Here is a 72,089-nt window from a genome sequence, read left to right on the forward strand (position 1 = left end):
ATTCTGCGTCGTGGATTTCCCCTGTCTCTAAAATGTTCCTACGCATGGGTAAGAGTTTAGGTGCAGGTGCGCACATTGTCCCATCAAGTTTGTTTTTATAGATCACAACTTTTGCTTGGGAAGTGGCGTACGCCTCTTTCAGGCCCCGTTCCTGCTTACTCAACAAATGAGATCCCTGGACTGTTCTCGTGGGTTTTGAGTATTTCACTGCAATTTTTCCAATCATTAAATCAATTACTGATTAGTTTGTAGTTTTTTTGTGAGAACAGGTTGCAGCAGAAACAGTAAAGACTTTTTAAAAAAATTTTTCTTGGAATATACCCAACCAACTTCACTTGATTTTCTCTCCATTCACTTATTTTCTGTAGAAGTGGTGGTGATGGGAACTTCTCCCATCCTCTCATTTTGTAAATGTAGAGTCTTATTTTAGCTGATATGGCCTCTGCTGACTATCTCTGTCCTCACCATATCAGACAGGGCTGCCAGTCCGCAGGATCTATAGCTGCTGCCTTGATGGACTCACATATTTCAGGATCTGTTCCAGTTGATGGTGTCTGCAGGCTGTAGAGTAGTAGAAGTGTCTGTTGTGTCTGTTGTTGCTTCACCTGCAGGCAAATCTAAACATACATGTAAATATAGTTATTAATCCTTTAGTAAGGACACACAATGATTCATAAATGACAACACATCAGACAATAAACACATCTGAAGCATAAATTATAGATAACGGTTGACCAGAACTGTTCAATTACATGAGTGAAAAAAGGTGAAGAATCCAAGTTGAAATTATTTTAGATGGAAGAAGTTATTCTAGCTTTAATGTGTCCTGTAGACAACTTGAATAAATATAGATGGTTGCAGTCTAATATTGATTAGTATTTAAGTTAGATATGTTCCCTTTATAATATAGAAATTATATTTATGATTCAATATATTTTATTGCGCTAGTGTTACCATGATAACACAAGTATGTAAGAAACCATTTAATAAAAGATAATATTGATATTTGACTTGAAATTAACAAGGTGTAACTGTGACATTCAAATAATAATGATGATAATAATAATAATAATAATAATAATAATAATAATAATAATAATAATAAAGACAACATAGCAGTGTATTATCAGTTACACAGAGACCACAAATAAGTGGCTGAACTGACCTGCTTCAGAGAGTGGTGTAGATGGGAGATCAGATGTAACTTCTCCAGCAGCTGGAGGCTTCTGCAGATATTTCCTGAGTGCATCTGGACAGTTATAGAGTAGATATCAGCCTGTTACAAGCAAAAACATGTAGCTGCAGAGTAGACAAACAACTGCTGCAGCCTGTTGCACCAGCTGTGTGTCAGTTCAAACTTAGTTATAACGTAAATTATTATCACTAAGTTGTGATTTATGCATCACTAAAATAAAAGCTTTCACCACGGAGATAAGTTACAACATAACTGTAATTGCTGCCATTTAGCAACACAGTAATCCAGTAGAGACCTAATTTATTGATATGATATTTCGCTATTGATCCAGTTTACTACAATGTGCTACGATGCCAAGTGGCTCATGCCAGCTTACACATAGTTGGTGCAACCCAGTGCAGAAATCTATGTTTTTATGGATATAGCGTTAGCCATTATCACTGATATTGGTCAGTGAAATGTCAGCACAAAGCCTTACGTTGTAGGAAGGAGCAGTTATCCAGATAGCTCGTGTTGAAGAAAATACTCGAATCCTTGTTCAAAGTTTGCTGTGGTGGAAGTGGTTTAATAGCATTCCGGAAATGCGGTGAGCATACTGACACAGAGCTGGTCTGATACAGTAGACTGACCCAGAGCAGAAGAAGTGGAGAGACTTTATACAGTAAAGATCAAAGCACCAAATGGTGAACAAAAGCTACAGTATGGTTCAAAGTAGTGACCAACAATTGGTGAACCAAAGATAGGAGGTGAGGGCATTTACATACAAGATCAAGGTTTGCCAGGGGCAAGTCGGGAGGGGTCAGATCAGTAGAGGTCAGGAGGGTGACTACAAATGGTAAACAAAGAGGTAGAAGGGGAGGGCATTTACATACAAGATCAAGGCAAATCCAGGGGCAATACAGGAGAGGTCACATCAGCAGGGGTCAGGAGGTGGAAAGGACACAAAATTGGCATATGTTTAATCAAAGAGTTGTCTCAGACGTCATTTGATTATCAGGTCTCCAAACTAAATGTGTGTTCTCCTTTGATGATTAAGTCTGCTCCCAAAAGGTATTCTTCTTCAATCGCTACTGGCTTGTCATTCAGTCTCATATCCTTCAATCTGTAATGATATGTGAGTCCAGCAGCTATCGTAGCATCAATCGAACCACCAATCTTCCGATTAGTGGGCGACCCGCTCCTGACCCTACCTCCTGAGCCACAGCCGCCCAACTGCAACAGTCATGTTTACAACAGCAAAGTCACTTTATAAACTCAATAATATCTCTGGAAACAAATGTAAAATGTCAATAAAATAAACAATATTCCTGACATGAAAATACTGAGTGAAGTTTAGAAAGAAATAAGACAGACATCAGTCAGTATCAGTCCTTCCTCCTGTCCTCCTCCTCCTCCCTCTGCTGCTGATGTGATTGACTGCTGCAGGTACCGCTGGTAGAGAGGAGAGGCTGCTTTGTCTCAGCCAGCAGCTGAGTTTACAAGAATGAGCCAAATTTGAAGATTGGTGGCAAACTAAGCTAAACAGTTAGACTACATACAGACAGCTTTGGTTTTAGCTTGTTGCTAACAATTAGCTATTAGCCGAGCTAGCGCGCTGTGGTTGTGTAAAACATAGCAGCGGTGGATGAGAGACTGCGGACAGAGCAGTTGAAAATATCACTTTTCTACATGTTTATGCTTGTTGATCAGGTGTATTGATAGAGTATTGGCTTTTTACTCGCTAAGGTGTTATTGCACTTAAGAAGTAACGAGCGTAGTTGTCGTCAACTCGAGTAATCTTCACTTCACATGTGATCTGCTGTTCACTGACTTTGCTGTGTGTGTGTGTGTGTGTGTGTGTGTGTGTGTGTGTGTGTGTTTGTGTTTGTTTGTGTCTGTGTGTTTGTGTTTGTTTTTGTCTGTGTGTGTGTGTGTGTGTGTGTGTGTTTTTATGTGTGTGTCTCTGTAAGTGTTTGTGTTTGTGTTTGTGTGTGTGTGTGTGTGTCTTTCTGTGTGTGTGTTTGTGTGTGTGTGTGTGTGTTTGTGTGTGTGTGTTTGTGTGTTTGTGTGTGTGTGTTTCTGTATGTGTGTGTGGGTGAGTGTGTGTGTCTGTGTGTGTATTTGTGTATTTGTGTGTGTGTGTGTGTGTGTGTGTGTGTGTGTGTGTGTGTGTGTGTGTGTGTGTGTGGAGGAGAGGCTGCAGTTTGAGAATAAATTACACCAAACCATTAAAAAGTGCTGATAAAAGAACCGGTAACATCGGAGCTTATCAATACTACAGTCTTTAATCATTTATCCTCGGGGCTCGTTTAATACCGGGTTTCGGTACCCATCCCTACAGAGAAATAAGTGCACATTAAATAAAACTGCCATACCTTTGATTATTTTGGAGAAAACACACGTATAAATCGATGCATAAACAACCGCAGGAAGCTGGAACAAGCGTTGATGTCTGGAACAACCAACGTCTCTTTCCCTCGCCGTTTAATCGTTTACAAAGTGAAAAAAGCAGAAATGTGGTGGCAGAGTAAAATCTTTTTTGTGTTAGTGGTAAAAATAAACAGATTATGATGGAACAAATAATTCACTTTTGATGGAAATCCGTCTGTAGACGGAGCTCTTGCACCCATGTAATCTGCTTCTAACGCTACATGATTTCTTCTTTATTCAGATTGGAGAACTGCAGTTTGTCAGAGATCAGCTGTGCTTCTCTGCTCTCAGCTCTGAAGTCCAACCCCTCCCATCTGAGAGAGCTGGATCTGAGTGAAGACTCCAGTCGGGACGGTTCAGAAAGGAATCTGCAGTTTGATTTTCTGAAGAGTCCACACTGTAGACTGGAGACTCTGAGGTCAGACACCATTTCTTACTTGTGTGCTGAGATTAATATGATGTGAAAGTTGTGGTGACACTAAACTGCAGACATAAGGATGATTTTTATGAGGTAAAATCTCCTTCAGATTTACACATTCAAATGTTGTTTTCAAACATTTAAATACTATTTAAAGCCTCCCTCCAGTGTATTTTGGCATTTTTGAGACATTTCATATTTTTCTGAGTCATTTTCTGACCATGTTGATTAGCCACAATGTTCACCAAATATTTGTGGACAAATGACTTGTGCTCAAAGATGAAAAATGTCAGCTGTTGTTAAAACTGAACAATGACGTATGACTATAGTAGAACGCTGCAGTCATACGTCATCCTCATAAAATCCCTTTGTTTTTGTGAGCGTCACATAGGCTACTGATACAGTATCAGGCGCCTGTGTTTCATACTAAATAGTCTACTGGATGCAGACGTGCTGCAACAACAGATTAATGCTTCAAATATAAATCATTTATTTCAGTTAAACACTCTCCAACCAACATGTGCACAGAAAATAAGGTTTAATGTGGTTAAAGCAGGAAAGTCAGTAAATCAGTGTGCAGTGATGTATAAATGAATGTGGGTGATTGTTACAGTATCTGTTGTCCACAGCTGTTTCTACTGTATGAAAAGCTTCTCCTTCACTTCATTAAATCCCTGCAGCATCTGAAGTCAGCAGGACTGATATGTTGATAAATCTGCAGCCTCTGAGAAGTGCTGCGCCAGAGCGCAGTGCCGTTACGCACCACCGTTCACTGTGTTTACCTTCATTAAATCTCCTGATGACACCAGGCTGCTACAGTAGAAACACACACACCTCTACACACACACTGTTAAAACTTCCTGTAAAAACATTCAACAACTGGCAGCAGGGTTGCCATTAAGTTACTGTAAAATTAACATTTTTTTACTGTTACTAAAGTTTACGGTTTCGTGCTGTTAATGAAAAATACAGTATGATCTGGTTTTTCATTGCTTTATTAATAGAACTGTTTTTTTTTTCTTTTACAGTATCTTACAGTTGACAGATTTGTTTGATTGAACAATTTAGTTTGTATTTTTTGACAAACATTTTAATAAACCTATTTTTAACCTAAATGAATACTGACTTAGCAGGTTAAACACATAGGAATAGTCACAATACATACAATTAAAGACACTTTTGTTAAGAAAAAGGTTTTAATAGACCTGGTTGTCATTCTTCATAAAATCTGTGTCCAAAGCTGGCTACAAGCACATAATGCAAACCAGAACAAAATGTTCTTTAGGAATGAAGAACAGAGCTAAATCACTGATATTTCAATCATGTAATTACAATGGAAGAGAAAAAAACACAGCTTCTTATTGCACTTGACTTTTTATTTGAATATAAAGTTGGAAAGTTCACATGCAGAACAATTGCATGTTAAACAAAAAGCTGAAACAGAGCGTTCTCTCTCAAACTGTCTTTGGCTTTTTGATGGAAATAGTAGTACAAGGCACTTAGGCTCAGAAATATTGACATGATCAACTATACAGTATCACCTTTTTGACTAACAATATATTTAAAAATCTGAAACAGTGTTTAGAAAACCAAAGCAGGTGACCAGAACAGAAGAGTTCAGTTGAATAAAACTGCATCATTTGCACCACCAGCTGGTGTTTTGATAAATAGAAGCGAGTAATGGGATTGAGTAATCTCACCATCTTAAATGAAGTCCCACTTGAAGTCCATGAGTTTCCTCAGCAGAGTGGATTCATGTGGATCGACTGTTGTTTTGTTTTTGTTGGTGACTTTGCCAGTTTTCTTTGATAAGACTTTGTCCCGTCCAGTCTTGGTGCCTCTCTCAGGGTTTATTCCAACAAAGCGTCTGGAAAAATGATAATGATTCTTCAGACACTGTGTGAAAATCAAGTTGTGTAACTCACTCAGATAAACAACACAATAAAATGCAGCAAATGTATCGATGTGCAACAGCACGTTATGGAAAAGATGAGAAAAATACAGGTGTTACTGAAAGTATCTAACCTTTGGATGAATTGGAGTGTGCATGCTGCCTCTTCTTGGGATCGGAGATTAAAGGTGTAGAAGGTGTAAAATAATGCAGCGAGCCCCGTCAGGAAGGTGGGCTGGATCCCCTCACATATGATGTGGCCCTCAAGGCCGACCATCCAGCGCTGAATACAGCTTCCTGCCGCTTCACCTGAAACTTAGAAGAATTTTCCTGTCAAATTCATGGATTTTTGGTCCATGTTTGAAATGAATTGTGTTGAGCGATGAAAAAGAATTTTGCCATGTGTAGTACTGCTTGAGAAACTTTATTTTAATCCAAAATGAATATTCTGTCCGTTTATACCCTGAATCAATATTTATCTAACAGTTGCTGCCTCTCATTTCAACGGCCCCCAATAACAATAGTAGCACAGTAACATGCAGAGATGTGAAGTTTTAATGGTTACAGAATAGTTATTGTGATATAAATTTGTGCATCTTGTTTGGCTTGTGGCAGAAACAAGAACAGCTGTGGTTTTTTGATGCTAATACAACCACGGTACAGTCAGAGGAGCTTTTGATTTCCTGCCGTGGTCACACAGACAGCAACATGTGTAGCACCATGTGAAGAGTCCACTTGAAAAAACAGACATCGTCAGTTGTGCTAATTTCTCTAAAACATGTGTTTCTTCAGATAATGTATAATATATATATTTTGGATTCAGAAAGTAAACCATGTGAACCATTACATTCAACAGTTTGTTGTTTCTTTCAAAAATATCATTTATGTTTTTTTGCAAATAAAATCTTTATGTATTGACCAACCAATAGTACTGCAACTAAGAGAAGTTGAATTTAAAAAACAGCAGTGCATTCCTATAACGAAGGAGATCAGAATATATCTTTACAAGTGTTTTGCATTATGCTTTAATAGAACATTTTGTTGCTTGTCTATCCAATGATGTAAACATACCAAGCAGTATCAGACAAGGAGTTGCAGGTATGGAGATTGTCCTCTCAATGTCAGCTGTAGCGGCAGATCCCTAGAACATAGAAAGCCAAATACAAAGTGATGAGTCATTATATGACATGGCATATGTGTGTGTATATATGTACATTTATATAAAGGAATCTTACATTTGCAAGAAGGATTAGTCCTGTAATGGTCTCTGAGAAGTGAGCCATCAGAAACTGGATGACACAAACGACAGCTCGACATCTTCACCCAGAGAGAGAACTTCCTTGACTCCTGCATCGGTGGGTTTAGTCTTGAAGAGTTCCACAGTGGTTCTACCACACTCCTCCTCCGACTGTGTAAAAGGTTTACACTGTCAAGACTATCATAATGCTTAATGAGTTCACTGGCAAAATACGTTAACTTAGACATGTAGACATTAAAATGAGCTCCTTGTGTCGTCTGATTAGGCTAATCAGCAATCATCTATGAAATTATGCTTAAACGTTGCTGCTGAATCCTTCTATCATGACGTGCACATATTCAGTAATGCAAACAAACATCTCTGGAAACATCACTGACAGACTTTACACTGATTTATGAGTAAAATTGCTGCTCACCAAATAATTAGTAAGATATAGATGAAGAAAAGAACAGATCTAGCTTCACATGTGCAGTTCAGGTGAAATGGTTCTTCCCAAAATGCAAAAAATACTGCATTATACCGTTATTTTATACTTTTGACTGTTGATTAACGTTAAAATGCAAATACATTATAATTCTATTAAAAAACGGTAAATGGAGCGTAATTTAACAGATTTTTTTTGTATTAACAGGAAAGTGCTACATTTAAAAATAACAGGTTAGTACTGCTGAAGTCCTGCTGTAAATTTACTGCAATCATTTACAGTGAATCAGTCTGGTCGGTTATAACTCGATATTCTGCTTTTTTATGAAGGAGACGTCGGGTTAGCGGGGCTCATCAGCCTCTTCTATGTCTTTCTTTTTAGCCAAAGTAGCGTCTCATGTTTTATCCCGAGACACATTACGATGCAAACGCTGTTGTGTAACATTAATTACTAAACTATGTGACCGTGTACGAGGTGAGATACATTAGGCTATAATTATTGCTGAAATAGCATCAGTCTGATGGGCTATAATCATATAAACAGCTTCACCAAATACATTTTTTAAAAATTTCTATTGTTATAATATTAACTGATGAAAAAACTGCTCCATCTGTCTTTGGCTGCAGATTTGTGGTGATGTGTGTTCATGTCGTGACGCTCTGAACCATCCAGACATTTCCTGAAGAAAAGCTTTCTGTTTGTTGAGTCGTCGTTATCACGTTTAACTGTGATTGGCACAAGTGTTTCACAGCTATGAGACCAGTGATGTGACTGGCTGAGAGAGTATTTATTAATCACCACACCAGTTGATCTATATTCACTCAGCCCTTTTACATGTTGCACTGCTGCACATACATGAACCAAAACAGCAGGTGACAGGTGCGCATGCAGGGCTCCACATTAACTTTTTGAGGCACTTGTCCTTCAGACAAGTATATTTATCTTTCACTTGTCCATGTGTGACAGATGTGGTGAGGACATGTAACGAGACGACTCAAAGGATTGGTTTCCAGCCTTTATTTGCTCCTGCAGAAGACAATGTAACACATATGAATCACCTTCTGGTCTCTCCTGCACATCTGCTCCTAAACATGCAAAATAACAGAATTTACACCAGGAAATAGATGCTAAAATCTCTGCAGCGCTACGTTGACTACATGACGCAGGGCAGCCTGCTGTAATACAAATGGCACCAAGAAAGTTCAACAAAAGCATCTACAAAACTCATATTAACAGTCAAAACAACATGAAACAGCTAGTTAAAGTTATAGTATTAACAGTAAACAATATGCATTAAATGTTACAACATAAACGGTTCAATTTCCATAGAAAACAATAAAATAGCGCAGCAGCATTTTTCCACACAACTTACCCTCAGCAATGCAAAACAGCTCTGTGAGGGACAGAAGGGACGATGTGCAGCAAGGTCATTTCCACAGGAAACATTCATGAATAAAAGTTCCTCATTGAGATAAAATTCACAAACACAAATTGGAAATAAGAATTATTAAAGTGTCTTTTTTAACTGTTACACATCCACAAAAGTCACTTGTCAGAGTAAAAATGACAATAATTGACTTTTTCATTTTGTTTGTGAACGTAGAAATCAGACAAACAGTTGAAAGCATCCAAACAGTGTCAACATATAAATGATTCAATTTATGAATTTTATTCAAGCCATTACTTCCCTGTTAATGATCTTTTCATTTGATCCTGAATTGTGAAGCACTTTGTAAAGTCTGTTTCAATATGAGCTCTATAGATTAATTTTAAGTTTAATAATAATGATTGACAGTGTTTCTACTAGGATTGTTTTCAGGGGGGGTGGTAGGCCCCCTGAAACTACTAGTTATGTTACGGAGCAGGCGTGTCACAGATACGGATACGCGGTGTCGACAGTGTCGTCATAGATACGCAGTAAGGCGGTTGTCTGTATCGCTGTATTTCTCTACACTGAGCTGAAATGAAACAAGTGCACAAAAAATATGTAAATAAATATTAAACAAATATTAACAATATTTATAAACCTCATTTTTAAATATTAACAGTATTTATTTACAACACATAAATAAACATAGGCCTTATGGATGATAGATGGACCAATCAGTCTCTATCTGAAAAACAAATCTGGATTCTCAGCCTCTATATGGTCCTTAATATAGATCAATGTTTGTAATATAACAACATAACAAAAGTGACTGATGGGGAATTAATTTGTTTCAACTTAAAGCCAAATCAAGACAACAGTTTGACTTATAAATGAATCAGATGAATCAGCATTTTGTTTCCTAATAAGTGAAATTGTCAGTTTTAGTGCTGTGTTTACAACAGTTACTGAGGTCAACGACCTTCTAACAGCTGAAGAAAACATCATGTTAACAGAGTTGTTGTGTAGTGTTAGTACCTGTGTTAAAACATCTGTAAGTCCTTTTATAGCAGGTTTGAATCTTGTGCTTTGACTTTATTTTGTTAGGGTGTCCTTTAGTTTGGATAACAGATTGTGCCTTTAAACATATTTACAGAACAGTAATTCATCTAGATACAGGTGGAAGTCAGACCTTAACAGTTTTTTCTGCCTCCTGCTTTGAATGTGTTCATGTCTCTCCATCACCTGACACCTGGGCTGCCTCTGTGTGTTTCTCTTTACTCCTTCAACTGTTTCTTTAAATCTTGAATCAGTTGCACCTTCTTCCTTTTCAATCACTTCTTTACTTTCTCCTTGTTTTTCTTTCAACACCATTAAGTTACATCCTGCAATTCTTCCTCACTTCTGTCTCCTCTCTCCTGATTTCTTCACTCACTCTGAAAATGTAAAAGCTTTCCTTTAATAAATCTGACAGCAGGGCCGACTCTAGACATGTTGGTGTCCTAGGAGAGATCAGGATTTGGTGCCCCCCCCCCCAAACCACATTACCCCACCAGTACTGCCTCATCACCACCCTGTCATACATTGAGGAGCAGGTGGACCCAAATGCAGAGACCAGAAAGCAGGGCTGAAGAAAAGCGTCTTTATTTCAAAGACTGGCAGGAAAAAAACAAAAGCAGGATGAGCTGAGTAGAACAAGATACAAAAAAAAATCGACTGAGCAGGAAACTGAGCAAACACGACAGAACAGAATTGACTAACTGAACAGACGACTCGACAAAGACTGAACTGAAAACTGAACTTCAATACAAACTGAAGTAATCAGACAACAAGGAACAGGTGGCACAATACAAGGGCAGGCTGGGAGCTGATAGGCTGGGGAAGACACTAGGAGCAGGGCAGGACCGACGAGGCTACTGCAGGGCAGGTGAGAGGAGGAGCACATGAAAACAGGAGGAGTGAAGGAACACACAAGAGAAACACAGAGCAAAGTAAAACCCAGAAAACACAACAGCACAGTAGATGTAGATAGATTACACTGGATAGATGACTCCTTCCATGATGTCATGTGCCCACAATGTTCTGGGGTTTCATTTATAAAACAGTGTGTAGGATCCACACTAAAATTGTACGTGCGCACAAAAGCCGAAAATGGCGTGCACCCAAAAATAATCATATTTATAAAACCATGCGTACACACGAATGCACGTATATTTCCCTTTATAAATCACAGTCCACCTGGAAATGTGCGCTCATGGATCAGCGTCATATCCCGCCCTCTACACGCCCACATTCAACCATAAATGGTCGATGCAAAAGCCTTCATGAATATTCATGTACATGTGTTTCTTTCACCGCACCAATCACTCTCTCTGTCTTTAGACGCCTGGCCAATCAGTGTTGAGAGTCAGTGTATCGGAGCCTTTCTTGTCACTTGTGCTCAGCAGCAGCAGGGGAAGGACCACAACAGGCATGAACAGACATTTAACCTTTTATTTCCCCGTTTTCACACGTATTGAAATTATGTGTGTAACCCAAAACAACCATATACAACCTCAATAAACATTCCTGTGGATTGTTAAGTTAGACATCTCTGGTTAAATGTTTAACACACCCTGCAGTGGGCCAGCTCCCAGTTAACCAGTATAAGTAGTTTTTACACCACTCACTCAATATGTAAAATACAATAAACACTATATTAGTTTATATTTACTCCAAAATCCAGCATACAGGTATTTCTCTAATTGACACAGTGAGCACAGGTGGTGAAGATGAGCCGGTGAGGTGACTGGAGAAGGCAGAGTGTGTGTGGCAGCCACCGCTGTGTCTCCAGTGTCTCTGTGCTTGACAATACAGCCGTGTTTACTGTAGCCATTTTACACATATAAACTACATGGGAACTCATACTTGGTGATATATGCACAGTATAACCAAATATTAAAAATCTATTAACGCTCTGTCCTGTAAATATGTTTTAGTTCCGTTTGTTGAAGTTATTTGATGTCATCTTGGATTTCTACAATCAATGATGATCATTTCATCAGTAAGTTAACGTGGCTAAGGTGAAAATCAATCAGTATTTTCATGCTTAGCTAATATTGGAGAAAAGCAACCCAGACTTTGCAGAATCCTGCCACCTGCCACATCCTGACATCATTCATTTCAGCTGCTGCTGCTCCACAACTGACTCTCTCCTTTGTGCTCCGGGTGAGGCAGCACTGATGAAATGTTGGGCAGACTTTAAGATCTGAGTTGCTTTATATCTTTACAAATTGAAAGATGTTTATGGAAGTTATGGCTTACTACAAGCCAAAGTACAGATAACACTGCTGGTTTGAGTGTTTCTGATAATGTGGATCTATAATTGATGTTTGATATTAAGTGAAATGAAATGTGTGAGAGGATTATTATACAATCTGCCTTCAATTCTGCGTCGTGGATTTCCCCTGTCTCTAAAATGTTCCTACGCATGGGTAAGAGTTTAGGTGCAGGTGCGCACATTGTCCCATCAAGTTTGTTTTTATAGATCACAACTTTTGCTTGGGAAGTGGCGTACGCCTCTTTCAGGCCCCGTTCCTGCTTACTCAACAAATGAGATCCCTGGACTGTTCTCGTGGGTTTTGAGTATTTCACTGCAATTTTTCCAATCATTAAATCAATTACTGATTAGTTTGTAGTTTTTTTGTGAGAACAGGTTGCAGCAGAAGCAGTAAAGACTTTTAAAAAAAAAATTTCTGGGAATATACCCAACCAACTTCTCTTGATTTTCTCTCCATTCACTTATTTTCTGTAGAAGTGGTGGTGATGGGAACTTCTCCCATCCTCTCATTTTGTAAATGTAGAGTCTTATTTTAGCTGATATGGCCTCTGCTGACTATCTCTGTCCTCACCATATCAGACAGGGCTGCCAGTCAGCAGGATCTATAGCTGCTGCCTTGATGGACTCACATACTTCAGGATCTGTTCCAGTTGATGGTGTCTGCAGGCTGTAGAGTAGTAGAAGTGTCTGTTGTGTCTGTTGTTGCTTCACCTGCAGGCAAATCTAAACATACATGTAAATATAGTTATTAATCCTTTAGTAAGGACACACAATGATTCATAAATGACAACACATCAGACAATAAACACATCTGAAGCATAAATTATAGATAACGGTTGACCAGAACTGTTCAATTACATGAGTGAAAAAAAGTGAAGAATCCAAGTTGAAATTATTTTAGATGGAAGAAGTTATTCTAGCTTTAATGTGTCCTGTAGACAACTTGAATAAATATAGATGGTTGCAGTCTAATATTGATTAGTATTTAAGTTCGCTATGTTCCCTTTATAATATAGAAATTATATTTATGATTCAATATATTTTATTGCGCTAGTGTTACCATGATAACACAAGTATGTAAGAAACCATTTAATAAAAGATAATATTGATATTTGACTTGAAATTAACAAGGTGTAACTGTGACATTCAAATAACAAGAATAATAATAATAATAATAATAATAATAAAGACAACATAGCAGTGTATTATCAGTTACACAGAGACCACAAATAAGTGGCTGAACTGACCTGCTTCAGAGAGTGGTGTAGATGGGAGATCAGATGTAACTTCTCCAGCAGCTGGAGGCTTCTGCAGATATTTCCTGAGTGCATCTGGACAGTTATAGAGTAGATATCAGCTTGTTACAAGCAAAAACATGTAGCTGCAGAGTAGACAAACAACTGCTGCAGCCTGTTGCACCAGCTGTGTGTCAGTTCAAACTTAGTTATAACGTAAATTATTATCACTAAGTTGTGATTTATGCATCACTAAAGTAAAAGCTTTCACCACGGAGATAAGTTACAACATAACTGTAATTGCTGCCATTTAGCAACACAGTAATCCAGTAGAGATCTAATTTATTGATATGATATTTCACTATTGATCCAGTTTACTACAATGTGCTACGATGCCAAGTGGCTCATGCCAGCTTACACATAGTTGGTGCAACCCAGTGCAGAAATCTATGTTTTTATGGATATAGCGTTAGCCATTATCACTGATATTGGTCAGTGAAATGTCAGCACAAAGCCTTACGTTGTAGGAAGGAGCAGTTATCCAGATAGCTCGCTACTGCCTTGTCATTCAGTCTCATATCTTTCAATCTGTAATGATATGTGAGTCCAGCAGCTATCGTAGCATCAATCGAACCACCAATCTTCCGATTAGTGGACGACCCGCTCCTGACCCTACCTCCTGAGCCACAGCCGCCAAGCTGCAACAGTCATGTTTACAACAGCAAAGTCACTTTATAAACTCAATAATATCTCTGGAAACAAATGTAAAATATCAATAAAATAAACAATATTCCTGACATGAAAATACTGAGTGAAGTTTAGAAAGAAAGAAGAAGACAGACATCAGTCAGTATCAGTCCTTCCTCCTGTCCTCCTCCTCCTCCCTCTGCTGCTGATGTGATTGACTGCTGCAGGTACCGCTGGTAGAGAGGAGAGGCTGCTTTGTCTCAGCCAGCAGCTGAGTTTACAAGAATGAGCCAAATTTGAAGATTGGTGGCAAACTAAGCTAAACAGTTAGACTACATACAGACAGCTTTAGTTTTAGCTTGTTGCTAACAATTAGCTATTAGCCGAGCTAGCGCGCTGTGTTTGTGTAAAACATAGCAGCGGTGGATGAGAGACTGCGGACAGAGCAGTTGAAAATATCACTTTTCTACATGTTTATGCTTGTTGATCAGGTGTATTGATAGAGTATTGGCTTTTTACTCGCTAAGGTGTTATTGCACTTAAGAAGTAACGAGCGTAGTTGTCGTCAACTCGAGTAATCTTCACTTCACATGTGATCTGCTGTTCACTGACTTTGCTGTGTGTATGTGTGTTTGTGTGTGTGTGTGTCTGTGTGTTTGTGTTTGTTTGTGTGTGTGTGTTTGTGCGTGTTTGTGTTTGTTTTTGTCTGTGTGTGTGTGTGTGTTTGTGTCTGTGTGTTTGTGTATGTGTTTGTGTTTGTGTGTGTGTGTGCGTGTGTTTGTGTGTGTGTGTTTTTGTGTGTGTGTCTTTCTGTAAGTCTTTGTCTGTTTGTGTTTGTGTGTGTGTGTGTCTTTGTGTGTGTGTGTCTGTGTGTGTGTGTGTGTGTGTGTGCGTGTGTTTGTGTTTGTGTGTGTGTGTCTCTGTAAGTGTTTGTCTGTGTTTGTGTGTGTGTCTTTGTGTGTGTGTGTTTGTGTGTGTGTGTTTCTGTATGTGTGTGTGGGTGAGTGTGTGTATATGTGTGTTTGTGTGTGTTTGTGTTTGTGTGTGTGTCTGTGTGTGTGTGTGTGTGTGTGTGTGTGTGTGTGTGTGTGTGTGTGTGTGTGTGTGGAGGAGAGGCTGCAGTTTGAGAATAAATTACACCAAACCATTAAAAAGTACTGATAAAAGAACCAGTAACATCGGAGCTTATCAATACTACAGTCTTTAATAATTTATCCTCGGGGCTCGTTTAATACCGGGTTTCGGTACCCATCCCTACAGAGAAAGAAGTGCACATTAAATAAAACTGCCATACCTTTGATTATTTTGGAGAAAACAGACGTATAAATTGATGCATAAACAACCGCAGGAAGCTGGAACAAGCGTTGATGTCTGGAACAACCAACGTCTCTTTCCCTCGCCGTTTAATCGTTTACAAAGTGAAAAAAGCAGAAATGTGGTGGCAGAGTAAAATCTTTTTTGTGTTAGTGGTAAAAATAAACAGACTATGATGGAACAAATAATTCACTTTTGATGGAAATCCGTCTGTAGACGGAGCTCTTGCACCCATGTAATCTGCTTCTAACGCTACATGATTTCTTCTTTATTCAGATTGGAGAACTGCAGTTTGTCAGAGATCAGCTGTGCTTCTCTGCTCTCAGCTCTGAAGTCCAACCCCTCCCATCTGAGAGAGCTGAATCTGAGTGAAGACTCCAGTCGGGACGGTTCAGAAAAGAATCTGCAGTTTGATTTTCTGAAGAGTCCACACTGTAGACTGGAGACTCTGAGGTCAGACACCATTTCTTACTTGTGTGCTGAGATTAATATGATGTGAAAGATTTTTATGAGGTAAAATCTCCTTCAGATTTACACATTCAAATGTTGTTTTCAAACATTTAAATACTATTTAAAGCCTCCCTCCAGTGTATTTTGGCATTTTTGAGACATTTCATATTTTTCTGAGTCATTTTCTGACCATGTTGATTAGCCACAATGTTCACCAAATATTTGTGGACAAATGACTTAATTTTGTGCTCAAAGATCAAAAATGTCAGCTGTTGTTAAAAGTGAACAATGACGTATGACTATAGTAGAACGCTGCAGTCATACGTCATCCTCATAAAATCCCTTTGTTTTTGTGAGCGTCACATAGGCTACTGATACAGTATCAGGCGCCTGTGTTTCATACTAAATAGTCTACTGGATGCAGACGTGCTGCAACAACAGATTAATGCTTCAAATATAAATCATTTATTTCAGTTAAACACTCTCCAACCAACATGTGCACAGAAAATAAGGTTTAATGTGGTTAAAGCAGGAAAGTCAGTAAATCAGTGTGCAGTGATGTATAAATGAATGTGGGTGATTGTTACAGTATCTGTTGTCCACAGCTGTTTCTACTGTATGAAAAGCTTCTCCTTCACTTCATTAAATCCCTGCAGCATCTGAAGTCAGCAGGACTGATATGTTGATAAATCTGCAGCCTCTGAGAAGTGCTGCGCCAGAGCGCAGTGCCGTTACACACCACCGTTACGCACCACCGTTCACTGTGTTTACCTTCATTAAATCTCCTGATGACACCAGGCTGCTACAGTAGAAACACACACACCTCTACACACACACTGTTAAAACTTCCTGTAAAAACATTCAACAACTGGCAGCAGGGTTGCCATTAAGTTACTGTAAAATTAACATTTTTTTTACTGTTACTAAAGTTTACGGTTTCGTGCTGTTAATGAAAAATACAGTATGATCTGGTTTTTCATTGCTTTATTAATAGAACTGTTTTTTTTTCTTTTACAGTATCTTACAGTTGACAGATTTGTTTGATTGAACAATTTAGTTTGTATTTTTTGACAAACATTTTAATAAACCTATTTTTAACCTAAATGAATACTGACTTAGCAGGTTAAACACATAGGAATAGTCACAATACATACAATTAAAGACACTTTTGTTAAGAAAAAGGTTTTAATAGACCTGGTTGTCATTCTTCATAAAATCTGTGTCCAAAGCTGGCTACAAGCACATAATGCAAACCAGAACAAAATGTTCTTTAGGAATGAAGAACAGAGCTAAATCACTGATATTTCAATCATGTAATTACAATGTAAGAGAAAAAAACACAGCTTCTTATTGCACTTGACTTTTTATTTGAATATAAAGTTGGAAAGTTCACATGCAGAACAATTGCATGTTAAACAAAAAGCTGAAACAGAGCGTTCTCTCTCAATCTGTCTTTGGCTTTTTGATGGAAATAGTAGTACAAGGCACTTAGGCTCAGAAATATTGACATGATCAACTATACAGTATCACCTTTTTGACTAACAATATATTTAAAAATCTGAAACAGTGTTTAGAAAACCAAAGCAGGTGACCAGAACAGAAGAGTTCAGTTGAATAAAACTGCATCATTTGCACCACCAGCTGGTGTTTTGATAAATAGAAGCGAGTAATGGGATTGAGTAATCTCACCATCTTAAATGAAGTCCCACTTGAAGTCCATGAGTTTCCTCAGCAGAGTGGATTCATGTGGATCGACTGTTGTTTTGTTTTTGTTGGTGACTTTGCCAGTTTTCTTTGATAAGACTTTGTCCCGTCCAGTCTTGGTGCCTCTCTCAGGGTTTATTCCAACAAAGCGTCTGGAAGAATGATAATGATTCTTCAGACACTGTGTGAAAATCAAGTTGTGTAACTCACTCAGATAAACAACACAATAAAATGCAGCAAATGTATCGATGTGCAACAGCACGTTATGGAAAAGATGAGAAAAATACAGGTGTTACTGAAAGTATCTAACCTTTGGATGAATTGGAGTGTGCATGCTGCCTCTTCTTGGGATCAGAGATTAAAGGTGTAGAAGGTGTAAAATAACGCAGCGAGCCCCGTCAGGAAGGTGGGCTGGATCCCCTCACATATGATGTGGCCCTCAAGGCCGACCATCCAGCGCTGAATACAGCTTCCTGCCGTTTCACCTGAAACTTAGAAGAATTTTCCTGTCAAATTCATGGATTTTTGGTCCATGTTTGAAATGAATTGTGTTGAGCGATGAAAAAGTATTTTGCCATGTGTAGTACTGCTTGAGAAACTTTATTTTAATCCAAAATGAATATTCTGTCCATTTATACCCTGAATCAATATTTATCTAACAGTTGCTGCCTCTCATTTCAACTGCCCCCAATAACAATAGTAGCACAGTAACATGCAGAGATGTGAAGTTTTAATGGTTACAGAATAGTTATTGTGATATAAATTTGTGCATCTTGTTTGGCTTGTGGCAGAAACAAGAACAGCTGTAGTTTTTTGATGCTAATACAACCACGGTACAGTCAGAGGAGCTTTTGATTTCCTGCCGTGGTCACACAGACAGCAACATGTGTAGCACCATGTGAAGAGTCCACTTGAAAAAACAGATATCGTCAGTTGTGCTAATTTCTCTAAAACATGTGTTTCTTCAGATAATATTCAAAAACAGTAGTTGACTTTTGCATCATTTTGGATTTTGGATTCAGAAAGTAAACCATGTAAACCATTACATTCAACAGTTTGTTGTTTCTTTCAAAAATATCATTCATGGTTTTTTTCAAATAAATTCTTTATGTATTGACCAACCAATAGTACTGCAACTAAGAGAAGTTGAATTTAAAAAACAGCAGTGCATTCCTATAACAAAGGAGATCAGAATATGTCTTTACAAGAGTTTTGCATTATGCTTTAATAGAACATTTTGTTGCTTGTCTATCCAATGATGTAAACATACCAAGCAGTATCAGACAAGGAATTGCAGGTATGGAGATTATCCTCTCAACGTCAGCTGTAGTGGCAGATCCCTAGAACATAGAAAGCCAAATACAAAGTGATGAGTCATTATATGACATGGCATATGTGTGTGTATATATGTACATATACATAAAGGAATCTTACATTTGCAAGAAGGATTAGTCCTGTAATGGTCTCTGAGAAGTGAGCCATCAGAAACTGGATGACACAAACGACAGCTCGACATCTTCACCCAGAGAGAGAACTTCCTTGACTCCTGCATCGGTGGGTTTAGTCTTGAAGAGTTCCACAGTGGTTCTACCACACTCCTCCTCCGACTGTGTAAAAGGTTTACACTGTAAAGACTATCATAATGCTTAATGAGTTCACTGGCAAAATACGTTAACTTAGACATGTAGACATTAAAATGAGCTCCTTGTGTCGTCTGATTAGGCTAATCAGCAATCATCTATGAAATTATGCTTAAACGTTGCTGCTGAATCCTTCTATCATGACGTGCACATATTCAGTAATGCAAACAAACATCTCTGGAAACATCACTGACAGACTTTACACTGATTTATGAGTAAAATTGCTGCTCACCAAATAATTAGTAAGATATAGATGAAGAAAAGAACAGATCTAGCTTCACATGTGCAGTTCAGGTGAAATGGTTCTTCCCAAAATGCAAAAAATACTGCATTATACCGTTATTTTATACTTTTGACTGTTGATTAACGTTAAAATGCAAATACATTATAATTCTATTAAAAAACGGTAAATGGAGCGTAATTTAACAGATTTTTTTTGTATTAACAGGAAAGTGCTACATTTAAAAATAACAGGTTAGTACTGCTGAAGTCCTGCTGTAAATTTACTGCAATCATTTACAGTGAATCAGTCTGGTCGGTTATAACTCGATATTCTGCTTTTTTATGAAGGAGACGTCGGGTTAGCGGGGCTCATCAGCCTCTTCTACGTCTTTCTTTTTAGCCAAAGTAGCGTCTCATGTTTTATCCCGAGACACATTACGATGCAAACGCTGTTGTGTAACATTAATTACTAAACTATGTGACCGTGTACGAGGTGAGATACATTAGGCTATAATTATTGCTGAAATAGCATCAGTCTGATGGGCTATAATCATATAAACAGCTTCACCAAATACATTTTTTAAAAATTTCTATTGTTATAATATTAACTGATGAAAAAACTGCTCCATCTGTCTTTGGCTGCAGATTTGTGGTGATGTGTGTTCATGTCGTGACGCTCTGAACCATCCAGACATTTCCTGAAGAAAAGCTTTCTGTTTGTTGAGTCGTCGTTATCACGTTTAACTGTGATTGGCACAAGTGTTTCACAGCTATGAGACCAGTGATGTGACTGGCTGAGAGAGTATTTATTAATCACCACACCAGTTGATCTATATTCACTCAGCCCTTTTACATGTTGCACTGCTGCACATACATGAACCAAAACAGCAGGTGACAGGTGCGCATGCAGGGCTCCACATTAACTTTTTGAGGCACTTGTCCTTCAGACAAGTAAATTTATCTTTCACTTGTACATGTGTGACAGATGTGGTAAGGACATGTAACGAGACGACTCAAAGGATTGGTTTCCAGCCTTTATTTGCTCCTGCAGAAGACAATGTAACACATATGAATCACCTTCTGGTCTCTCCTGCACATCTGCTCCTAAACATGCAAAATAACAGAATTTACACCAGGAAATAGATGCTAAAATCTCTGCAGCGCTACGTTGACTACATGACGCAGGGCAGCCTGCTGTAATACAAATGGCACCAAGAAAGTTCAACAAAAGCATCTACAAAACTCATATTAACAGTCAAAACAACATGAAACAGCTAGTTAAAGTAAGAGTATTAACAGTAAACAATATGCATTAAATGTTACAACATAAACGGTTCAAATTTCATAGAAAACAATAAAATAGCGCAGCAGCATTTTTCCACACAACTTACCCTCAGCAATGCAAAACAGCTCTGTGAGGGACAGAAGGGACGATGTGCAGCAAGGTCATTTCCACAGGAAACATTCATGAATAAAAGTTCCTCATTGAGATAAAATTCACAAACACAAATTGGAAATAAGAATTATTAAAGTGTCTTTTTTAACTGTTACACATCCACAAAAGTCACTTGTCAGAGTAAAAATGACAATAATTGACTTTTTCATTTTGTTTGTGAACGTAGAAATCAGACGAACAAACAGTTGAAAGCATCCAAACAGTGTCAACATATAAATGATTCAATTTATGAATTTTATTCAAGCCATTACTTCCCTGTTAATGATCTTTTCATTTGATCCTGAATTGTGAAGCACTTTGTAAAGTCTGTTTCAATATGAGCTCTATTGATTAATTATTGATCATCCTTCTGACGTTTAATAATAATGACTGACAGTGTTTCTACTAGGATTGTTTTCAGGGGGGGTGGTAGGCCCCCTGAAACTACTAGTTATGTTACGGAGCAGGCGCGTCACAGATACGGATACGCGGTGTCGACAATGTCGTCATAGATACGCAGTAAGGCGGTTGTCTGTATCGCTGTATTTCTCTACACTGAGCTGAAATGAAACAAGTGCACAAAAAATATGTAAATAAATATTAAACAAATATTAACAATATTTATTAACCTAATTTTTAAATATTAACAGTATTTATTTACAACACATAAATAAACGTAGGCCTTATGGATGATAGATGGACCAATCAGTCTCTATCTGAAAAACAAATCTGGATTCTCAGCCTCTATATGGTCCTTAATATAGATCAATGTTTGTAATATAACAACATAACAAAAGTGACTGATGGGGAATTAATTTGTTTCAACTTAAAGCCAAATCAAGACAACAGTTTGACTTATAAATGAATCAGATGAATCAGCATTTTGTTTCCTAATAAGTGAAAGTGTCAGTTTTAGTGCTGTGTTTACAACAGTTACTGAGGTCAACGACCTTCTAACAGCTGAAGAAAACATCATGTTAACAGAGTTGTTGTGTAGTGTTAGTACCTGTGTTAAAACATCTGTAAGTCCTTTTATAGCAGGTTTGAATCTTGTGCTTTGACTTTTGTTTGTTAGGATGTCCTTTAGTTTGGATAACAGATTGTGTCTTTAAACATATTTACAGAACAGTAATTCATCTAGATACAGGTGGAAGTCAGACCTTAACAGTTTTTTCTGCCTCCTGCTTTGAATGTGTTCATGTCTCTCCATCACCTGACGCCTGGGCTGCCTCTGTGTGTTTCTCTTTACTCCTTCAACTGTTTCTTTAAATCTTGAATCAGTTGCACCTTCTTCCTTTTCAATCACTTCTTTACTTTCTCCTTGTTTTTCTTTCAACACCATTAAGTTACATCCTGCAATTCTTCCTCACTTCTGTCTCCTCTCTCCTGATTTCTTCACTCACTCTGAAAATGTAAAAGCTTTCCTTTAATAAATCTGACAGCAGGGCCGACTCTAGACATGTTGGTGCCCTAGGAGAGATTAGGATTTAGTGCCCCCCCCCCAAACCACATTACCCCACCAGTACTGCCTCATCACCACCCTGTCATACATTGAGGAGCAGGTGGACCCAAATGCAGAGACCAGAAAGCAGGGCTGAAGAAAAGCCTCTTTATTTCAAAGACTGGCAGGAAAAAAACAAAAGCAGGATGAGCTGAGTAGAACAAGATACAAAAAAAAAAAATCGACTGAGCAGGAAACTGAGCAAACACGACATAACAGAATTGACTAACTGAACAGACGACTCGACAAAGACTGAACTGAAAACTGAACTTCAATACAAACTGAAGTAATCAGACAACAAGGAACAGGTGGCACAATACAAGGGCAGGCTGGGAGCTGATAGGCTGGGGAAGACACTAGGAGCAGGGCAGGACCAACGAGGCTACTGCAGGGCAGGTGAGAGGAGGAGCACATGAAAACAGGAGGAGTGAAGGAACACACAAGAGAAACACAGAGCAAAGTAAAACCCAGAAAACACAACAGCACAGTAGATGTAGATAGATTACACTGGATAGATGACTCCTTCCATGATGTCATGTGCCCACAATGTTCTGGGGTTTCATTTATAAAACAGTGTGTAGGATCCACACTAAAATTGTACGTGCGCACAAAAGCCGAAAATGGCGTGCACCCAAAAATAATCATATTTATAAAACCATGCGTACACACGAATGCACGTATATTTCCCTTTATAAATCACAGTCCACCTGGAAATGTGCGCTCATGGATCAGCGTCATATCCCGCCCTCTACACGCCCACACTCAACCATAAATGGTCGATGCAAAAGCCTTCATGAATATTCATGTACATGTGTTTCTTTCACCGCACCAATCACTCTCTCTGTCTTTAGACGCCTGGCCAATCAGTGTTGAGAGTCAGTGTATCGGAGCCTTTCTTGTCACTTGTGCTCAGCAGCAGCAGGGGAAGGACCACAACAGGCATGAACAGACATTTAACCTTTTATTTCCCCGTTTTCACACGTATTGAAATTATGTGTGTAACCCAAAACAACCATATACAACCTCAATAAACATTCCTGTGGATTGTTAAGTTAGACATCTCTGGTTAAATGTTTAACACACCCTGCAGTGGGCCAGCTCCCAGTTAACCAGTATAAGTAGTTTTTACACCACTCACTCAATATGTAAAATACAATAAACACTATATTAGTTTATATTTACTCCAAAATCCAGCATACAGGTATTTCTCTAATTGACACAGTGAGCACAGGTGGTGAAGATGAGCCGGTGAGGTGACTGGAGAAGGCAGAGTGTGTGTGGCAGCCACCGCTGTGTCTCCAGTGTCTCTGTGCTTGACAATACAGCCGTGTTTACTGTAGCCATTTTACACATATAAACTACATGGGAACTCATACTTGGTGATATATGCACAGTATAACCAAATATTAAAAATCTATTAACGCTCTGTCCTGTAAATATGTTTTAGTTCCGTTTGTTGAAGTTATTTGATGTCATCTTGGATTTCTACAATCAATGATGATCATTTCATCAGTAAGTTAACGTGGCTAAGGTGAAAATCAATCAGTATTTTCATGCTTAGCTAATATTGGAGAAAGGCAACCCAGACTTTGCAGAATCCTGCCACCTGCCACATCCTGACATCATTCATTTCAGCTGCTGCTGCTCCACAACTGACTCTCTCCTTTGTGCTCCGGGTGAGGCAGCACTGATGAAATGTTGGGCAGACTTTAAGATCTGAGTTGCTTTATATCTTTACAAATTGAAAGATGTTTATGGAAGTTATGGCTCACTACAAGCCAAAGTACAGATAACACTGCTGGTTTGAGTGTTTCTGATAATGTGGATCTATAATTGATGTTTGATATTAAGTGAAATGAAATGTGTGAGAGGATTATTATACAATCTGCCTTCAATTCACTTCAATTCTGCGTCGTGGATTTCCCCTGTCTCTAAAATGTTCCTACGCATGGGTAAGAGTTTAGGTGCAGGTGCGCACATTGTCCCATCAAGTTTGTTTTTATAGATCACAACTTTTGCTTGGGAAGTGGCGTACGCCTCTTTCAGGCCCCGTTCCTGCTTACTCAACAAATGAGATCCCTGGACTGTTCTCGTGGGTTTTGAATATTTCACTGCAATTTTTCCAGTCATTAAATCAATTACTGATTAGTTTGTAGTTTTTTTGTGAGAACAGGTTGCAGCAGAAACAGTAAAGACTTGTTTAAATTTTTTCTTGGAATATACCCAACCAACTTCTCTTGATTTTCTCTCCATTCACTTATTTTCTGTAGAAGTGGTGGTGATGGGAACTTCTCCCATCCTCTCATTTTGTAAATGTAGAGTCTTATTTTAGCTGATATGGCCTCTGCTGACTATCTCTGTCCTCACCATATCAGACAGGGCTGCCAGTCAGCAGGATCTATAGCTGCTGCCTTGATGGACTCACATATTTCAGGATCTGTTCCAGTTGATGGTGTCTGCAGGCTGTAGAGTAGTAGAAGTGTCTGTTGTGTCTGTTGTTGCTTCACCTGCAGGCAAATCTAAACATACATGTAAATATAGTTATTAATCCTTTAGTAAGGACACACAATGATTCATAAATGACAACACATCAGACAATAAACACATCTGAAGCATAAATTATAGATAACGGTTGACCAGAACTGTTCAATTACATGAGTGAAAAAAAGTGAAGAATCCAAGTTGAAATTATTTTAGATGGAATAAGTTATTCTAGCTTTAATGTGTCCTGTAGACAACTTGAATAAATATAGATGGTTGCAGTCTAATATTGATTAGTATTTAAGTTAGCTATGTTCCCTTTATAATATAGAAATTATATTTATGATTCAATATATTTTATTGCGCTAGTGTTACCATGATAACACAAGTATGTAAGAAACCATTTAATAAAAGATAATATTGATATTTGACTTGAAATTAACAAGGTGTAACTGTGACATTCAAATAATAATAATACTACTAATAATAAATATATTAATAATAATAATAATAATAATAAAGACAACATAGCAGTGTATTATCAGTTACACAGAGACCACAAATAAGTGGCTGAACTGACCTGCTTCAGAGAGTGGTGTAGATGGGAGATCAGATGTAACTTCTCCAGCAGCTGGAGGCTTCTGCAGATATTTCCTGAGTGCATCTGGACAGTTATAGAGTAGATATCAGCCTGTTACAAGCAAAAACATGTAGCTGCAGAGTAGACAAACAACTGCTGCAGCCTGTTGCACCAGCTGTGTGTCAGTTCAAAAAAAAAAAAATAAAAGCTTTCACCACGGAGATAAGTTACAACATAACTCTAATTGCTGCCATTTAGCAACACAGTAATCCAGTAGAGACCTAATTTATTGATATGATATTTCACTATTGATCCAGTTTACTACAATGTGCTACGATGCCAAGTGGCTCATGCCAGCTTACACATAGTTGGTGCAACCCAGTGCAGAAATCTATGTTTTTATGGATATAGCGTTAGCCATTATCACTGATATTGGTCAGTGAAATTTCAGCACAAAGCCTTACGTTGTAGGAAGGAGCAGTTATCCAGATAGCTCGCTACTGGCTTGTCATTCAGTCTCATATCCTTCAATCTGTAACGATATGTGAGTCCAGCAGCTATCGTAGCATCATTATCTAGCATTAGCTTTATTGCTACTTAGCTAGCTATGTTAACATTAGACGACATACCTCTATATTGGACTTTCTTTTCCTCCTCCTCTTTTCTCCGTTTTCTTTCTTGTGCATCTGAAGGTTTGGACCTTTTCATTATGTAATAAAATGTGAATATCTGCCTCTTGACATCTCGTCACAGACTTTGTCTGTCTGTGATGCATCATCCCTCTTTTTCAGTGCGCACAGTAGAGGTGCAGAGCAGATGAAACATTGTGAGGATTTTTTTTGTCACTTTTAACTTGTGTGGTGGGACAAGTAAATTTCTTTTCCATTTGCCGTATAAAGAAATCGGACAAGCCTTAAAGTCGAGCCCTAAATTCTGAATTTATTCTTTTTTTAAAAATAAATTCAGAACAGGATCAGAATTTATTTTTTATTATAAATATAACTAAACATTGTTTCTAGAGCAGCAACAGTAAATGGAGTGTACTTGTATAGCGCCTTTCTAGCCTTCCGACCACTCAAAGCGCTTTTACACTACGAATCACATTCACCCATTCACACACATTCATACGCAGAATGGGTACAGGGGCTACCATGCAAGGTCCCAACCTGCCCATCACAGGAAATCTCATCATTCATACACATTCACACACTGATGGCACAGCCATCAGGAGCAATTTGGGTTTAAGTATCTTGCCCAAGGACACATCGACATGCGGACTGGAGGAGCCGGGAATCGAACCGCCAATCTTCCAATTAGTGGACGACCCGCTCCTGACCCTACCTCCTGAGCCACAGCCGCCCAGCTGCAACAGTCATGTTTACAACAGCAAAGTCACTTTATAAACTCAATAATGTCTCTGGAAACAAATGTAAAACGTCAATAAAATAAATAATATTCCTGACATGAAGATACTGAGTGAAGTCTAGAAAGAAAGAAGAAGACAGACATCAGTCAGTATCAGTCCTTCCTCCTGTCCTCCTCCTCCTCCCTCTGCTGCTGATGTGATTGACTGCTGCAGGTACCGCTGGTAGAGAGGAGAGGCTGCTTTGTCTCAGCCAGCAGCTGAGTTTACAAGAATGAGCCAAATTTGAAGATTGGTGGCAAACTAAGCTAAACAGTTAGACTACATACAGACAGCTTTAGTTTTAGCTTGTTGCTAACAATTAGCTATTAGCCGAGCTAGCGCGCTGTGTTTGTGTAAAACATAGCAGCGGTGGATGAGAGACTGCGGACAGAGCAGTTGAAAATATCACTTTTCTACATGTTTATGCTTGTTGATCAGGTGTATTGATAGAGTATTGGCTTTTTACTCGCTAAGGTGTTATTGCACTTAAGAAGTAACGAGCGTAGTTGTCGTCAACTCGAGTAATCTTCACTTCACATGTGATCTGCTGTTCACTGACTTTGCTGTGTGTGTGTGTGTGTCTGTGTGTTTGTGTGTGTGTGTGTGTCTGTGTGTTTGTGTGTATCTTTGTGTTTGTGTGTCTGTGTGTTTGTGAATGTGTTTGTGTGTGTGTGTCTCTGTGTTTGTGTGTGTCTTTGTGTGTGTTTGTGTGTATCTTTGTGATTGTGTGCGTCTGTGTGTTTGTGTGTGTTTATCTGTTTGTGTGTGTTTGTGTTTGTGTCTTTGTGTTTGTGTGTGTTTATCTGTTTGTGTGTGTGTCTTTGTGTTTGTGTGTGTGTCTGTTTGTGTTTGTGTTGTGTGTGTGTGTGTGTGTGTGTGTGTGTGTGTGTGTGTGTGTGTGTGTGTGTGTGTGTGTGTGTGTGTGTGTGTGTGTGGAGGAGAGGCTGCAGTTTGAGAATAAATTACACCAAAACATTAAAAAGTGCTGATAAAAGAACCGGTAACATCGGAGCTTATCAATACTACAGTCTTTAATCATTTATCCTCGGGGCTCGTTTAATACCGGGTTTCGGTACCCATCCCTACAGAGAAATAAGTGCACATTAAATAAAACTGCCATACCTTTGATTATTTTGGAGAAAACAGACGTATAAATTGATGCATAAACAACCGCAGGAAGCTGGAACAAGCGCTGATGTCTGGAACAACCAACGTCTCTTTCCCTGGCCGTTTAATCGTTTACAAAGTGAAAAAAGCAGAAATGTGGTGGCAGAGTAAAATCTTTTTTATGTTAGTGGTAAAAATAAACAGATTATGATGGAACAAATAATTCACTTTTGATAGAAATCTGTCTGTAGACGGAGCTCTTGCACCCATGTAATCTGCTTCTAACGCTACATGATTTCTTCTTTATTCAGATTGAAGAGCTGCAGGTTGTCAGAGATCAGCTGTGCTTCTCTGCTCTCAGCTCTGAAGTCCAACCCCTCCCATCTGAGAGAGCTGAATCTGAGTGGAAACTACAGTCGAAACAGTTCAAGAACAAATCTACTGTGTGATTTTCTGGAGAGTCCACACTGTAGACTGGAGACTCTGAGGTCAGACACCATTTCTTACTTGTGTGCTGAGATTAATATGGTGTGAAAGTTGTGGTGACACTAAACTGCAGACATAAGGATGATTTTTATGAGGTAAAATCTCCTTCAGATTTACACATTCAAATGTTGTTTTCAAACATTTAAATACTATTTAAAGCCTCCCTCCAGTGTATTTTGGTATTTTTGAGATATTTCATATTTTTCTGAGTCATTTTCTGACCATGTTGATTAGCCACAATGTTCACCAAATATTTGTGGACAAATAACTTCATTTTGTGCTCAAAGATGAAAAATGTCAGCTGTTGTTAAAACTGAACAATGACGTATGACTATAGTAGAACGCTGCAGTCATACGTCATCCTCATAAAATCCCTTTGTTTTTGTGAGCGTCACATAGGCTACTGATACAGTATCAGGCGCCTGTGTTTCATACTAAATAGTCTACTGGATGCAGACGTGCTGCAACAACAGATTAATGCTTCAAATATAAATCATTTATTTCAGTTAAACACTCTCCAACCAACATGTGCACAGAAAATAAGGTTTAATGTGGTTAAAGCAGGAAAGTCAGTAAATCAGTGTGCAGTGATGTATAAATGAATGTGGGTGATTGTTACAGTATCTGTTGTCCACAGCTGTTTCTACTGTATGAAAAGCTTCTCCTTCACTTCATTAAATCCCTGCAGCATCTGAAGTCAGCAGGACTGATATGTTGATAAATCTGCAGCCTCTGAGAAGTGCTGCGCCAGAGCGCAGTGCCGTTACGCACCACCGTTCACTGTGTTTACCTTCATTAAATCTCCTGATGACACCAGGCTGCTACAGTAGAAACACACACACCTCTACACACACACTGTTAAAACTTCCTGTAAAAACATTCAACAACTGGCAGCAGGGTTGCCATTAAGTTACTGTAAAATTAACATTTTTTTATTGTTACTAAAGTTTACGGTTTCGTGTTGTTAATGAAAAATACAAACAAAATGTTCTTTAGGAATGAAGAACAGAGCTAAATCACTGATATTTCAATCATGTAATTACAATGTAAGAGAAAAAAACACAGCTTCTTATTGCACTTGACTTTTTATTTGAATATAAAGTTGGAAAGTCCACATGCAGAACAATTGCATGTTAAACAAAAAGCTGAAACAGAGCGTTCTCTTTCAAACTGTCTTTGGCTTTTTGATGGAAATAGTAGTACAAGGCACTTAGGCTCAGAAATATTGACATGATCAACTATACAGTATCACCTTTTTGACTAACAATATATTTCAAAATATGAAAGAGTGTTTAGAAAACCAAAGCAGGTGACCAGAACAGAAGAGTTCAGTTGAATAAAACTGCATCATTTGCTGTTAAGCAGCTTTTAACCAGAGGACTGTTCCACAAAGCAGGATTCGAAAGTTAGGCAGATAAGTGTGAAAAGATGACATCATCATGATAGTGTTTTGAATCTGTAAAGCAACATTTGAATGAGCTATTTGGATATGATTCAATTATGATTGACAATTCAAGTTCATGATAACAAAGCAAATTTCAGCAGTTTTAGCATTTTTAAAGTCATGTGGTAAACTTACTAACCTTGCTTTGTGGAGCAGCAACAGTTACAGACAACTGAGCTACATCACAGAATTACAAGCAAACTCTCAGATAATATCTGGCTCTATATCATGTAACATCTGAATATACTGGAGATATTGTCCAGCCTTAAGGCATATCAGTGGTACAAATAAAAAGATGAAGATTACATAAATAAAAGATGTTTTGTCAATATAATGCTGTCTGTCAAAAACAGTTGAAATATAAATGAAAATATAATGAACAGCAGCAGACATGTTACATCATGTCCAAATATGAACTGTATGTCAGGCTCTAACAAGGAACACGGTTAAGTGCAGAAGTCCAAGTATTGGGCGATGGCAGGGGAGTGAGTTAGTTAATGACTTATGGCCCAGTCAAAGACACCAGTTCTCCCAGTCCAGCCTTGGTAGCCCTCTGACTGTGTGTGTGTGTGTGTGTGTGTGTGTGTGTGTGTGTGTGTGTGTGTGTGTGTGTGGAGGAGAGGCTGCACTTTGAGAATAAATTACACCAAAACATTAAAAAGTGTTGATAAAAGAACCGGTAACATCGGAGCTTATCAATACTACAGTCTTTAATCATTTATCCTCGGGGCTCGTTTAATACTGGGTTTCGGTACCCATCCCTACAGAGAAATAAGTGCACATTAAATAAAACTGCCATACCTTTGATTATTTTGGAGAAAACAGACGTATAAATCGATGCATAAACAACCGCAGGAAGCTGGAACAAGCGTTGATGTCTGGAACAACCAACGTCTCTTTCCCTGGCCGTTTAATCGTTTACAAAGTGAAAAAAGCAGAAATGTGGTGGCAGAGTAAAATCTTTTTTGTGTTAGTGGTAAAAATAAACAGATTATGATGGAACAAATAATTCACTTTTGATGGAAATCCGTCTGTAGACGGAGCTCTTGCACCCATGTAATCTGCTTCTAACGCTACATGATTTCTTCTTTATTCAGATTGAAGAACTGCAGTTTGTCAGAGATCAGCTGTGCTTCTCTGCTCTCAGCTCTGAAGTCCAACCCCTCCCATCTGAGAGAGCTGGATCTGAGTGACAACTACAGTTGGGACGGTTCGAAAAGGAATCTGCAGTTTGATTTTCTGGAGAGTCCAGACTGTAGACTGGAGACTCTGAGGTCAGACACCATTTCTTACTTGTGTGCTGAGATTAATATGATGTGAAAGTTGTGGTGACACTAAACTGCAGACATAAGGATGATTTTTATGAGGTAAAATCTCCTTCAGATTTACACATTCAAATGTTGTTTTCAAACATTTAAATACTATTTAAAGCCTCCCTCCAGTATATTTTGGCATTTTTGAGACATTTCATATTTTTCTGAGTCATTTTCTGACCATGTTGATTAGCCACAATGTTCACCAAATATTTGTGGACAAATGACTTAATTTTGTGCTCAAAGATCAAAAATGTCAGCCGTTGTTAAAACTGAACAATGACGTATGACTATAGTAGAACGCTGCAGTCATACGTCATCCTCATAAAATCCCTTTGTTTTTGTGAGCGTCACATAGGCTACTGATACAGTATCAGGCGCCTGTGTTTCATACTTAATAGTCTACTGGATGCAGACGTGCTGCAACAACAGATTAATGCTTCAAATATAAATCATTTATTTCAGTTAAACACTCTCCAACCAACATGTGCACAGAAAATAAGGTTTAATGTGGTTAAAGCAGGAAAGTCAGTAAATCAGTGTGCAGTGATGTATAAATGAATGTGGGTGATTGTTACAGTATCTGTTGTCCACAGCTGTTTCTACTGTATGAAAAGCTTCTCCTTCACTTCATTAAATCCCTGCAGCATCTGAAGTCAGCAGGACTGATATGTTGATAAATCTGCAGCCTCTGAGAAGTGCTGCGCCAGAGCGCAGTGCCGTTACACACCACCGTTACGCACCACCGTTCACTGTGTTTACCTTCATTAAATCTCCTGATGACACCAGGCTGCTACAGTAGAAACACACACACCTCTACACACACACTGTTAAAACTTCCTGTAAAAACATTCAACAACTGGCAGCAGGGTTGCCATTAAGTTACTGTAAAATTAACATTTTTTTACTGTTACTAAAGTTTACGGTTTCGTGCTGTTAATGAAAAATACAGTATGATCTGGTTTTTCATTGCTTTATTAATATAACTGTTTTTTTTCTTTTACAGTATCTTACAGTTGACAGATTTGTTTGATTGAACTATTTAGTTTGTATTTTTTTGACAAACATTTTAATAAACATATTTTTAACCTAAATGAATACTGACTTAGCAGGTTAAACACATAGGAATAGTCACAATACATACAATTAAAGACACTTTTGTTAAGAAAAAGGTTTTAATAGACCTGGTTGTCATTCTTCATAAAATCTCTGTCCAAAGCTGGCTACAAGCACATAATGCAAACCAGAACAAAATGTTCTTTAGGAATGAAGAACAGAGCTAAATCACTGATATTTCAATCATGTAATTACAATGGAAGAGAAAAAAACACAGCTTCTTATTGCACTTGACTTTTTATTTGAATATAAAGTTGGAAAGTTCACATGCAGAACAATTGCATGTTAAACAAAAAGCTGAAACAGAGCGTTCTCTCTCAAACTGTCTTTGGCTTTTTGATGGAAATAGTAGTACAAGGCACTTAGGCTCAGAAATATTGACATGATCAACTATACAGTATCACCTTTTTTGACTAACAATATATTTAAAAATATGAAACAGTGTTTAGAAAACCAAAGCAGGTGACCAGAACAGAAGAGTTCAGTTGAATAAAACTGCATCATTTGCTGTTAAGCAGCTTTTAACCAGAGGACTGTTCCACAAAGCAGGATTAGAAAGTTAGGCAGATAAGTGTGAAAAGATGACATCATCATGATAGTGTTTTGAATCTGTAAAGCAACATTTGAATGAGCTATTTGGATATGATTCATTTATGATTGACAATTCAAGTTCATGATAACAAAGCAAATTTCAGCAGTTTTACCATTTTTAAAGTCATGTGGTAAACTTACTAACCTTGCTTTGTGGAGCAGCAACAGTTACAGACAACTGAGCTACATCACAGAATTACAAGCAAACTCTCAGATAATATCTGGCTCTATATCATGTAACATCTGAATATACTGGAGATATTGTCCAGCCTTAAGGCATATCAGTGGTACAAATAAAAAGATGAAGATTACATAAATAAAAGATGTTTTGTCAATATAATGCTGTCTGTCAAAAACAGTTGAAATATAAATGAAAATATAATGAACAGCAGCAGACATGTTACATCATGTCCAAATATGAACTGTATGTCAGGCTCTAACAAGGAACACGGTTAAGTGCAGAAGTCCAAGTATTGGGCGATGGCAGGGGAGTGAGTTAGTTAATGACTTATGGCCCAGTCAAAGACACCAGTTCTCCCAGTCCAGCCTTGGTAGCCCTCTGACTGTGTGTGTGTGTGTGTGTGTGTGTCTGTGTGTGTGTGCGTGTGTGTGTGTGTGTGTGTGTGTGATTGAGAGGGAGAAAGAATTAGACGAATGAGACCAGCTGGTGTTTTGATAAATAGAAGCCAGTAATGGGATTGAGTAATCTCACCATCTTAAATGAAGTCCCACTTGAAGTCCATGAGTTTCCTCAGCAGAGTGGATACAAACTTTCAAACATTCAGATCTTTATTTTAAATCAATTTTGATAACATTAAAACATCTGTGACCACATAGACTTTATACTGATCCACACTGAGCATCTTTTTGGTCTTCATATTTAATATAAGATGAAAAAGCTGCACTGGCTAATTCACTGTTAAGTCACTGTGTGTTTATTGAAGTAGCAGCATGTTGTCATTAATATTAATGAAGCTCTTTTTCACTGTTTGTATTTGACAGTTTTTAACCTGCATCCTGTTGGGTTCAGGTGTTTGGAGTTTCCATTTTCTAAACTTGTTCATTCTAAACCTTCTTCAGCTCTGAACAGATTATGAAACATTGAATGATTTCAAACACAATAATCTGCTTCTAACACTACATTATTTCTTCTTTATTCAGATTGTGGAGATGCAGTTTGTCAAAGATCAGCTGTGCTTCTCTGGTCTCAGCTCTGAAGTCCAACCCCTCCCATCTGAGAGAGCTGGATCTGACAGGAAACTTCTTGAGTTCTTCAAACAAGAAGCTGCTGTCTGATCTTAAGAAGAGTCCAGACTGTAGACTGGAGACTCTGAGGTCAGTAGAGAGTTGGAGTCAGTCCGTGCTGGTTTCAGCAGTTTTGTATTAAACACAGTTAGTATCAAAGCAAAGATCCAGTATTTCCTGGTGAACCTCCAACCTTCTCAGTGGCTGCTTTCCTCAGTGAAGCTGTGAGAGGAGAACGGTGACAGGCTTCAGGATCGGACACAACGACAGAGAGAGAGAGAACAGTCAGCCAATCAGATCAGCCAGAAGCTTGTTGTGATCACGTGTTTGAGTCGATGTGAAGACGACTGTTGTTGTTGTTGTTCATGTCTGCAGGAAATAAAGCTGGATTACAGTTGACAGCCTTACAAGATGTATAGAGACAGTGGTCCTCATTCATCCAACTGTCGTACCATCAAATCTGATCTGAAAGTGTTTGTTCTCTCATTTCAACACTAAAGAATTGATCAGTTCATCTTTGTCAGAGCTCTAAGATCAGTCTGACTGAAGCCTGCAAATCACTGGCTCTGATTTCACACAAGCATCATTACGTTTAGTAACCATGTGGTCTTTATACAGACCAGAACCTCTGCTGAAGTCCAGGAATCACATCTTTATATCTGTCCATCACTTATTTTGTTTCCTCCAAATATTTTCAATGACAGCCTCCATTTTTATTTGTCAAATGATATTTCAAAAGCAGATAAGATGTTGATCAACACACAGAGACTCTTGCTTTCACTTTAACAGCAGGTCACATGTAACAACAGTAAATGTGTCACTAAAGTGTTTGTGCAGTAATGATGTGTTCATGACTCTCTGCACTTTATTTCCTCTGTGTACTTCAGTGAAATCTGCAGAGTAAACAGACTTGATGCCAAAAGTCTCTGCAGGTGTGTGAGATCGGAGCTCAGTGTGTTCACTCCAACACGTTAACATGAGAGCTGAGAGGAAGCAGGCTACGCTGCACAGCTGCTCCACTTCTGGTCTGAACAGGACTGAAGTCCCTGCTGGTCTTTATACTGGATGTGCTGCATCACTGACTGACAGCTGATGAAGTGAGTCTCACTAAACACTGATTTATGACCTCTGTTGTTTCTTCTTCTCTCATCAGCTTGGGGTGATCTCTGCCAGAGTGAGTGAACATCCAGGAGTTCGTGTTGAGAGAGGATCAGCTGTATCCTGATGATCCAGAGAGGTTGAAGCAGCAGCAGCAGCAGCTTGTGTGTAGAGAGACTCTGACTGGGCCATGTTACTGGGAGGTAGAGTGGGGAGGAGAGCTTCATCCAGCAGTGACTGACAGAGGAATCAGAAGAAGTGGAGATGAGTCTCAGTGCTGCAGTCTGAACTGATCTGAGAACACAAAGTCAAGTCCACCATCATCCCTGTGTGTTCCTCTGGATCTGACAGAGTATCATCAGTGTATGTGGACTGCTCTGCTGCTGCTCTGTCCTTCTACACAGTCTCTGCAGACACACCCAGACTCCTCCACTCAACCACCTCCTCCACCCTCCTCCTGGACCTGAGTCTCAGTCTGGATTTTGGTCCATGTGGATCATCTCCAGCAGAGGCTTGTTTAGAAAGACTTTCCTGCCTTTGTATATAAGTTGTATATATGTTTTAAATGTATATAAGTTTTAAATGTCTCTTTACTGTCAGACATGTGACCATCTGTATCTGTTGAAACCAGAGTGACACTGCAGATTATTGCAGAATCACTTGACACTATAACCGTTAATTTACAGGATTGTACATATCAGAGAATATTGACGTATATTATATATCAATATATAATAGTGAGTAGGCTAGTAGTGTGATGTGTGAAACAAACATCCCTCAGGATTATGTGAGATCTGTCAAATAGAGGAATCAGTGCAGCATGTAATTTTTCACTGTCCTAAATAATCTCGAGATTGATAAACATTAAAGAGGGAAATCAGGAAGAAATTAGTCTAAAAAATGTATTTGCCATCGGGTTAGGGAGTTTATTCCATTTGTAAGAAAGCCTAGCATTTTTACCACTTAACAAGGTGACGTTACACACAAGGATTCTCTCCCTCTCTCACCTTCCTGACACACAGCCCTGCCCAACTTTGAAGTAGTTGATGAGCGGAGCAGAATTTTCCTTTCATCACGATAGTGAAACCCCACCAAGAGTCAATAATATGGACTGTCTATAACCTCTGATGTATGCGTGAAGGACATACATGCAAGCTTCGGCACTTATTTTGTTGATTTTGCTGTCTGAATCAACCTTCTGATTCACATATTTTACCTTATTCTGTTCCACTGTTTCATTTAGCATACTTGCTGATGGGTTTGCCAGCTTAATGGATGGATGGTTTAATTACTTTGTAGATGGAGTTACTTTATTATCAGTGATGATCATGCTAATGTAGGTTATTTAGGAAAATGTAGTTGCATTGTTAAATGTATATTACTGTTCACCAGCAGGGTATATACATACACATATATATTACTGTGTGCTAATGATGGTAATTCTGTATTGCTTTATTGGTGTATAGTTGAAACATATATATTTTTCTCCATATTATGATCATCTGCTAACATTTAGGAATGGAGTTAGCTAGCACAATACACAGTGTAGCTATTGTAAACAGAAATAATTTGAACATTTATTGAAATGAAACCATGTGAGAAGTTTAGAGGGAAAAATCACTATTTGGTGGAGCTGTTAACAACTCATAGACATCTGACATCTGAAAAAGAAAGTTGTATGAGAGAGAGATGAATACATCTCAAACTTGGACCTAAAAAGTGGAACATCTTGCAAAATAACCTTCAAATAATCTTCAGAAAGGACTTTAAATAAGAGGTAACAGCATTAATCAGCAAGAATAGAAGAGGAAACATCATCTTTGGATATAACAACTAGCTAGCTGTGACGTATATTATATATGAATATATAATATTGAGTAGGCTAGTAGTGTGATGTGCGAAACAAACATCCCTCAGGATTATGTGAGATCTGTCAAATAGAGGAATCAGTGCAGCATGTAATTTTTCATTGTCATAAATACTCTTGAGAACAAGAAACATTAAAGAGGGAAATCAGGAAGCTTGAAGTGAAAGAAATGAGTCTAAAAATGTATTTGCCATCAGGTTAATGTGTCTATTTCATTATATGAAAGAAACTGGGCTGATCAAAAGAATTTAGTGTTCAGTGAAATATAGGAGATGAGTCATAACATTTCTGATATGCAAGAATGTTTGTTGCTTCACATCTATGAGACTCTGTGTGTTTGTTCTGTTTCATTTAATTAAATAAAGATTAAACATGACATTATCATTTGAACATTTATTGAAATGAAACCATGTGAGAAGTTTAGAAGTAAAAATCACTATTTGGTGGAGCTGTTAACAACTCATAGACATCTGACATCTGAAAAAAGAAAGTTGTATGAGAGAGAGTAGCTGCACCAACATGAGCTCCTGAATACATCTCAAACTTGGACCTAAAAAGTGGAACATTTTGCGAAATAACCTTCAAATAATCTTCAGAAAGGACTTTAAAGAAGAGGTAACAGCATTAATCAGCAAGAACAGAAGAGGAAATATCATCTTTGGATATAACAACTAGCTAGCTGTCAACTGCTAACTTTTTGTTGTTTAGTTGAATATTTTGAATAAAGTTTGTGTGTTGATAGTAGCGAATAATAAAAAGTCAGACTCAGACCACGTCGTGTCTTCTGCAGATCAGAGACGAGCCCCCACCACTGCCAAGAGGTTCTCGTCTTGTATGTTTGTATTGTCGTTGATTCCACCCCCTGAGTACCTCCTTAATCGGGCCCCTGCCACTCTATTTGGCTGCCGGGAGTTTTAAAAGCCAGCAGCCTGTGTGTCCGTGAATGCGTCATGTTGTCGCACACTGTCAAGTTAACGATCAAGGTGATGTTTGTGTGTTTTTTTTTAATCTAGGTAGGAGGTAAAGTACAAATCGGCTGCATTAAACGCAAAGAGCGAGAGAGTAAGAAAAGCGGATCATCAAGCTAACGTTATTGCTAGCGCTACTAGCCTGACAGCGGCTAACGGCCAGACTATCCAACCTCACTTTGCTGTGTGTTGAGCGTGACATAAACATCGACAAAGACAAAGTGGCACCATGAAGGAGAGGAGGATGAAGTTTTAAAAAGGGACCGTGATATGTACAAAGTTGGTTAACCTGTTGGGATTATTTTGTTCTATGGAGGATGGTGGAAGACACAAATGGACTAATTTACACTAAACTACAGCAGGCTGAGCAGGGACAACACTTGGTGAGTGAAACATGTCACTTCCATAACTTATGGTTAAGTTATATAATGAACTGGATCTTGTACTGGGACTTTGAATAAGGTTGATTTTTACCAGTTTTGCATTTCTAAGTGGTTCAGTCACCTGTTGACTGTGTGGTTTGAGAGTGAGCCTGTGCAGAAGCTGCTTGTTGCTTGTGAGAATTCATTCCTGCAGAAAACAAGAGTGAGTAAGTCGTGTATTTGATACATGCAGTGATAATTTATGACATGAACAAAAACTCATAAAGAATGTACATAAAGAAATATGTGTGAGTCATGTATCTACAGTATGATATGTGCATTGTTTCTTTTTGATGAGAACATAAATATGCTGTCTAGATGCCATCTTAGAGTTTTCTAATTGAATGTAATGTGGTTTGTTGTATTACACCACTATGAAACACTCTGTTTTGATAAAATGACATGTTATCCTCCGGTATACCTTATTTCTTTATAATGACCTGTCCGACTTGTCCTCTGACCACACCACTGCTATTATTAGTGCTTAGTTTCACACTTAATTTAGTTAACCTCGATAAATGTTTGAGGTCACAAGATGATAAAAAGTATCATACAAAAAAAGAGCAATTTCTGTTCATTTATTCAGATTTTTCTCTAATTGCGCTGCTCTTTTCTTGGGAAATACTGGACGTTTTCACCTTTTCAGACCTCAACAAAGATACAAACATCCATAATTAGTCTCTTTCTTAACTGAAATGTTGGTTATGAAGAAATCAGTCATAATGTGAGATTAATGTGTTGTTTGACTCCATGTTTTCCGCATCTCGGCACCTGTCTGTGTCACTGCCTGTGGTGTTGTAGACTGTCTGCTTTGTGTTTGATTAGACAAACCGCTGTGTCTATTTTATATTTGAATAGGCCTTGTAGTGTTGTAGACCGCCGTGTCTATTTTATGTTGATGTTATTCCCGTGTAAGAAAGACATGATACTGAGTCAGTGCATATTTCTTTATATCTTTCAGCAAATAATGCAGCAATCAGCCTGCAGGTGAAATCAAGTGTCATTCATATTAGTGCAAAGTTTCACTACATCTTTGTTGTTTTTTTGATGAATTGTGTAAACGATTGTATTATTGCTGTTATTAACACACACCTCCTGACATCCACAGCCTGTCTCACCTGTTTCCAAGTTGTCAGATATAAAGACTGATATAATTCAGGCCTGCTGGTGGTAAATAAAGCTTATTTGTTCTCCAATTCTGGATTTTCAGTGTATTTCTTTTGACTATTCAGGTGTTTTGAATGTCCACCAGCTGCTGGATGCACCCAGGACTAAACTTTCTCTCCACAGCTTGTTCAATCTCAGCTCTTGGTGTAAACATTTGCATTATTACAGTAAGTGCATTAATGAGTCTGCTGTCTTTGAGTTTTTCATCTTGTATTATTGCAGAAGAGATTACAGCCCCTGAACATGTTCCTGTTCATATCGACTGTCAGTGTTTCAACCAGCATCATTGTTTCATCATTGCATAAGTTGTTTCAGGTTTTTTATGTAAAAATGCAAAACATTTAGCAGTAGTAGTGCTGATAATATAAAACTTATAAGACTGCTCTGTGATAGCTGATGTTTTTTTCTGTGGTGCTTTCAGGTGTTGTAGTAACTTGTGTCTTCTGAGTTTTGACACTCAGCTGAAGAACAGCAGCCTTTTGATTTGATGAAGAGACCAAATTTGTATTTTCCTTTTTAACTTTTAAACTCTAAAGGTAGTTAAAGGTAACTTTAACTTTTGACTGTTCTGAAAAGATGCAATCCTGAACGCCCTAATGTCCATTTTATCACACTAGCACATGAACGCACCACAGAAATGACTCTCTTGTACACACTTTTAGTTCAGTCTTTCTTTAGCTGTACACAGTGTCATTGAAAGGGCACCTTCATAATGTAAAGCCAGTTTTTATTTTCATTTTCAGCATCTTTTAACAGCATTAAAACATATTAAAACATCGTTACTTCCTACAGTTCAGTGCTATTTGATTTTTAAAGCAAAGATTTAACATTGGTGACTGTTAGTTATTGAAGAATTCATTCTTTATCGAACAAAATAAACACATTAGATTTATTGTCCACCTCATTCATTTCATATGTACAGAGTCTTCATACAGGCATACTGTTGAGACTTGTTGACTGTTGAGTCACCTGTGCAGGTACATCTCTGACTACATGTACACAAGGAAGCAGAAGGAGTTTACATGCAGCAGGTCAGTCAATCACAGCAATAGAATAACGCTGCCATCTGCTGGTGAAAGCAGGCTACTACTGAACAGTTTATCTGCTATTGGCTGCTCTTTGCTGTCAAGTTATTCTGAGAGATACCAGTCGGTACCAAACACCAGCCAATAGCTCTAATTCACAACAGACAGACTTACACATCACTGATTTGAAGGATAATCATGCTCTCAGTTATGAAACAACATTTCCCATAATGCTTTAGGGGGATATAAACAGGAAGTATAGCGTTGCCATGGATTCAGCGAGTTAGCTGTGAGCTACAACTTGAGCCCCGTTTTTTTAGGCTATATTTGTTTACATGTTGATAAAATGGCGCCATTAAAAGTATCCCGATTTAGTTATTATCATTTCCTTTTTATTATCAGTTTGCATTGTAGCCATGAATCTACAGACATCACTGGATTACTTGATACTGAAGAAAACTTATGGGGAGCGACTTTTTTATTATTATTTCTAAGCAGATTTATGGACATTTATTCGCGATGCACATCACATATGATGATATCGTCGGGGAGTGTAAGTCACGATGAATCTAAAAATGTGTGTATTATGTCTGTGTGTTCAGATTTTACTGAGTCCTCTGGATTATTTGGTTTTTCAATCAGTTAAAACTAATGAAAAATGCTGTTACAAGTTTCTAGAGGTCAGAGTAAAATTATATGTGACGGAGGAAAAGCAGCTTTACGCATTTGGGAAGCTGGAAGGAGGTGAAACTTCAGCTGTGCTGCTGCTGCCTCACTGTCACCACCAACAGCTGCAAGTGATCAATTAATTAAGCTGTAAAGAGGAAAATAAATATCTCTCCAGTTTTTGTTCAGTTTTCAGTAAAACTGTGCTGATGAACAAATAGTCCATTTGATTCTGTATCTCTGGTGTCTCATAAGCTTCACTGATCACATAAATACAGAAATGTGTAAACTATCTGGCAGTGATATTGTGCGACTGTTTCCTCAGATCAGGCCCTTCGTCTATGAACAAACAGACAGACGAGTGGAGATAGTGGAGATATTTGGAGGCGTTGAAGGTCATCGAGATGAAGTCCTGAGTGCTGTGAGTAACATCTAATCACAGCTGCCATCTGAAGAATAATCCACTAACACAGAAAAACTAGCTGGCATTTAAGATGTGTTGTTGTTGTTTTTTTCATCCAACTGCAGGATTTTGATCTCTTGGGTGAATAAATGATGTCATGTGTGATGGATCTTACGAGTACAACCCCTCCAAGACCAACAGGTACAATCACACACAGAAGTGGGATTTTCATTGTAATGTTTTTATAGTCCATTAATAACTCCTGGATTAAATCAATCTAATCAAATCTACATACTACCAATATTGGGATCTGTACATTCCTGTCTACAGATTGCAGGAAGTTTGCTGGCAACTGGACCATCTTACTGTTAGAACAGATGGAAAGAAAATTCATACTATCAACCTAAACAGAGACTTTAAAAAGCTGAAACATCACCCTCAAGGTCAGAATAGTTCATTCTCCTTCTCTAGTGAGATATGTGTTAAGTTAGCGTTAAGGATACATACAGTATAATAATATTTTGTAGGATTTTGTGTGTTATTTGAAAAGGGCCAGTTTGTCATATTCTTATTGGTTCTGTGTCAATTCACCCTGAATTCAAGAAATGATGAAGAGGGATGTCTATGTTCCTATTATATGAACTGCAGTTTTGATTCACTCTAACCAAGTTGACAGAAATATTGATGTTACGTGTGTGTGTGTCACAGGCCAGAGATTCAAAAAGTGTGTATTTGTGTGTTTGTGCAAGGAGATAAAAGATAGAATGTGAAAAAGAAAAAGTGCAAATCAGAGCTTTTTAAATGATGAAGGTTAACGAGCTGCATGTTTTTAGTTGTTCTGTTAATTCACTATAGTACAGTACAGAGTATTAACTCTTGAAACACAAAGCAGTTCTTTCTGTGTGTGTGTGTGTTATTCTACAGGGTTTTCTATGGGGTTGTTCTGTATTATTTTTATAAAATCAGACTCTCACTAACTAGTCTCACGTGCTTTTACCTACAAACTTCATTCAAATGTAAGAATGTGCAGCATCTTTATGAAATGTGCAGCATCTATTCAATTTAGCTGTTTTTAGTAATTGAAATATCAAAGTATCTTTCTTTTTTCTGTATGATGTCGCTCCCTCGCACAGGTATACGGCTAATTTGACTTCTCCACAGGAAAGCGTGTGATCACCAGGGCGGTGATGTGGGTCAGTGGTCTGTTGTGTCACAATAAAATGTTCCCCAGCTCAATTAGCTCAGTGATTAACTTTCCTGCTGGCTGATTAAAAATGCTCCTGCCGTCACCCTTTACCGAGGCGCTGTCCTGACTATTGAAGCTGGTTCATTGGAAGAGTTTGGGGCTCTTGGTAATGAACTGAAACACCATCTGTCAGCTAAAGCAAGCACACTCACATTTCTTACAGAAAGTTACACCTTTTCTAGTTTATTGTTATTTTATATTATAATGTATTCATTCATGTATTTTTCCTGTGAAAATGTAAATGATAATTGAGTTTAATAATATGTCATTTATCTTTATCAATAATGTGACCTCATGAAGCTTATTTGGTTGGAGAAACAGTCTTTAGTTTATTGGAGGGAACGTCTTCTCACTCACTGCAACCCAGAGAGGTCAGAGGTCAGGCTAACATCTAGATTAGCATAGCTACAGCAAGTAGGATTCAATATATTTATAGATTATTTATATATTTATAGAAACTTTATTGACATGTTGTTTTGATCAGATGAGGTCAGACTGTTTAAGAGATTGGATTAAAATGTTATTAGTAAAACATCTTGTATTGGATTCACTTTGACGTCAGATTTCTTGCAGCACAAACATCGTCTGTATCACATTCATGACCCAAAAAAACAAAACAAGCAACTGCAGCACATTCAGTGTCCCCTAAAAGACCCAGTTGAGCTTTAGAGCTTGAAAATAAAGACATTTTTGGAAAGTGAGGATATTTTGTCTGCCCTTCCCTTCTTAAAGGGGCTCTTTAAGATCTGGTTTAGTGTGAAGGTTAGAATTGGGTAAGGGTCAGGTTAAGGGTCTGGGGTAGGCAATGAGTTGGGACAAGGTTAAGATAAGAAGCTATAGGGAATGTTTCAGGTTACTGCGAGTCCTCACAAGTATGGAAGTACAAGTGTGTAAGTGTGAATGTGCACCTCTGTGTGTGTTAAGACAACTCATTAAGTGTGTCGTCCTTCTGTAGAAGAATAAGGAGAGCAGGACACTATGCTGCAGTCTGCACTCAGCATGTCAGTCACACACAGCAGTCAGTAAACCATTTCCTGTTATGGGTGAGTGTATTCAGGTTTGTGTGTGTGAGAGAGAGAGATGCTACTATGCACTGTCTCCTTAGTGGAATAATTGAGTCTAGGACTTCTATTGACATATGTGTGGCACATAGGATATTAACATGCAATTACCAACTTACTTGTGTTATTTTGTTTTATATGTTTGCACTTTATTTTACATGTTAACAGACCCTCCATTCAATTTCATATATTTCTATTTATCTGGATGGACAATGTTAGGTTCAGTGAAGCCAGATAACAAAAAGATATCCTAGGTATGTTGAACTTGCTATTTTACACGTTAACAGACCCTCCATTCAATTTCATATATTTCTATTTGGAGTGTAAAAGGCAGGAGATCAGCTGGGGGTTTATAAGCTGTGAGCCTGCGCTGCATTCTTCAGTTGGCAGTTAACGTATAATCAGTAAAGCCACGGAGGATCAGCAGACTCACACTCTTTTTTTCCATCTGTTCTTTCAGGTGTGTAAATGTCATGTAAACATTTATACAGTTTATCAGTTTTTCTATTTAGTGTACTGTTATGTATTGTAGCGTGTAGTTTGTAGTTTGTCAGCGGTCTTTGCGCTAGCTTGGTGTCCTAAACTGGGACGAGTTGGCGCTAGCTTGCCGTTTACGATGATGGTTATCATCAAATTACACCTGTCAAAACGTCAAAGGGAGTCAGATGTAACGTTTGCTTGACTCCACTGATATATATGTATTTATAAGATTTAATGTTAGAGTGTTTTATAGTTTATGTTTCTTTGTTTTATTAATTTTCTTCTAACGGTTAATAACGTTTATTTTCAGTTTGTTTCTAACGGTTAATAGAATGTAGACGGTTAGAGCCCGAACAGCTGATTAGCAGCGCTGTAGTTTACCGTTGCCAAGGCAACCACTCTATGGGCGTAACGTATGCATGCATGTAAAAAGAAACACACACACACACTCATCCTCACACTGATAAATGGATGAAGAAATCTGTGGGCTACATTCACTGCGATCATTAATAAGACTCTCTTGGATTTGTGTTATTTGAATGGAAACGAATCATAGGATGACGTTTGGTTTCTGTCTCGGGGTGAAATGTGTGTGTTTCCATGAAGTGGAATTTGTTGGAGTGAGTTGTGGGACGACTGGAGACGACGAGGTTTGAATGAGCGCTTGTTTGATTTGTGAATTGGAAACTGGAAAGTCTTTTCTTCCTGCTGATTTGCTCTGTTTAGTAGTAAAGTAAATACTGCTTATGTGCATATGAGTGTGCTTTTCCTTCCTTCTATCCATTTTTTCTTTCCTTTCATCCTCCCTTGTTGTTTTCTTTTGTCTCATCTTCATTCTTAATTCAATATTTCTAAACACAAGCAGGAAAAAAGGATCCGAACAAAACCGACAGAAAAAAGATAGAGAGGGTAAGCGAAGGAGGAATGACATGAATCTTTTGTGCAGTGCTCTCTCTCCACCAACCTCTCTGTAGAATAATACAGTCACAGTCTACAGCACACAAGAAGCTATTTCTCTCCAAATAAAATGATTAGATCTGATTTTTAAATAAACAAACAGCTATATTATAATTTTATCTTCATCTTTTCTACAAACAATTTATTTGTCCCGTTTTGCACACATCACAGAGATACAACAGACTGCATTAATGCCATCTGAGCACTTTTTATTTCCTTGTTGGAATAAAAGACACACATCAGACTTTATGATCCAAATGATAAAGATTTATAAAGTCTGTTAATATTTGACTTTTGATCCAGTTTTTTCAGTCCAAAGTTCAGAGCTGCTGTTCTGTGATCAGATTTCCTTAAAGAACACTTCAGGTTAAAGATGAATACAGAGAGTTGAGTAGTATTGATTTAACGTGGTAAATATATTTTTTTTGTGGAAAAACCATATCTGACACACATTATTGTTCCAAGTAGAGTATTTTTATATGTCTTAGTACATGTCTGGAGAGGATTTTTAACTTTTTTTAATACTCATCCATTCAGAAGAACTTATCAGAAATGAAGGACATAAAACCATAAAAATGCACTTTGTCTTCAACCTCACATTACAAACAAAGCTGTTTCTCTTGAGGAAAACTATAACATCTCTCCATCATTAAATCTGCCTGTTTCTAAAGCTAATAAAGGTGTAACTTTGCACACAGAAATCTTTGACTCTTACAGTATTGTGTTTTTCAGGAGACAACTTGTCCATAATTTACATTTGTACCAAACATCAACATTTGTCTTATATATCAGGAACAATTTGCTCCGAGCGTCATGAATATTACACTGTATCCTGTTTTGGAAAATGAAAAATAACTGAATCATTATGCAGCTCATGTGATTCATGTGATGACGAGTGTTTACAGTGCAGCAGTAAAGTTGAACTGTGAGGGAAGAACTTTAGAGGAATAAGTTTCTATTAGTTCAGACTTATTTAAACTTTATGAACCAGAATCTTCTGAAAATAAGCCTGATTTACTGAAATAAACCTGGTTTAACCAATAATTCTTCAGGATCAGTCTACTAGAATGTTTTTATACATAAAACAAATGTACATTTTGTCATTTGGCAGTCGCTTCAATCCAAAGAGATTTACAAGTGTGGCGAGACGGTCGAGCGTGAGAGGACAGTAACTCTGAAAGAGCGGTGATACAAATTCTCAAGTAGCTGTGCAGTGAGAAAGAGAACTTTTTGTTTGTTTGTTTGTGTTTTAAATAGTTATTTAAGTGAGACACAACTGGAACACAAGTGCACAAGAAATACCATAAACGACAAGAAAGTAGATTTACAGTCAACAAAGTAGGGGTGGGTGAAAAAATCAATTCATAGAAGAATCTCAATTCTTATTTTCTATGATTCTGAATTGATTCACAAAAGTTATCGCTTTTATGCACATCAGTCTTTCTTTGAACAGCGTTTTTTTCTCTTATATTCAAATATTACACAGCGTGAATTCAGCCTCAGCTCAGAATCAAACCTCTGCATGTCCTTCTGTTATAACACTGTGACACAAGACAGCTGTCAGTTTATCAGAGCAGCTCCTGCACTGAAATGTTTACTGCACATAATGTGTGATCTCAGTTTAATTTTTTTTAAATGGGTATGAAGCTTTATAATGATCTCTATCACTCATGATGTGATTGGTTGCACTGAAGGAACATCACTCTTATAATATTGGAGATTATATATTAAAATTTTAAAGTGAGCAGGATCGTGGTGCAGCTGCAGAATGTAGTTTGAAAGTGAGTTTTTTTTTAAAATAGAGAGCATAGTCTGAACGTGTTTTAACAGCATTTCAGTGACAATGTTTAAATTTACTACATTTGTTGAAGTAGCTGAAATAAAGTCACTGAATGCTGTTGAGACAAGATACAAATAGACGTCTAAACATTTAAAATCTGCTGTATTTTAACCTCGACGCCTTTTCAAGTGCAAATCACCAAACACATTATTACTGGATCAGACTGTGAGTTTACAGTCATGTCTCTATGTCTTTGATCTATATATTCTTTAAATCTTGAACTATATTTTTCATCTTCAGTTGCTGCTTCCTGTGTTTTATCCCCGTCAGATTAAAGCTGAACTAATATATTTAAAATGTAATGTAGCTGCAGCCTGATACACAGTCAGATTCCACTTTATCATCATTAAGGAAATGTAAGTCTGGTAAATGATGAATTAATGGACGACACTGAATAAAACTTCATTGTTTGAACTTATTGACACTTTTCTTTGACTCTGGTTCTTTTTCTTAAAGATAAATGTGCAGCGTCCACATTCACATGAATGAATATCTCTACCTGAACTGGATTAAAATGGAGGCTCTGCCTTTTATTTACCTGTTGTTTCCTCACTTTGGTCTTGGTTACAACATAGCTGAACATGTTACTATACTGCTTTGACATACAGCATGTTGGTGTTCAAGTTTGCTTTCTGTTGAAGTGTAAAATGTTCTAAAACTGGTGTAAAATATTGTTGGCCGTTCAAGTTTATACAGAAATCATGAATGTTACACAGCATTTCTGATCTGATAACAGTAGAGATGGTCGTTATAGTGATGAGTTATGTTGCTTTGTTGACTGCATTGGTAGAATGAAATAAGAGTATTTATCAATACTCTTATCGGTTCTTTTTCATTACCAAAGAATTGGGGATTTTTGAATTATTAAAGAGAGAATAAATCCAGAACAGTCAGCAAAGTCACTATATAATTTCAACAATATTTCACTTGAAAGAAATAAAAAAATGTCAGTAAAATAAATAATATTCCTGACATGAAAATACTGCATGAAGTTTAAAAAGAATGAAGAACACAGACATCAGTCAGTATCTTCATCCTGTCCTCCTCCTCCTCCTTCTGCTGCTCTTTTATTACAGAGTTTCCAGAGGACCAGAGTAAAGAGCTTGTGAGACACCAGAGAAGACAGCTGTGGATGTGTCGCCCACCTCGAATACTTTTGCTGGGGTTTCACATGTCTGCTTTCGGAGTCTCTAACTCTACTTACCAAGACTGGCTTTCACACTGAAACATAGTTTTTTCCGTACAAAGGACACACATGGTGCTGGGTCTTTCCATTTATTGAAAATTTAATAAATTAATTTAGAATTTGTATTAATCAGTGATCACATACACAGCCTGGCCTAATAAATGTCAGATGTGTAACATAGTATGAAAAAATATGTGATATCAGTACAAACAATTGTGAACAAGAAGTAAAAAATCCAAGACACTTTGAGTCCTGAGTGTGTTAAATTCATTTTTTTTCATGTGGATGGTTAGAGGAGATGGTTAAACAGTGCACATATGGAACATGTACAGTGGCTCATACTGGTCCCATAAATTGAATTCTTCATCATAAATCAGTGTGGTATTGTTTTGTTGGATTGGTATTCACCAATGATAGTGTACACAGCATGGGCTAATTCTGCCAGTAAAGAAAATTAAATTTTGTAAGAATTGTATTGCAGATATCCAGAATATTCATTCTAGATATCCAAAATGTAATTGTGGATATCTGAAATTGGAAGCCCAAAACACATAAATGGCAAAAGTGACATCATTTGTCCGAGGAAGAATGACGTTGTGGATATCTGAAATGTTCATTTTCACTAGGAAGAATTAATTTACGGACATCTGCAATGAATATCCAGTCTAGCAATTATATGTTAAAACTGCTTGCCATAGGTGTGCTGGAATGGAAACCTACCTTCTCTGTTAAAGGAATAACATTGATAATACTCATGTTAGAGCCAGTTGAGTGTCAAAGATCATCTATTGAATACACACAAGGTGAAGACAGGTTGATACAAACAGATGCCTTCCTGTGATGTATTTTACATGTCTTTCTAATAAAATAGAAATTGTTCTTTTGCAGTTAATAAACTCTGTTATTCATTAAAGTGGAAGTATATGGATATGACCACGTAAATATCAAATCACTAAAAAGAGAAGTGAAGTATAATGTTATTCACAAATGTTATCACTTAACATTACATCACATAACAAAGTTTAAAGCTGATGTTGATGTAAATTGTTCATTTTGTAAAGCTCTGCCTGAAACACTGCTTCATTTTTTTTGGATTTGTTCTCACACTAGAATATTTTGGAAAGATCTTACTGGTTTTATTATTGCTAATAAATCTAATGATGAATGAATGAGAATAAAAAGTGTTTAATTCAGATCCTAAAGAGAAGCTGATAATTCATCTGGAAGCTTCATACAATATATTCATCTGCAATCAAGTGTCTTTTGTGATATGTAGGCAGAAACATCTGTGCAGAATACTAATAAATATCCAAGGACATTTGTTCTTTTAGTATTTTACTGATCTACTCCAACTTGAATGTCTTGTTGATCATATTTAATAATTTTAAACACAAATATCTTTGCACTTCTTGTTTCCTTTCATGTTACAATAGTAGAGATGATTTTTCATACAGTTCATACTTACCTCAACTGTAATAAATCATCCATATACACATAAAAAATAATGTATTGTATGACTAATTATAATGTGAGGATAAAAAACTACAGAAATATGACTTAATCAGTTATTTATTGATAATATTTACATTTGTGCATTTCACAATATTTCAGGATAGTCATTTTATTTGAAGGTAAAAAAAAGAGTATTATTTTCTTTTTGCATTGTTGCATCAAGAGTCGTTTCACTACATCTGTTTCTGGCACAAAGTCACTGAGCTGCTTACAGTTTAAAACATATTTTCACCTATTTTATACAATCAAAAGTCTCTGAAAAAAAACATAAAAGAATAGGCATAAAAAAATAAACATTATCTCTTGCTATAGCTAATTTAAAATATCAAGTAAAAAATATATTTACATTTTTAAGATCACATTCTTGAGATAATTTACCGTTATCTTGATGAAACAGTGAACCATTTTTAATGCAATTGTTTCATATTGATTCAGTGCTTCCGAAAGCTTCGTTCCTCTCATCAATAACAAGATAACTAGATCACAGTGTCACAGATTACTTCCCACAATGCACCTGTTCACGCTGTCAGTCCCACGATACATCCATGATCTCACATTACAGCCATATTTTCACCTATTTTATACAATCAAAAGTCTCTGTGTCTGCTTTTGCAATTTACACTGAGTCTGGTATTTTAAAGAGGAAAAGTAAAAAAAAAAAAAGATAAAAGAATAGGCATAAAACATAAACATTATCTCTTGCAATAGCTAATTCAAAATATCAAGTAAAAATTATATTTATATTTTTAAGATCACATTATTGAGATAATTTACCGTTATCTCGATATATCTCCTGATCGTACCTTTATTGCATCAATACTTCAAGATATCATCAGAGTCATTCGTCTCCGCCTGGAGCAAAAACGAGCATCCCAGGAGACAGTTATCACAAAAATACATTAAGATAAATAGTTTATGGCCTCTATTTGTTTTGCCACAATAAAAAAAAATATTTAATCATGATCGCAACACAATAATCTGATATGTAAACATGAAGAGAATCATCACAGGATGACGCATAAATATCAGCTCCATTAAGATTAATCTTTAGTACCTCAAGAACAAGAGATGAGTCATAATCTCCAGACAAATTTGATCAAGTATTGCTGGCTGCTCCTGGCCTCCATATAAACTGTCTTCTTAATCATTCGATTTAGAAAACAGTTTCAGGCAGACATCGTCATGTCAAACCTAAAGTCACTATATTGTAAAACTACTGAAGACAGTATTTGTACTTGGACTGCAGTAATATAGGAATTTAGTCAGATTCCTGATGTCAACTGATAATACATGATTATCATACTGTATCAGCATCTTGCATGTTTTCATCCAATGATCACAAGAAGACAATTATTCCCTGATCACCACGTTACCACCACACTGATGACTGGTTCACCATATTTCAAACCGCTTGTCTTTCTTAAAGGGAGTTCTGTCCACAATGTTGTTGTTGAAGAGTCTAGAAAAATACCAAAGCAGAGAGTAAATGTCACTCATACAGCCAACAATAATATGAATGATTGAGTGATTATGAATTATTTTCCTGTAAGCCTACGACTACAACATTCTTAATGAATAATGAATAATGGTGCACTAATTAATGTTTGCTTACCGCACAGCTTCAATGGAAGGGTTGATGGAGACCAGCTGGAGTAACCTGTGTGTCGCAGCATCTGTGATCTTATTGTGACTCAGACTGTAACATGCACACAAACAAAAAAGAAAAAGTGAGGACAAAAGGTACATTATTATATAATATGGAGCCAGTGGCTGATGTAGGCAGTAGAGGTAAATGTCAGGCGTCACTGCAGAAACACTAAAGTTCTCTTTGTCAATGGATTATGTTGACTTGCATTTCTGTCTGCTCAGACCAACACAAAGAGACACACACCTCTAAAACTGTGATCATAAAAACAAAAATCCACCTGATTATGTCTTTTGTTCAGTCAGTGAAAAACCTCTCGTCTTCATACAGTAGCAGATATGTGCACGCTGTCAGTCGGTCATTTTGATCGCACAGCTGAGTATCTTCATTAATTATTGAAGTTTTCTGACACTACTGCATGATCTAACACTGTAATTCACAGCGCTGAGCTGTTCAACATCCATTCCAAGTTTAAACAGTCAGATAATTTGGAGTATAGTGATCATCCTCAGGATGCATCATGAACTCCATCAAAGATCTCAGGATATTTTTTACTTCTAGTAAATCATCACACTTAATTTCCTCTGGAGAATCTGAATAAATTCTGCTGTGAATACAGATTATCTGCAGCCAGATTGCTGCTCTTCTCATGGTACTCACAGTAATGGCAAACTAGTTGTGTGCATGTTTATTTACCCAGACAACTAAATGTAAACTATTCTATTATTATAAAATTACAGTATGTTTATTGTAGTACAAAGTTCTGTAAACAACAGGTGTAAAAACATTTTCTTTAAATAAATGATAAGAGGAGAAATGGGTGAATGTATTTACTATTTTAGTAAATATATACAATTAGTATAATGAGTAGCTACTATAATTAAATCTGTCAGCACCTTCAGTCAGTAATGTAGACGAGGCGCAGCAGTCTTTGTTGTCATGATGTGTGTCAGCAGGACCACTATGGAAATGACTTTTGGTGTTTTTATCCTCTGTCATCACTCTTCATTTTTATGTTTAACACTTTAATAGTTTTATATACTGTTCATAGTTCGATTTATTTTGTTGGTTTTGTGTTTCTGTGTGTTGGGCTTGTATTTGATTGTTTTCTTTGTGAATATGTGGAAAAGCGTGTTATGTGTCGGTTGCTTTATGATAGAATTAAACCGAACCAAACCTCTAACTGTACAGATATAATTGTCTTCTCATATACACACTGACAGCAACTTCAGTCTCTCCTGAAATCTAAATTCAACATAATCTCCCCTTGAAAGTGTATTTGGGGAACTCTATAATAAACTTGGGGTGCTGTAAGCTGTCAGCAGGGTTACTGTCTCTTTCTGCCTCCCTAACAAGGAACATTTTTCTTCAGAAAAGCCGTCTTGTGATCCTCTCAGCTCATTAAACTTATTGTCTCTTTTGAATCTCACACCAACTCCACCTGCCTGTTGTGGTCAGCAATATGATTTTGTGAGTTACTACCTCCGCCACTGACTAGACTAGAGCTGACACAGCATTATATACATATTTGTGACATGAACACATGTATCTGTACAGTCTGACACTCACTCCAGGACTTGGACTTTATGCAGATGTTTGATGAGTGTGAGCAGCAGCTGGTCAGTGAGCTGACAGTGACTGAGGTCCAGCTCTGTCAGCCTGTCAGAGAAGTCCAGCATCTGGGCCAAACCTTCACAGGCACTCTGATTCAGTGTGGTGTGACTGAGGTCCAGCTCTCCACCCAGGGCTCTACACAGGGACTCTCCTCGTCTCACTGTGTCCCTGTCACTGCTCCCAGGAACCAGTGACACCAGCTGGAGGAGGACAGCTTTACTGGCTCTGAACAGGACAAACAGAGCAAAGAGCAGACTGTTACCATGCAGAAACATAACTGTGAACAAGTTTCTTCTCTGGTTTAGGTTATTCTTCCCTACCGGAGACGGACTCTGTCTAGGACAGGAAACAGCAGGTCCAGACTGCTGTCTTCCACCTCACAGTCTCTCAGGTCCAGCTGTGTGTCGCGGCTGCTGTGTCTCAGGATGGTGGAGACGGCCCTGCAGTCAGCAAAGGTCAGACTCAGAGGCTCAGTCTGATCCTCCTCTGTCAGCTCCACACAGGAGGAGCAGGACAGATCCAGCCTGTGCTGTAGAGTCCTGAGCAGGCCTGATGCTGCCCCCTGCTTGGCATCAGAGGCAGCACAGCAGTGGATGAACCTCAGCAACAGCTTCCTGTCAACACTGGTAGCAGAATTGATTCAGAAATGTAAGACAGTTAACAAATTATACACAAATAATACAATCATATCACTTCATTGTTCAGATACCAATATGACTAGCAGACTCACAAATATTCCACACAAATAATATCCATTTAAAGGATACAGGATATTAAATAGTACAGTGTTATCATAACCGATAGTGTGATGAAGAACAAAGAATTGTCTTTCAACAAAATATACTAGTTTGAAATTAATCATGACACGAAAAAGAGTCCAAATACTCTACAGTGTTATTGAGCAGGTTTACAAGCAAGAATAGGCAACTTGGTTACTTCTGGTTACAACCTGGATTAGTCTACAGGGAATGAGATGTTACTTTAAATAATTAAATAATAAATAATACTTTAAATACTTTAAATGATTCATTTGTTGGAGTATTTAGGCAAATCAGCGAAGCATTATTGCCACCACATCACTGAAATAAATATGGTTGATAGCTGTGATCTTACACTGCTGTGTAATGAATTAAGTAAAGACCAAACCAACAGTACTGCAAAGTGTTCAATAAGAGACTGAAGGCAGATTTTGGATGCTAGAGCTTACAGCAGAGCCCTCTGAAGACACCCTGAGTCTAATACATCAATCATAGGAGGTATGTAATCTATCTCATCTGTATCCTCTAACATCTAAGGTGCTCTCCCAGTACGCTATCAGTGATGGATAAATGATATCCTGTGTGTTAGAGAGTACTGATACAGCTACAGCGTTAAGAAATGAGCACTAATGTCTGACCTGAGTTGAGAGACTTTGTCCAGTGTAAAGAGGATGGACTCTATTTCCTCCGTTGGTATGGAGGTCCACTGCAGGTTTACTTTAACTCTGTCACTGTGTTGAAGGATGAAGAGCAGAGCAGCACAGTCCACCAAGTCCAGCTCTCTGCAGGTCAGGTTGATCACATGATCCAATGACCTCAGTAAACTGGGTATCATGTGACGGGTTTGAGCTTTATAGATCTCTCTGATGGCAGTCAACACAAAGCTGGGACTGGGCCTGAAAGCATACAGTGTATTTACCAATGACACTCTGTCTGGTCAAACAATGAACAAACTGATGATGAAACAGAAGCCATAACAGCACATATACAAATTATTAAATGGAAAACAACTTTATGTCTATGTCCAATAAAAGGGGAAAAATGATTTGACAACCTTTTGAATACAATCCTGTCCAGAAAGGGAAGCAGACGTGTGATTCTCTCCTGTAAGAAGCCGTTCTTCCTCAGGTTCACAGTGATGGTCTGAGCTGACGACTGCTGAAGCAGATACTGAAGAACCTCCCATTTCAGACAGCAGGAGGTCAGGTCTCCACCAACCTTACTGAAGAAGGAACAGGTCAAGTCCTCATCCTGGATTTCATGGAGGAGGTCCAGTAGCTGCTGCAAACTCTCTTCATTCAGTCTGCACATTTCATAATAAATATGTTTTAGAAAAGGTAAGTATTAATACATTAGACATTTTCATTAATTAGTGTGTGTTTATATGGCTGAGGAAAGACATTTACTTGATTGTTAGAGGGCCATCATGAAGCAGCAGTGAAGTGAGACCCTGAGCAAAGATGCTGAGCTCAGTCAGGTCTAACCGTCTGACTGACCAGTGTCTCAGCACGGATGCCAAACTACTGACAACTTTCAACAATACTCGTTCTGATAGTTGGGTTGTCTTAGGGACGAGAGAAAGCTCATCAACAGCCAGACAGGCCACTCTCCCTCTTCTTATCCACCCAAACAGTCTCAAGGCCGTATTGTTGGACAGTCTGAAAATGCAGAAACAGATGTCCTGAAATATGTGATGAAAACCCCTAATTGATCATTTAAATTGGACAACTGGTGTTAAAAGAAGACAGACAGTAATTAGATGAATACGTACTTCAGACTGTGTAGTTGTGTTGTACGTCTAAAGAGGAGCGAGGTTTCTCTGACAGACATCTTTCTGGGTGTGAGGATGAGATTCACTTCAGAGCCACAAAGTCTGAGAACTCTCCCTGCAGACCTGCAGGTTTTCCTGCCTAACTTTCCTGTTAACAGCAGGTTGAACCCCAGGAGCTGCAGCAGAGAGACCAGCTGCTGGGTCTCCTCTCTGGATGTCACAGAGATGGATGAACACACACTCTGGAAGAACTCTGGATCACAGCTACAACACAATATTATGGATCAATTGTGAAAACAGCAAAGCAAACGTACAAGAGTAGAAGACAAACTGCATTACAAACCATCTGATGTCTGATGTCTTTCATCAAAGATGAAATTCAGAACAAGAACATACAGCAGGAGGAAACAGTCAGTAAAGACAGTATGTTCTTAAATGATGACTGAACTGAAAAGTTCATTTATCTTTACCATTTCTGAAATAAACCATGTGGTATTTGTAAAAATACAGCATTAGTCTGACTTACCTGAGCCCTGAGATATAAGGCAGACACTGTAGGAAACTCCTCACTTCACTCTCTTCTTCTGAGCAGCCTGTCAGCTTCACTTCTTTCTTCTCTGATTGGAGTTTCAGCACTTCCAGCAGGATGGAGGCCTTTCTCTCTGACAGGTTTATGGACCAGACTGTAGGTGACTGTAAAACTGACTGTAATGCTGGAAGGACTCTCCTGCCTGTTTTAGTTTCACAGTCCTTCACCTGAGAGTACAGATCCAGTAGGAAATGACACTGATATTCCTTATAATAATCATCATCATCCATGTATCTGTCATTAACAGGGAACGTTTCATAACTGCACACTGATGATAACAGCTCCAGTATCTTCTCTCCTGTCTGCTGTTCTCTCTCTGCTGCTGCACAGAACAGATTCACCAAGAACCTGATTTCTTCATTAGTATCTGACCAGTCAGGATCAAAACTGGAACAATAAGAAGGAAACATTTTGTGAGGATTTGATCTCAACTACATAACTACAAACACACACTACTGATGGACTCTATCTTGTACATGGCTGTCCTGTATAAAATTATGAAATTAAAAACACTTAATTAATCAGGAAATAATATAAATCATTTTTGAATTATTACTGCCTCACAACAAAAACACCAATCCTGTGTGTGAAATCACTGCATATTTGCTACCTACAGGTTATATTCACTTTAAGTAATTAAAATGTAAAATATATGCAGAATATATGAATAGAAATATTGAAACAACTAAATCTAGAGTCCACATCATGTACAGTAGTTAAAATATCATCCCAGCATGCTTTACCTCTGAGATGGAAGACGTATAAATTACTGTTATGCTACATTACATCTGTCAGTGGAGACACAAAATGATCATTCATAAGTGTCTGAAATCTTCATTTACTGCTCACTATAGAGTTGGTAGAATTTACATCATAGTCAGTAAAAATAACTAATCATGAGGTAAAAAAGCAATGACTGCATTTTTGCATCTATGTAAATGTAGCAGTGCTTATTTTTCTTAATTAATGAACATTTTGTTTTTATTTATGAACAATGTATTTTTGAAGCTGCCAAGATGACTGCCATTACTATTATAAGTAATTTGATCCTGTCAATGTCCCATATTTAACATTTCATCACATTTTCATATTTCTCTTTGTTTATTATGTGTGTAAATATTATAAATAAACTACCATATATCTGAGAGAAGGTGGTTTGACTCTTTTGTGTGTGTAAATCTTTTAATATCAGAGTCACTGAGGTTCCCAAAAACTAGGAAAGAAACTTATCCGACAACATATTTCATATACTTCCAACCCATGTTCTCTGTCAATACTACAGACGGGGGACAAATTAAAGGAAAAACCTGAATAAAAAAAGTGGAGAAACATATCAAATGCAGATGCTTCTGTTCACCAGAGCTCACTGAATGCTTTGGTGAGGATGAAAATGATGTGAATAAAATGCTCGGACCTTTACAGTCACCAGATCTCAACCTAGTTGAACACCTATGGAAGATTTTGGACCAATGTGGAATACAATGCTCTCCACCACCATCTTCATAAGACCAAATAATATCGTGTTAACTTTTAAATCTGGTAGATAAATCGGAATGAGAGGAAAACATTTTGTTATGATCCCATGTCAGTGGTACAAAGAGATCTGTGCATTAGTGATATACACTGTATCTCCTTAACATGGCGATCAAGTCATATATTAGAATAAGGGGACTCTTCTCCTAAAAAGATGGCTGAAGAATCCCTCACTTCATTGTTTGAAGGTATACAGCTATACAACTCCTTAACTGTAAGTCATGTGAAGTACCTGAGCTTTGAGATGTGAGGCAGACACTGTAGGAAACTCCTCACTTCACTCTCTTCATCTGACCAGACTGTCAGCTCCACTTCTTTCTTCTTTGATTGGAGTTTCAGCACTTCCAGCAGGAGGGAGACCTTTCTCTCTGACAAGTTTATGGACCAGACTGTAGGTGACTGGAAAACTGACTGTAATGCTGGAAGGACTCTCCTGACTGTTTCAGTTTCATAGTCCTTCATCTGAGAGTACAGATCCAGTAGGAAATAACACTGATGTTCCTTTTTATCATAATTATAATAATAACCATGATGTTTCATGTATCTCTCTTTAAAATGTATCACTTCTTCACTGCACACTGATGATAACAGCTCCAGTATCTTCTCTCCTGTCTGCTGTTCTCTCTCTGCTGCTGCACAGAACAGATTCACCAACAACCTGATTTCTTCATCAGGATCTGACCAGTCAAGATCAAAACTGGAACAATAAGAAGGAAACATTTTGTGAGGATTTGATCTCAGCTACATAACTACAAACACACACTAGTGATGGACTCTATCTTGTACATGGCTGTCCTGTATAAAATTATGAAATTAAAAACACTTAATTAATCAGGAAAGAAAATAAATCATTTTTGAACTATTACTGCCTCACAACGAAAACACCAATCCTGTGTGTGAAATCACTGCATATTTGCTACCTACAGGTTATATTCACTTTAAGTAATTAAAATGTAAAATATATGCAGAATATATGAATATAAATATTGAAAAATTTAAATCTAGAGTCCACATCATGTACAGTAGTTAAAATATCATCCCAGCATGCTTTACCTCTGAGATGGAAGACGTATAAATTACTGTTATGCTACATTACATCTGTCAGTGGAGACACAAAATGATCATTCATAAGTGTCTGAAATCTTCATTTGCTGCTCACTATAGAGTTGGTAGAATTTACATCATAGTCAGTAAGAATAACTAATCATGAGGTAAAAAAGCAATGACTGTATTTTTGCATCTATGTAAATGTAGCAGTGCTTGTTTTTCTTAATTAATGAACATTTTGTTTTTATTTATGAACAATGTATTTTTTAAGCTGCCAAGATGACTGCCATTACTATTATAAGTACTTTGATCCTGTCAGTGTCCCATATTTAACAATTCATCACATTTTCATATTTCTCTTTGTTTATTATGTGTGTAAATATTATAAATAAACTACCATATATCTGACAGAAGGTGGTTTGACTCTTTTGTGTGTGTAAATCTTTTAATATCAGAGTCACTGAGGTTCCCAAAAACTAGGAAAGCAATTTATCTCACAACATATTTCATATACTTCCAACCCATGTTCTCTGTCAATACTACAGACGGGGGACAAATTAAAGGAAAAATCTGAATAAAAAAGTGGAGAAACATATCAAAGGCAGATGCTTCTGTTCACCAGGGCTCACTGAATGCTTTGGTGAGGATGAAAATGATGTGAATAAAATGCTCGGGCCTTTACAGTCACCAGATCTCAACCCAGCTCAACACCTATGGAAGATTTTAGACCAATGTGGAATACAATGCTCTCCACCACCATCTTCATAAGACCAAATAATATCGTGTTAACTTTTAAATCTGGTAGATAAATCGGAATGAGAGGAAAACATTTTGTTATGATCCCATGTCAGTGGTACAAAGAGATCTGTGCATTAGTGATATACACTGTATCTCCTTAACATGGCGATCAAGTCATATATTAGAATAAGGGGACTCTTCTCCTAAAAAGATGGCTGAAGAATCCCTCACTTCATTGTTTGAAGGTATACAGCTATACAACTCCTTAACTGTAAGTCATGTGAAGTACCTGAGCTTTGAGATATAAGGCAGACACTGTAGGAAACTCCTCACTTCACTCTCTTCATCTGAGCAGCCTGTCAGCTTCACTTCTTTCTTCTCTGATTGGAGTTTCAGCACTTCCAGCAGGATGGAGGCCTTTCTCTCTGACAGGTTTATGGACCAGACTGTAGGTGACTGTAAAACTGACTGTAATGCTGGAAGGACTCTCCTGTCTGTTTTAGTTTCACAGTCCTTCATCTGGGAGCACAGATCCAGCAGGAAATGACACTGATGTTCCTTTTTATCATAACTATAATAATAAACATGATGATTCATGTATCTCTCATTAAAATGTATCACTTCTTCACTGCACAGTGATGATAACAGCTCCAGTATCTTCTCTCCTGTCTGCTGTTCTCTCTCTGCTGCTGCACAGAACAGATTCACCAACAACCTGATTTCTTCATCAGGATCTGGCCGTCGTGGAAAACTGGAACAATAAGAAGGAAACATTTTGTGAGGATTTGATCTCAGCAACATAACTACAAACACACACTACTGATGGACTCTATCTTGTACATGGCTGTCCTGTATAAAATTATAAAATTAAAAACACTTAATTTATCAGGAAAGAATATAAATCATTTTTGAACTATTACTGCCTCACAACAAAAACACCAATCCTGTGTGTGAAATCACTGCATATTTGCTACCTACAGGTTATATTCACTTTAAGTAATTAAAATGTAAAATATATGCAGAATATATGAAAATAAATAGTGAATAAACTAAATCTAGAGTCCACATCATGTACAGTAGTTAAAATATCATCCCAGCATGCTTTACCTCTGAGATGGAAGACGTATAAATTACTGTTATGCTACATTACATCTGTCAGTGGAGACACAAAATGATAATTCATAAGTGTCTGAAATCTTCATTTACTGCTCACTATAGAGTTGGTAGAATTTACATCATAGTCAGTAAGAATAACTAATCATGAGGTAAAAAAGCAATGACTGCATTTTTGCATCTATGTAAATGTAGCAGTGCTTATTTTTCTTAATTAATGAACATTTTGTTTTTATTTTTGAACAATGAACTTTTTGAGCTGCCAAGATGGCTGCCATTACTATTATAAGTAATTTGATCCTGTCAATGTCCCATATTTAACATTTCATCACATTTTCATATTTCTCTTTGTTTATTATGTGTGTAAATATTATAAATAAACTACCATATATCTGACAGTAGGTGGTTTGACTCTTTTGTGTGTGTAAATCTTTTAATATCAGAGTCACTGAGGTTCCCAAAAACTAGGAAAGCAACTTATCTCACAACATATTTCATATACTTCCAACCCATGTTCTCTGTCAATACTACAGACGGGGGACAAATTAAAGGAAAAACCTGAATAAAAAAGTGGAGAAACATATCAAATGCAGATGCTTCTGTTCACCACGGCTCACTGAATGCTTTGGTGAGGATGAAAATGATGTGAATAAAATACTCGGACCTTTACAGTCACCAGATCTCAACCCAGCTGAACACCTATGGAAGATTTTAGACCAATGTGGAAGACAATGCTCTCCACCACCATCTTCATAAGACCAAATAATATCATATTAACTTTTAAATCTGGTAGATAAATCGGAATGAGAGGAAAACATTTTGTTATGATCCCATGTCAGTGGTACAAAGAGATCTGTGCATTAGTGATGTACACTGTATCTCCTTAACATGGCGATCAAGTCATATATTAGAATAAGGGGACTCTTCTCCTAAAAAGATGGCTGAAGAATCCCTCACTTCATTGTTTGAAGGTATACAGCTATACAACTCCTTAACTGTAAGTCATGTGAAGTACCTGAGCTTTGAGATATAAGGCAGACACTGTAGGAAACTCCTCACTTCACTCTCTTCATCTGAGCAGCCTGTCAGCTTCACTTCTTTCTTCTCTGATTGGAGTTTCAGCACTTCCAGCAGGATGGAGGCCTTTCTCTTTGACAGGTTTATGAACCAGACTGTAGGTGACTGGAAAACTGACTGTAATGCTGGAGGGACTCTCCTGCCTGTTTTAGTTTCATAATCCTTCAGATGACAGTACAATCCCAGTAGGAAATGACCCTGATAATCCATGTATCTGTCTTTAAAAGGGAATGTTTCATAACTGCACACTGATGATAACAGCTCCAGTATCTTCTCTCCTGTCTGCTGTTCTCTCTCTGCTGCTGCACAGAACAGATTCACCAAGAACCTGATTTCTTTAACAGGACCTGACCGTTGTGGAAAACTGGAACAATAAGAAGGAAACATTTTGTGAGGATTTGATCTCAGCAACATAACTACAAACACACACTACTGATGGACTCTATCTTGTACATGGCTGTCCTGTAAAAAATTATAAAATTAAAAACACTTAATTAATCAGGAAAGAATATAAATCATTTTTGAACTATTACTGCCTCACAACACAAACATCAATCCTGTGTGTGAAATCACTGCATATTTGCTACCTACAGGTTATATTCACTTTAAGTAATTAAAATGTAAAATATATGCAGAATGTATGAATATAAATATTGAAAAAACTAAATCTAGAGTCCACATCATGTATAATAGTTAAAATATCATCCCAGCATGCTTTACCTCTGAGATGGAAGACGTATAAATTACTGTTATGCTACATTACATCTGTCAGTGGAGACACAAAATGATCATTCATAAGTGTCTGAAATCTTCATTTACTGCTCACTATAGAGTTGGTAGAATTTACATCATAGTCAGTAAGAATAACTAATCATGAGGTAAAAAAGCAATGACGGTATTTTTGCAGCTGTGTAAATGTAGCAGTGCTTGTTTTTCTTAATTAATGAACATTTTGTTTTTATTTATGAACAATGAACTTTTTAAGCTGCCAAGATGGCTGCCATTACTATTATAAGTAATTTGATCCTGTCAGTGTCCCATATTTAACAATTCATCACATTTTCATATTTCTCTTTGTTTATTATGTGTGTAAATATTATAAATAAACTACCATATATCTGACAGAAGGTGGTTTGACTCTTTTGTGTGTGTAAATCTTTTAATATCAGAGTCCCTGAGGTTCCAAAAAACTAGGAAAGCAACTTATCTCACAACATATTTCATATACTTCCAACCCATGTTCTCTGTCAATACTACAGACGGGGGACAAATTAAAGGAAAAACCTGAATAAAAAAGTGGAGAAACATATCAAATGCAGATGCTTCTGTTCACCAGGGCTCACTGAATGCTTTGGTGAGGATGAAAATGATGTGAATAAAATGCTCGGACCTTTACAGTCACCAGATCTCAACCCAGCTCAACACCTATGGAAGATTTTGGACCAATGTGGAAGACAATGCTCTCCACCACCATCTTCATAAGACCGAATAATATCGTGTTAACTTTTAAATCTGGTAGATAAATCGGAATGAGAGGAAAACATTTTGTTATGATCCCATGTCAGTGGTACAAAGAGATCTGTGCATTAGTGATATACACTGTATCTCCTTAACATGGCGATCAAGTCATATATTAGAATAAGGGGACTCTTCTCCTAAAAAGATGGCTGAAGAATCCCTCACTTCATTGTTTGAAGGTATACAGCTATACAACTCCTTAACTGTAAGTCATGTGAAGTACCTGAGCTTTGAGATATAAGGCAGACACTGTAGGAAACTCCTCACTTCACTCTCTTCATCTGAGCAGCCTGTCAGCTCCACTTCTTTCTTCTCTGATTGGAGTTTCAGCACTTCCAGCAGGATGGAGGCCTTTCTCTTTGACAGGTTTATGGACCAGACTGTAGGTGACTGTAAAACTGACTGTAATGCTGGAAGGACTCTCCTGTTTGTTTTAGTTTCACAGTCCTTCATCTGGGAGTACAGACCCAGTAGGAAATAACACTGATGTTCCTTTTTATAATAATTATAATAATAAACATGATGATTCATGTATCTCTTTTTAAAATGTATCACTTCTTCACTGCACAGTGATGATAACAGCTCCAGTATCTTCTCTCCTGTCTGCTGTTCTCTCTCTGCTGCTGCACAGAACAGATTCACCAAGAACCTGATTTCTTCATCAGGATCTGACCGTCGTGGAAAACTGGAACAATAAGAAGGAAACATTTTGTGAGGATTTGATCTCAGCTACATAATTACAAACACACACTACTGATGGACTCTATCTTGTACATGGCTGTCCTGTATAAAATTATGAAATTAAAAACACTTCATTAATCAGGAAATAATATAAATCATTTTTGAACTATTACTGCCTCACAACACAAACACCAATCCTGTGTGTGAAATCACTGCATATTTGCTACCTACAGGTTATATTCACTTTAAGTAATTAAAATGTAAAATATATGCAGAATATATGAATAGAAATAGTGAATAAACTAAATCTAGAGTCCACATCATGTACAGTAGTTAAAATATCATCCCAGCATGCTTTACCTCTGAGATGGAAGACGTGTAAATTACTGTTATGCTACATTACATCTGTCAGTGGAGACACAAAATGATCATTCATAAGTGTCTGAAATCTTCATTTGCTGCTCACTATAGAGTTGGTAGAATTTACATCATAGTCAGTAAGAACAACTAATCATGAGGTAAAAAAGCAATGACGGTATTTTTGCAGCCGTGTAAATGTAGCAGTGCTTATTTTTCTTAATTAATGAACATTTTGTTTTTATTTTTGAACAATGAACTTTTTGAGCTGCCAAGATGGCTGCCATTACTATTATAAGTAATTTGATCCTGTCAATGTCCCATATTTAACAATTCATCACATTTTTATATTTCTCTTTGTTTATTATGTGTGTAAATATTATAAATAAACTACCATATATCTGACAGAAGGTGGTTTGACTCTTGTGTGTGTGTAAATCTTTTAATATCAGAGTCACTGAGGTTCCCAAAAACTAGGAAAGCAACTTATCTGACAACATATTTCATATACTTCCAACCTATGTTCTCTGTCAATACTACAGACGGGGGACAAATTAAAGGAAAAACCTGAATAAAAGGTGGAGAAACATATCAAATGCAGATGCTTCTGTTCACCAGGGCTCACTGAATGCTTTGGTGAGGATGAAAATGATGTGAATAAAATGCTCGGACCTTTACAGTCACCAGATCTCAACCCAGCTCAACACCTATGGAAGATTTTGGACCAATGTGGAATACAATGCTCTCCACCACCATCTTCATAAGACCAAATAATATTGTGTTAACTTTAAAATCTGGTAGATAAATCGGAATGAGAGGAAAACATTTTGTTATGATCCCATGTCAGTGGTACAAAGAGATCTGTGCATTAGTGATATACACTGTATCTCCTTAACATGGCGATCAAGTCATATATTAGAATAAGGGGACTCTTCTCCTAAAAAGATGGCTGAAGAATCCCTCACTTCATTGTTTGAAGGTATACAGCTATACAACTCCTTAACTGTAAGTCATGTGAAGTACCTGAGCTTTGAGATATAAGGCAGACACTGTAGGAAACTCCTCACTTCACTCTCTTCATCTGACCAGCCTGTCAGCTCCACTTCTTTCTTCTCTGATTGGAGTTTCAGCACTTCCAGCAGGATGGAGGCCTTTCTCTCTGACAGGTTTATGGACCAGACTGTAGGTGACTGGAAAACTGACTGTAATGCTGGAAGGACTCTCCTGCCTGTTTTAGTTTCATAATCCTTCAGATGACAGTACAATCCCAGTAGGAAATGACCCTGATAATCCATGTATCTGTCTTTAAAAGGGAATGTTTCATAACTGCACACTGATGATAACAGCTCCAGTATCTTCTCTCCTGTCTGCTGTTCTCTCTCTGCTGCTGCACAGAACAGATTCACCAACAACCTGATTTCTTCATCAGGATCTGACCGTCGAGGAAAACTGGAACAATAAGAAGGAAACATTTTGTGAGGATTTGATCTCAGCAACATAACTACAAACACACACTACTGATGGACTCTATCTTGTACATGGCTGTCCTGTATAAAATTATGAAATTAAAAACACTTCATTAATCAGGAAAGAATATAAATCATTTTTGAACTATTACTGCCTCACAACAAAAACACCAATCCTGTGTGTGAAATCACTGCATATTTGCTACCTACAGGTTATATTCACTTTAAGTAATTAAAATGTAAAATATATGCAGATTATATAAAATAAATAGTGAATAAACTAAATCTAGAGTCCACATCATGTACAGTAGTTAAAATATCATCCCAGCATGCTTTACCTCTGAGATGGAAGACGTATAAATTACTGTTATGCTACATTACATCTGTCAGTGGAGACACAAAATGATCATTCATAAGTGTCTGAAATCTTCATTTACTGCTCACTATAGAGTTGGTAGAATTTACATCATAGTCAGTAAGAATAACTAATCATGAGGTAAAAAAGCAATGACTGTATTTTTGCATCTATGTAAATGTAGCAGTGCTTGTTTTTCTTAATTAATGAACATTTTGTTTTTATTTATGAACAATGAACTTTTTAAGCTGCCAAGATGACTGCCATTACTATTATAAGTAATTTGATCCTGTCAATGTCCCATATTTAACAATTCATCACATTTTCATATTTCTCTTTGTTTATTATATGTGTAAATATTATAAATAAACTACCATATATCTGACAGAAGGTGGTTTGACTCTTTTGTGTGTGTAAATCTTTTAATATCAGAGTCACTGAGGTTCCCAAAAACTAGGAAAGCAATTTATCTCACAACATATTTCATATACTTCCAACCCATGTTCTCTGTCAATACTACAGACGGGGGACAAATTAAAGGAAAAACCTGAATAAAAAGTGGAGAAACATATCAAATGCAGATGCTTCTGTTCACCAGGGCTCACTGAATGCTTTGGTGAGGATGAAAATGATGTGAATAAAATGCTCGGACCTTTACAGTCACCAGATCTCAACCCAGCTCAACACCTATGGAAGATTTTGGACCAATGTGGAATACAATGCTCTCCACCACCATCTTCATAAGACCGAATAATATTGTGTTAACTTTTAAATCTGGTAGATAAATTGGAATGAGAGGAAAACATTTTGTTATGATCCCATGTCAGTGGTACAAAGACAGCTGTGCATTAGTGATATACACTGTATCTCCTTAACATGGCGATCAAGTCATATATTAGAATAAGGGGACTCTTCTCCTAAAAAGATGGCTGAAGAATCCCTCACTTCATTGTTTGAAGGTATACAGCTATACAACTCCTTAACTGTAAGTCATGTGAAGTACCTGAGCTGTGAGATATAAGGCAGACACTGTAGGAAACTCCTCACTTCACTCTCTTCATCTGACCAGCCTGTCAGCTCCACTTCTTTCTTCTCTGATTGGAGTTTCAGCACTTCCAGCAGGATGGAGGCCTTTCTCTTTGACAGGTTTATGGACCAGACTGTAGGTGACTGGAAAACTGACTGTAATGCTGGAAGGACTCTCCTGACTGTTTCAGTTTCACAGTCCTTCATCTGGGAGCACAGATCCAGTAGGAAATAACACTGATGTTCCTTTTTATCATAACTATAATAATAATCATGATGATTCATGTATCTCTCTTTAAAATGTATCACTTCATAACTGCACACTGATGATAACAGCTCCAGTATCTTCTCTCCTGTCTGCTGTTCTCTCTCTGCTGCTGCACAGAACAGATTCACCAACAACCTGATTTCTTCATCAGGATCTGACCGTCGTGGAAAACTGGAACAATAAGAAGGAAACATTTTGTGAGGATTTGATCTCAGCAACATAACTACAAGCACACACTACTGATGGACTCTATCTTGTACATGGCTGTCCTGTAGAAAATTATAAAATTAAAAACACTTAATTAATCAGGAAAGACTATAAATCATTTTTGAACTATTACTGCCTCACAACACAAACACCAATCCTGTGTGTGAAATCACTGCATATTTGCTACCTACAGGTTATATTCACTTTACGTAATTAAAATGTAAAATATATGTAGAATATATGAATATAAATATTGAAAAAACTAAATCTAGAGTCAACATCATGTACAGTAGTTAAAATACCATCCCAGCATGCTTTACCTCTGAGATGGAAGACATATAAATTACTGTTATGCTACATTACATCTGTCAGTGGAGACACAAAATGATCATTCATAAGTGTCTGAAATCTTCATTTACTGCTCACTATAGAGTTGGTAGAATTTACATCATAGTCAGTAAGAACAACTAATCATGAGGTAAAAAAGCAATGACTGCATTTTTGCATCTATGTAAATGTAGCAGTGCTTGTTTTTCTAAATTAATGAACATTTTGTTTTTATTTATGAACAATGTATTTTTTAAGCTGCCAAGATGACTGCCATTACTATTATGAGTAATTTGATCCTGTCAGTGTCCCATATTTAACAATTCATCACATTTTCATATTTCTCTTTGTTTATTATGTGTGTAAATATTATAAATAAACTACCATATATCTGACAGAAGGTGGTTTGACTCTTGTGTGTGTGTAAATCTTTTAATATCAGAGTCCCTGAGGTTCCCAAAAACTAGGAAAGCAACTTATCTCACAACATATTTCATATACTTCCAACCCATGTTCTCTGTCAATACTACAGACGGGGGACAAATTAAAGGAAAAACCTGAATAAAAGGTGGAGAAACATATCAAATGCAGATGCTTCTGTTCACCAGGGCTCACTGAATGCTTTGGTGAGGATGAAAATGATGTGAATAAAATGCTCGGACCTTTACAGTCACCAGATCTCAACCCAGCTCAACACCTATGGAAGATTTTGGACCAATGTGGAAGACAATGCTCTCCACCACCATCTTCATAAGACCGAATAATATTGTGTTAACTTTTAAATCTGGTAGATAAATCGGAATGAGAGGAAAACATTTTGTTATGATCCCATGTCAGTGGTACAAAGAGATCTGTGCATTAGTGATATACACTGTATCTCCTTAACATGGCGATCAAGTCATATATTAGAATAAGGGGACTCTTCTCCTAAAAAGATGGCTGAAGAATCCCTCACTTCATTGTTTGAAGGTATACAGCTATACAACTCCTTAACTGTAAGTCATGTGAAGTACCTGAGCTTTGAGATATAAGGCAGACACTGTAGGAAACTCCTCACTTCACTCTCTTCATCTGACCAGCCTGTCAGCTTCACTTCTTTCTTCTCTGATTGGAGTTTCAGCACTTCCAGCAGGATGGAGGCCTTTCTCTCTGACAGGTTTATGGACCAGACTGTAGGTGACTGTAAAACTGACTGTAATGCTGGAAGGATTCTCCTGCCTGTTTCAGTTTCATAATCCTTCATCTGAGAGTACAGATCCAGTAGGAAATGACACTGATGTTCCTTTTTATCATAACTATAATAATAAACATGATGATTCATGTATCTCTTTTTAAAATGTATCACTTCTTCACTGCACAGTGATGATAACAGCTCCAGTATCTTCTCTCCTGTCTGCTGTTCTCTCTCTGCTGCTGCACAGAACAGATTCACCAAGAACCTGATTTCTTTATCAGGATCTGACCGTCGTGGAAAACTGGAACAATAAGAAGGAAACATTTTGTGAGGATTTGATCTCAGCTACATAACTACAAACACACGCTACTGATGGACTCTATCTTGTACATGGCTGTCATGTATAAAATTATTAAATTAAAAACACTTAATTAATCAGGAAAGAATATAAATCATTTTTGAACTATTACTGCCTCACAACAAAAACACCAATCCTGTGTGTGAAATCACTGCATATTTGCTACCTACAGGTTATATTCACTTTAAGTAATTAAAATGTAAAATATATGCAGAATATATGAATAGAAATATTGAAAAAACTAAATCTAGAGTCCACATCATGTATAATAGTTAAAATATCATCCCAGCATGCTTTACCTCTGAGATGGAAGACGTATAAATTACTGTTATGCTACATTACATCTGTCAGTGGAGACACAAAATGATCATTCATAAGTGTCTGAAATCTTCATTTACTGCTCACTATAGAGTTGGTAGAATTTACATCATAGTCAGTAAAAATAACTAATCATGAGGTAAAAAAGCAATGACTGCATTTTTGCATCTATGTAAATGTAGCAGTGCTTATTTTTCTTAATTAATGAACATTTTGTTTTTATTTATGAACAATGTATTTTTTAAGCTGCCAAGATGACTGCCATTACTATTATAAGTAATTTGATCCTGTCAATGTCCCATATTTAACATTTCATCACATTTTCATATTTCTCTTTGTTTATTATATGTGTAAATATTATAAATAAACTACCATATATCTGACAGAAGGTGGTTTGACTCTTTTGTGTGTGTAAATCTTTTAATATCAGAGTCACTGAGGTTCCCAAAAACTAGGAAAGCAACTTATCTGACAACATATTTCATATACTTCCAACCCATGTTCTCTGTCAATACTACAGACGGGGGACAAATTAAAGGAAAAAAGCTGAATAAAAAAGTGAAGAAACATATCAAATGCAGATGCTTCTGTTCACCAGGGCTCACTGAATGCTTTGGTGAGGATGAAAATGATGTGAATAAAATGCTCGGACCTTTACAGTCACCAGATCTCAACCCAGCTCAACACCTATGGAAGATTTTAGACCAATTTGGAATACAATGCTTTCCACCACCATCTTCATAAGACCGAATAATATTGTGTTAACTTTTAAATCTGGGAGATAAATCGGAATGAGAGGAAAACATTTTGTTATGATCCCATGTCAGTGGTACAAAGAGATCTGTGCATTAGTGATATACACTGTATCTCCTTAACATGGCGATCAAGTCATATATTAGAATAAGGGGACTCTTCTCCTAAAAAGATGGCTGAAGAATCCCTCACTTCATTGTTTGAAGGTATACAGCTATACAACTCCTTAACTGTAAGTCATGTGAAGTACCTGAGCTTTGAGATATAAGGCAGACACTGTAGGAAACTCCTCACTTCACTCTCTTCATCTGAGCAGCCTGTCAGCTTCACTTCTTTCTTCTCTGATTGGAGTTTCAGCACTTCCAGCAGGATGGAGGCCTTTCTCTCTGACAGGTTTATGAACCAGACTGTAGGTGACTGGAAAACTGACTGTAATGCTGGAAGGATTCTCCTGCCTGTTTTAGTTTCATAATCCTTCATCTGGGAGCACAGACTCAGTAGGAAATGACACTGATGTTCCTTTTTATCATAACTATAATAATAATCATGATGATTCATGTATCTCTCATTAAAATGTATCACTTCTTCACTGCACAGTGATGATAACAGCTCCAGTATCTTCTCTCCTGTCTGCTGTTCTCTCTCTGCTGCTGCACAGAACAGATTCACCAACAACCTGATTTCTTCATCAGGATCTGACCGTCGTGGAAAACTGGAACAATAAGAAGGAAACATTTTGTGAGGATTTGATCTCAGCAACATAACTACAAACACACACTACTGATGGACTCTATCTTGTACATGGCTGTCCTGTATAAAATTATAAAATTAAAAACACTTCATTAATCAGGAAAGAATATAAATCATTTTTGAACTATTACTGCCTCACAACAAAAACACCAATCCTGTGTGTGAAATCACTGCATATTTGCTACATACATGTTATATTCACTTTAAGTAATTAAAATGTAAAATATATGCAGAATATATGAATATAAATAGTGAATAAACTAAATCTAGAGTCCACATCATGTACAGTAGTTAAAATATCATCCCAGCATGCTTTACCTCTGAGATGGAAGACGTATAAATTACTGTTATGCTACATTACATCTGTCAGTGGAGACACAAAATGATCATTCATAAGTGTCTGAAATCTTCATTTACTGCTCACTATAGAGTTGGTAGAATTTACATCATAGTCAGTAAGAATAACTAATCATGAGGTAAAAAAGCAATGACTGTATTTTTGCAGCTGTGTA

The 72,089-nt window shown here is 37.4% G+C and overlaps 1 protein-coding gene and 6 long non-coding RNA genes across 8 annotated transcripts; 2 read left to right on the forward strand and 5 right to left on the reverse strand.

The window, feature by feature from the left end:
• Positions 1-8,597: 8,597 nt before the first annotated feature.
• Positions 8,598-9,129, reverse strand: LOC121891884. The gene is made up of 2 exons (XR_006094205.1): positions 8,968-9,129; positions 8,598-8,680 (listed from the first exon to the last, which is right to left on the reverse strand). It is a non-coding gene; the product is annotated as an uncharacterized LOC121891884 (long non-coding RNA).
• Positions 9,130-12,686: 3,557 nt separating this feature from the next.
• On the reverse strand, positions 12,687-14,199 carry LOC121891880. 2 transcript variants are annotated; one of them, XR_006094202.1, is made up of 3 exons: positions 14,036-14,199; positions 13,528-13,611; positions 12,687-13,003 (listed from the first exon to the last, which is right to left on the reverse strand). It is a non-coding gene; the product is annotated as an uncharacterized LOC121891880 (long non-coding RNA). The 2 variants fall into 2 exon arrangements; XR_006094201.1 differs by lacking the exon at positions 14,036-14,199 and having other exon boundaries at positions 13,528-13,631.
• A 6,354-nt stretch (positions 14,200-20,553) lies between these two features.
• LOC121891885 lies at positions 20,554-21,085 on the reverse strand. The gene is made up of 2 exons (XR_006094206.1): positions 20,924-21,085; positions 20,554-20,636 (listed from the first exon to the last, which is right to left on the reverse strand). It is a non-coding gene; the product is annotated as an uncharacterized LOC121891885 (long non-coding RNA).
• A 3,818-nt stretch (positions 21,086-24,903) lies between these two features.
• On the reverse strand, positions 24,904-26,447 carry LOC121891878. The gene is made up of 3 exons (XR_006094199.1): positions 25,994-26,447; positions 25,530-25,613; positions 24,904-24,987 (listed from the first exon to the last, which is right to left on the reverse strand). It is a non-coding gene; the product is annotated as an uncharacterized LOC121891878 (long non-coding RNA).
• Positions 26,448-38,376: 11,929 nt separating this feature from the next.
• Positions 38,377-39,787, forward strand: LOC121891888. Its single transcript, XR_006094209.1, has 3 exons — positions 38,377-38,552; positions 39,553-39,578; positions 39,700-39,787. It is a non-coding gene; the product is annotated as an uncharacterized LOC121891888 (long non-coding RNA).
• Positions 39,788-44,167: 4,380 nt separating this feature from the next.
• On the forward strand, positions 44,168-48,871 carry LOC121891887. Its single transcript, XR_006094208.1, has 2 exons — positions 44,168-44,619; positions 48,513-48,871. It is a non-coding gene; the product is annotated as an uncharacterized LOC121891887 (long non-coding RNA).
• A 1,350-nt stretch (positions 48,872-50,221) lies between these two features.
• LOC121891848 lies at positions 50,222-63,781 on the reverse strand. The gene is made up of 9 exons (XM_042404481.1): positions 63,761-63,781; positions 55,923-56,186; positions 55,558-55,809; positions 55,206-55,454; positions 54,790-55,047; positions 53,714-54,016; positions 53,349-53,618; positions 51,747-51,830; positions 50,222-51,593 (listed from the first exon to the last, which is right to left on the reverse strand). Exons 2-9 carry the CDS (start codon positions 55,979-55,981, stop codon positions 51,527-51,529), a joined length of 1,542 nt encoding a protein of 513 aa, XP_042260415.1. The 5' UTR covers positions 55,982-56,186; positions 63,761-63,781; the 3' UTR covers positions 50,222-51,526.
• Positions 63,782-72,089: the final 8,308 nt, after the last annotated feature.

This window comes from Thunnus maccoyii, chromosome 24 (assembly GCF_910596095.1).
Source record: "Thunnus maccoyii chromosome 24, fThuMac1.1, whole genome shotgun sequence".
NCBI lineage: Eukaryota > Metazoa > Chordata > Actinopteri > Scombriformes > Scombridae > Thunnus > Thunnus maccoyii.

What these genes read in the sequence shown, in the direction of transcription:
- LOC121891848 (XM_042404481.1), bottom strand. Translation starts at nt 55,981, where the DNA reads ATGTCTGTCAGAGAAACCTCGCTCCTCTTTAGACGTACAACACAACTA. An exon ending in ACACAACTACACAGTCTGAA is followed by an intron (nt 55,810 to 55,922) that starts GTACGTATTCAT and finishes CTGCATTTTCAG; the next exon opens with ACTGTCCAACAATACGGCCT. An exon ending in CTAGACAGAGTCCGTCTCCG is followed by an intron (nt 53,619 to 53,713) that starts GTAGGGAAGAAT and finishes TGTCCTGTTCAG; the next exon opens with AGCCAGTAAAGCTGTCCTCC.